General features: G+C 41.0%; 3 protein-coding genes and 1 long non-coding RNA gene across 4 annotated transcripts; 1 reads left to right on the forward strand and 3 right to left on the reverse strand.

Annotated features, from left to right (window-relative positions):
- Nucleotides 1-10,717: 10,717 nt before the first annotated feature.
- On the reverse strand, nt 10,718-12,541 carry LOC138869494 (uncharacterized). The gene is made up of 3 exons (XM_070147115.1): nt 12,497-12,541; nt 11,996-12,453; nt 10,718-10,778 (listed from the first exon to the last, which is right to left on the reverse strand). Exons 1-3 carry the CDS (start codon nt 12,539-12,541, stop codon nt 10,718-10,720), a joined length of 564 nt encoding a protein of 187 aa, XP_070003216.1.
- Nucleotides 12,542-26,144: 13,603 nt separating this feature from the next.
- On the reverse strand, nt 26,145-26,537 carry LOC138879383 (uncharacterized). Its single transcript, XR_011402685.1, has 2 exons — nt 26,439-26,537; nt 26,145-26,349 (listed from the first exon to the last, which is right to left on the reverse strand). It is a non-coding gene; the product is annotated as an uncharacterized lncRNA (long non-coding RNA).
- A 13,002-nt stretch (nt 26,538-39,539) lies between these two features.
- On the forward strand, nt 39,540-39,935 carry LOC138869506 (uncharacterized). Its single transcript, XM_070147126.1, has one exon. The coding sequence runs from the start codon at nt 39,540-39,542 to the stop codon at nt 39,933-39,935; it is 396 nt and encodes a 131-aa protein (XP_070003227.1).
- A 5,462-nt stretch (nt 39,936-45,397) lies between these two features.
- LOC138869510 (secreted RxLR effector protein 161-like) lies at nt 45,398-46,093 on the reverse strand. Its single transcript, XM_070147132.1, has one exon. It carries the CDS (start codon nt 46,091-46,093, stop codon nt 45,398-45,400), a length of 696 nt encoding a protein of 231 aa, XP_070003233.1.
- Between the last annotated feature and the right edge of the window lie 25,996 nt (nt 46,094-72,089).

Here is a 72,089-nt window from a genome sequence, read left to right on the forward strand (position 1 = left end):
AAGATTGGAGAATTATCAACCGTGTTGCTTGCGGTACCATTCGATCCTACCTTGCTAGAGAGCAGAAATATCCATACACAAAGGAAACTTCTGCAAGTAAATTATGGAAAGCACTGGAGGATAAATTTTTGAAGAAAAACAGTCAAAATAAATTGTACATGAAGAAGAGACTGTTTCACTTCACCTATGTTCCTGGTACCACGATGAATGAACATATCACCAGTTTCAATAAGTTGGTCACAGATTTGCAAAATATGGATACAACTTATGATGATGGTGACTTGGCCTTGATGTTGTTGGCGTCACTTCCTGATGAGTACGAGCACCTTGAAACTACTCTACTCCATGGAAATGACGAAGTTTCTCTCAGAGAAGTTTGTTCGGCTTTGTACAGCTATGAACAAAGAAAGCGAGAAAAACAGAAGGGCGGAGAAGGAGAAGCACTGTTTGTGAGGGGTCGTCCTCAAAATCAAACGAGGACAAAGAAGGGAAGATCCAAGTCAAGATCCAGACCCAGCAAAGATGAATGTGCCTTTTGTCGAGAAAAAGGGCACTGGAAGAAAGACTGTCCGAAGTTGAAGAATAAGGCCAAATATAATAATGGAAAGGCCATTATGGATTCAAATGTAGCTGATTGTGATGATTCAGACTTCTCATTAGTTACAACAGAGTCATCAACATCATCAGACATATGGTTGATGGACTCGGCTTGTAGCTATCATATGTGTCCCAACAGGGACTGGTTCGTGGATTTTCAAAAAGGAGAATATGGAATCATTCACACAGCGGATAATAGCCCTCTTACCTCATATGGGATTGGTTCAATACGATTAAGGAACCACGATGGAATGATCAGAACATTAACAGATGTTCGATATGTACCAGACTTGAAGAAGAATCTCATCTCTGTGGGAGCCCTTGAATCAAAAGGGTTCAAAATCATTGCAGAAAATGGAGTGATGAGAGTATGCTCCGGTGCACTAGTGGTAATGAAGGCTAATCGGAAGAATAATAATATGTACCGCTATCGTGGCAGTACAGTTATTGGGACAGCGACAGTGACATCCAGTGACGACAAAGAGGCAGAAGCAACCAAGCTATGGCACATGCGCTTGGGACATGCTGGAGGAAAATCCTTGAAAACTCTATCAGATCAAGGATTGTTAAAAGGAGTAAAGGCTTGCAACTTGGAGTTTTGTGAGCATTGTGTTAAAGGGAAACAGACAAGGGTTAAATTTGGTACAGCGATCCATAATACTAAAGGCATTTTGGATTATGTACACTCTGATGTTTGGGGTCCTTCCAAAACACCTTCATTGGGTGGGAAGCACTATTTTGTAACCTTTGTTGATGATTTTTCCCGAAGAGTATGGGTGTATACAATGAAGAGCAAAGATGAAGTGTTGGGAATTTTTCTCAAATGGAAGACGATGGTGGAGAATCAAACAGGCAAGAGGATCAAGTGTATTCGCACAGACAATGGAGGTGAATACAAAAATGATCATTTCAATAAGGTCTGTGAAAATGATGGCATCGTCCGACACTTCACTGTTAGACATACACCACAACAGAATGGAGTGGCAGAACGTATGAACCGGACCTTGCTGGAGAAGGTACGGTGTATGTTGTCCAATGCTGGCTTGGGCAAAGAATTTTGGGCTGAGGCAGGTACATATGCATGCCACCTCATTAATCGTTTACCATCTGCTGCTATTGATGGCAAGACACCATTTGAAAAATGGTATGGAAAGCCTGTTGTAGATTATGACTCTTTGCACGTGTTTGGCTCAACTGCGTATTATCATGTGACAGAGTCAAAATTGGATCCAAGGGCAAAAAAGGTTATTTTTATGGGAATTACTTCTGGAGTCAAAGGATATCGCTTATGGTATCCTATGACAAAGAAAGTAATATTCAGTAGGGATGTTACCTTTGATGAATCTGTTATGGTAAATAAGGTAACAGAAGATACCAAACAAAATAAAGGTGCTTCTAAGCAGGTGGAGTTTGAGGGAAAATTTATTTTTCCTACACAAGAAGCAGAGGAGGAAACAAATGAAGATTACCCTCTAGAAGGAGAGCCAGTAGAGGAGATTCCAACTCAGGAATCTCAACAACAACTTGAATCAATAGCAACCAGCAGGCCAAAAAGAACAATAACGAAACCTGTTCGTCTCATAGAGACGGTTGCTTGTGCAACCTCAATTGTAGCTGATGATGTTCCTACTACTTATAAAGACGCTGTCCAAAGTTCAGAAGAAGATAAGTGGAGGATTGCCATGAATGATGAAATACAGTCCCTTCATCAGAATCATACATGGAGATTGGCCAATCTCCCGAAGGGAAAGAAAGCAATTGGGTGCAAATGGGTATTTGCAAAGAAAGAAGGATTTCCTAACCAATTAGATGTTCGCTACAAAGCAAGATTGGTGGCCAAAGGATATGCTCAAAAGGAGGGAATTGATTACAATGAAGTGTTTTCTCCAGTTGTAAAACATTCCTCCATTAGAATTATGTTGGCTTTGGTAGCACAATTGGATTTGGAACTAGTTCAGATGGATGTAAAAACTGCGTTTTTACATGGAAACTTGGAGGAGGAAATCTACATGACTCAGCCAGAAGGATTCAAAGTTGCTGGAAAAGAAAATATGGTGTGCAAACTTGAAAAATCGTTGTACGGATTGAAACAATCTTCTAGACAATGGTACAAGCGATTTGACGAGTTTATGTTGCGGCAAGGGTACAAGAGAAGCAAATACGATCATTGTGTGTATTTGCACAAGCTTAAAGATGGTTATTTTGTATATCTTCTCCTATATGTTGATGATATGTTGATAGCTTCCAAGAATTCGGAAGAAATTGATAAGTTGAAGATTCAACTGAAGAAGGAGTTCGAGATGAAGGATTTGGGTGAGGCAAAGAAAATTCTTGGCATGGAGATAATTAGAGATAGACGTTCAAAGAAACTCTGTTTATCTCAAAAGGAATATTTGAAGAGAGTACTTCAACGTTTTGGCATAGATGACAAGACTAAGCCAGTTAGTACTCCACTTGCTTCCCATTTTAAGCTAAGTACTACTATGTCGCCAATGGATGAAGCTGAACGAGAGTATATGTCAAAGGTACCATACGCAAATGCTGTTGGTAGCTTGATGTATGCAATGGTTTGCACAAGGCCTGACATTTCACAAGCTGTTGGAGTTATTAGCAGATATATGCACAATCCAGGGAAGGAGCATTGGCAAGCTGTGAAGTGGATTCTACGGTATATTCATAATACTGTAGATGTCGGGTTAGTTTTTGAGCAGGAAGACAATCAGTCTGTAGTTGGATATTGTGACTCAGATTTTGCGGGTGATCTGGACAAACGAAGATCAACTACTGGTTATGTGTTTACTTTTGCAAAGGCACCAGTTAGTTGGAAGTCTACTTTGCAGTCAACAGTTGCTTTGTCTACAACAGAGGCAGAGTACATGGCTATTACAGATGCTGTGAAAGAGGCAATTTGGCTTCAAGGATTGCTAAAGGAGCTTGGTGTTGAACAAAAAGGTATCACAATTTTTTGTGATAGTCAAAGTGCTATTCAATTAGCGAAGAACCAAGTTTATCATGCAAGGACGAAACACATTGATGTTCGGTATCATTTCGTACGAGAAATCATAGAAGAAGGTGGAGTCACGGTGAAGAAAATTCATACTACAGAGAATCCTGCTGATATGCTGACAAAGGTGGTGACTGCGGTCAAGTTTCAACATTGTTTGGATTTGATCAACATTGTTGAACACTGAAGATTGAAGATGAAGACACAACCAAAATTTGTTATTGAGAGAGAATTGAAAATGTGGAATTTTGCCAAGGTGGAGATTTGTTGAAGTTTGGCAAAATGCCAAAGTCCCACATTGGTTGGGAGTTAAGTTTGGGGGGGATTTTTCCCCTATAAAAGAAGGCCTAATGTTTAGGATTGAAACACACCTCTCATTTGCCTTCTCATCTGTTTAAGGCATTTGTATCTTCTCTCTTTAGTATTATTTCACTTGTATTTTTGGAGTGGAATAAAATATTGGTTGTGTCCGAGGAGTAGGCAAAATTAGCCGAACCTCGTAAATTCTGGTGTTCCCTTTATTGTTGCTTTATTGTCTTATTTATTATTTGGTGGTTGTCATAAATTTTTGGTATAGTAATTGTGACTTATTCACACTATATACATTTGGCTCCGCAACAGTCCACTCCACCTCGAAAAACTTGAGAAAAGAAAAGACACTAAAGAAAAAATAGTTAATTAAGTCAACAGAATATGCAAATGTGTATCACAGCTTCACATAATAACAATTTCTAACCCCAAACAATCCACCGACATTTTTAAAGCATTTCATATAACCTTTGTCAAGCCGTTGATTCCGGCCAATTGGCAGCTCCACCTCTTCTTCACGTCGCGGTTTCAATCCCCCTCCCCCGGAAGCTCATCCTCGATTTAACGTTCGTGGGTTCCTGCAACGATTTCGAGTAAATTTTTAATAGTAATTAGATTCAAATTCAAATAAATATTTAATGAATTTTTCGAACAATTTATATTATTTGTACAAAAACTACTGGGTTCATGTGAACTCGTAGGCCATAAGGTGAATCCGGCCCTCCCCTCCGCAATTTCTTTTTATCCTTTTAAAAATTGAAGGTAACTGTAATGCTTCTTCAAGAATACGATCAGTAACATATCAAAATAAAATTTAATGCAAATTTTTAGGAACCGAAGAATCTGAAAGGTGACTCCTATTATCTGCACGAAAAGATTGTGATTTGTGATCAATAATTTCTTGACATCATCCTTGTATGGGTCCAAATTTGACCGACCATGACCTGCGATGAAGTACGACAAACGACCGGATATCTTCGAGTCGACTTTCCAAGGGAGACAACTTTAGGGCAAAAGAATAGACTGTACGACCCTTGTAATAGTGTAAGCCCATTAGGAATATTACGTCGAATATTCCTTGTATTTTGTTTCTTACAATTTAGAAGAGTTTCTCTCTAGTATAGAAGGGGGGACAGTAACCATGTAAGGGGAGAAAACTCTGGAAAAATCACTATTTGAGACGATCATCTCTCTACCTGTTACTTCTTCTAGAGTTTATTATATTCAGCTAAGATTTGCTCCTTCATATTTGATTGATTTGTTCAAAAAGATTTTAATATCTTTTGAGTCAAACAATTTGGCGCCATCTGTGGGGATTTCTATAGCTGAAATCATAGTTTCCATCTAGATTCTTGAAAGCAATAATTGCTTTTTCCTCAGCTTCATAAAAACCAGCAATGGCGGGAAAGGGAGAAGCAAGGCTAAAGGCAGTAGTGGATGTCACGAACAACCTCCTGAATTCCCTTAACGAAGCCAGCGGAGAAGACAATGAGAATGCAACAACAAGTGTTACACCGGAGGGGGAGATCTCACCTCCTCCTCACGGGGATCTGACGATCTTGCGCGAGAGAGGAACTTCAACCTCCACAGCAGGAGAAGCACCTCCAGCAGTCAAAAGGCTACTGGAAGAATGGTTAACAAGTGCCTTGAGCAACTTGCTCGAGAAACCCATTCAGGGAGGCGTCGAAAACGCTCCACCCATAGAAATCGCAGCTGTTGTCGATGAGCCAAATGCTACACGAACAGGTAATACCCGCATTGTTGCTGCTACAGGTGACGATGCACTTATGGTCATCTTAAAGAAAATGGAAGAGATGGAAAATGAGAACAAAACACTCTGCGACCAGATGAAGGAACATCAGGAAAAGGTCGATAAAATACCAGTCGCTCCGAAGCTGTTACCAAAAAACGATATGGGCTAATTCGTCGAACAGCCGTACAGCGAAGAGGCAGCTCCCATTCTATTCCGAAAAACCTTCAAAATGCCGACATACTTGAAAATATACGATGGGACCACGGACCCGGAGGACCACGGACCCGGAGGACCACTTAATCTATTACGTTACCGCAGTGAAGGGCAATAATCTATCAAAAGAACAAGTATCGTCTGTGCTACTGAAAAAGTTCGGCGAAACTCTCACGGGGAGAGCATTGACATGGTATTCCCAACTACCAGCACCATCGATATCGACGTTCGAGGAGATGGCAGATAAATTCGCTACCGCTCACGCGGGAGCGGAGAAGGCCGAAGCTAGGGTTAATAATATCTTTGCCATTAGGCAAACGACGGGCGAGGGACTTCGGAATTTCCTAGCACGATTCAACAGAGTAAGGATGAGCCTACCGAACGTGTCAGAAGGGATGGCAGTAGCAGCCTTTTAAAATGGGTTAAACAGGAACGGATCAAAGGCAACCAAAAAACTACTTAGTAGACTCATGAAGTACCCACCCCTTATCACCACGTGGGAAGAAATCCACAACGCCTATTGCGTCGAAGTGAGGGCAGGCGAGGATGACCTCGAGGATGACCTGAATGGCCCGCTTCAGCGATTAACGTCGGTCCATACTGAAACAAGGAGAGATCGACGCAACAATGGGCGAAGGGATCAATTACCACGTTTCAATCGAGAAAGGAATCAACCTTATATCCGGGCATCCAATCCTCCACCTCCTCGACATGCAGATGTCGTTCCTCAGCATATTGCACCCTTCCGAAATGAAAAAGGTATGCCTCCATTACTATCTGCTCATAATTTTTGTATTTCCCCCTCAGAAATAGTGTACACACTGGAGAAGCTCGGCATGAAGGTGCAGTGGCCGCAAAAGATGAAGTCGGACCCAAGCATAAGGAAGTCAAACGTCCTATGTGAGTTCCACCAGGAAAGGGGACACAAGACTGAGGACTGCATAAGTCTACGGCGGGAAGTAGTAAGGATGTTAAATCAGGGATACTTGAAAGAACTGCTGAGTGACAGAGGACGAGCCAACTTCGCTCGAGGGCGCGATCAACCTCAAGGACCTCCAAAGCCACCATCACCAGCTCGTACCATATGAATGATCATTAGTGGCGGTGACGAAACGGTAATCAACATTGTGAAATTCACCACCACACATAAGCTCAAACGAACAGTCGCCCACGAATGGTACGACGACCTCGAAGATAGTATCATCTTCGATAAGTCAGATATTGACGATTTGTCTTTCCCTCACTTTGATGCTTTGGTTATAACTTTACGCATCACGGATACCGATGTAAAAAGAATAATGGTAGATGACGGAAGCTACGCGTGTATTATTCACCCACAATTTCTCATGCAAATGAGGATCGAGGATAAAATAATACCACGTTGCATAACACCAACGGGTTTTAATAATGCAGTAGAGCGGACGTCTGGAGAAATAGTGCTACCTGTCCTGGCAGGAGGGGTTATCCTGGAAATGACATTCCACGTCATGAACTAGGAAATGGCCTATAATGCCATCATAGGACGACCATGGATACACGCCATGCGAGCCGTCCCTTTAAGCTTATATAAAGTGATCAAATTTCCCACCCCATGGGGGATATTCAGCATCCGAGGCGAGCCACGTACCGCCCAAGAATGCTACCAGATTGCCCAAGATTGCACACACACCAAACAACTAAAAGGGACAAGTGCAGAAGCATAGCAATCAGCCATGTCGGGAACCAAACCCGACGCACAAGTAGAGGCCATCAAAGACCCTGACGTCGTAGAAGCTTGTAAGGAAACATAGAAGATCTCGATCCCATCCAACTGGATGACAACGATAGTACAAAAAAGGCTTATGTTGGACACAACCTCTCGGAGCCAGGTAAGTATCGAGAGTTTTTGACTAACAATGCCGATTTGTTTGCTTTTTCCCATTCAGATATGTCGGGAATCCCAAGGGATATCGCCATGCACAGGCTGAATGTCGATTTACTTTATCCGCCAGTACGACAAATGAGGAGGAAGTTCAATGTCGCGATCAATGAAGCAGTCAACGAGGAGGTTGACAATTTACTCGCCAACGGTTCCATCAGAGAATCGAAATACCTCCAGTGGGTCGCCAATGTGGTCATGGTCAAAAAGAAGAAGGGAGATGGCGAATGTGTGTCGACTTCACCTATCTAAACAAAGCATGCCCGAAGGACTCTTTCCCGCTACCTCACATCGACGAACTTATCGATGCAATAGCATGGCACGAACTGCTGAACTTCCTGGACGCCTACTCCGGTTATAACCAAATTCTAATGGCTGAAGAAGATCAAGAAAAGACCACTTTCATCACCCATCGAGGAACGTACTGCTATAAGGTGATGCCATTCAGGCTTAAGAATGCAGGGACCACGTATCAAAGGTTAGTCACCAAAATATTCAAAAAACAACTCGGTAAGACAATGGAGGTTTACATCGACGACATGCTAGTGAAGTTGACAAGTAAAGAGGATCACATTGGTCACTTGAAGGAAGCCTTCGAGATATTAAGGCAGTACGGGATGAAATTAAATCCCGAAAAGTGCGCCTTCGGCATAACTTCAGGAAAGTTCCTTGGTTTCCTAGTGTCTCAAAGGGGATCGAGGTCAACCCGGATCAAATAAGGGCCATCGACGCAATACCGGAGATACTGACCAGCAAAAAGTAGGTGGAGAAATTAACATGACGAATAGCCGCCCTATCAAGGTTCATTTCACGATCCTCGGATAGATGCCACAAATTCTTCAATGTGCTAAGAAAGACCACGGGCTGCAATGGAACGAAGAATGCGTCGACGCCCTAAGAAAACTGAAAACGTACCTATCCTCACCACCACTACTCGTCAAAGCGGACCCAGGTGAATGTCTACTTGTGTATCTAGCAGTTTCTGAGGTTGCGGTAAGCGCAGTCTTGGTCCGCGAAAGTAAAGGTACGCAATCTCCGATTTACTATATCAGCACAACTTTAATCTATGCCGAAACAAGGTACCCTAACCTTGAAAAACTAGCTCTAGCATTAGTTGTAGCTTCACAGAAGCTTAGACCGTACTTTCAATGTCATCCCATAAAGGTGGTGACAACCTTCCCCCTAAGAGGTATACTACACAAACCCGAACTATCGGGTAGACTAGCCAAGTGGGATATAGAACTAAGCGAGCATGACATAACATACCAACCACGAACTGCCATTAAGTCGCAGGTGTTCGCCGACTTTGTCGCTGACTTCAGCACAGAAATATTGCCCGAGGCAGAACAGGAAGCAGTTCGCACTTCCACACATACCGACCTCTGGGTCCTCTACACCGACGGTGCCTCTAATGCCTCAAGATGGGGATTGGGACTCGTCCTCTAGGTCCCTACAGGCGAAGTAATTCGCTAGTCCATACGATGCCCCAAGATGACTAACAATGAGGCCGAGTATGAAGCTGTGATTGCAGGTTTAAAGTTAGCCCTCAAATATGGCGCTCAACGACTCATGCTCCATTGTGACTCTTAACTCATTGTGAACCAAGTCACCGGGACTTTCCAAATCAAAGAGCAAAGACTATAAAGATACCAGTTGGAAATTCAGAAACTACTGCCAGAATTCGACGAATGCTGCCTCGACCAGATACCCAGGGCGCAAAATATCGAAGTAGATGGCCTCGCTAAACTAGCTGCGGCCACCAAGAATATCAACAAGGAAAACATGGTCACCCTCCTTCATTTCGCAATAGACTACGTCGAGGTACATTCTATAAAATTAACTTGGGACTAGTGTAACCGCTTCATAGCCTATTCACAGGATCGTACGCTCCCGCAAAATAAAAAAGAAGTCAAAAAACTTCGGGTGCAGGCAGCCTGATACAGCCTAGTAAATGGTGATCTCTACAAAAGAACGTTCAGCGGCCCCCTAGCCAAATGTCTTGGGCTACATCAAACAAGGTGCGTACTGGAAGAAGTACATGAAGGGCACTGCAGCGCCACACGGGAAACCGCGCCCTCATCTGATGCCTCATCCGCGTCGGGTACTACTGGCCCATCATGAAAAACGAAGTTGTCGCCTATGTCAAGAGATGTGAACAATTTCAAAAGTACGCCCCTATGATACATCAAGCAGGGGAACTTCTTCATTCCGTCACTTCACCATGGCCATTCATAAAGTGGGGAATGGACATAGTCGGCCCCCTCCCAGCAGGACGAGGTAAGGTACGTTTCCTTTTGGTTTTAACTGATTACTTTTCTAAATGGGTGGAAGCAGGTGCATACACTCAGATACGTGAGCAGGAGGTCATCGCATTCATATGGAAAAACATAATATGCCATTTTGGCATCCCCAAAGAAATCAGTTGCGACAACGGACCTCAGTTCGTCTGAAAGAGAACGACTAAGTTTTTCGAAAAATGGCACATCAAACAAATACTCTCTACGCCATATCACCCTACTGCCAATGGTCAAGTCGAATCCTCCAATAAAATAATACTGAATATATTGAAAAAGAAGCTTGAGGATGCTAAAGGGCTATGACCTGAACTGCTACCGGAAGTATTATAGGCATACCGCACTACGCCGAAAACTAGCACAAGAGAAATGCCATATTCACTGGTCTACGGGACTGACGCAGTTATACCCGTCGAGGTCGGGGAACCCAGTTTGAGATACTCCAATGAGAGCGGACCAAGCAACGACAAAAGTAGGCTACAAGATCTGGATGAAGCCGAAAAAAGGAGAGACATGGCCCACATAAGAATGGTAGCCTAGAAGCAGCAAGTAGAAAGATACTACAAAAAGAGAGCCAAGGTGCGACCGCTCAAAGTCAGAGATTACGTCCTCAAGGCTAAAACAAAGAATCAAAAGACCTTAATAAGGGAAAATTGGGAACAAACTGGGACGGACCATACAAAATCATAGCTGCAGCAAACAAAGGAGCATTCCAGTTAGAAACAATAAAGGGAAAGATACTCCAAAACAACTAGAACGTCGCCCATCTCAAGTATTTCCACTTCTAAAAGAAGGCGTCACCTAAGTCGTACTCTTTTTCCCTCACCTGGGTTTTGTCCCAATCGGGTTTTTCCGGGATGGTTTTTAACGAGGCGGCAAGGGAGATCCCTCAAGTATCGACGAGCTATTCATTACCTCGGACTGTCGATATGATCTCCGGAGTGAAGTAATGAAGGGACTACATATAGATAATCAAATCTCCATTGTATGTACAGAATCAAATCTCCATTGTATGTGCAGAATTAAATCTCCATTAGTCGACATGTGACATCTTCCTACGGGAACATGATCAGATCTCCAAAAAATGGCCAAGGCCATTGACGACAAAATGAGTTCGACCTCATTCGAACTACGATGGGATCCTACTTCGACGATAGTTCGAAGAAACATCCCAATGGCCAAGGCCATCGACGACAAAATGAGTTCGACCTCGTTCAAACTACGACGTGATCCTACTTCGACGATAGTTCGAAGCAACATCCCAATGGCCAAGGCCTTCGATGAAAAAATGAGTTCGACCTCGTTCGAACTACGACGGGATCCTACTTCGACGATAGTTCGAAGCAACATCCCAATGGCCAAGGCCATCGACGACAAAATGAGTTCGACCTCATTCGAACTACGACGAGATCCTACTTCGATGACAGTTCGAACCAACTTCCCAATGGCCAAGGCCATCGACAACAAAATGAGTTTGACCTCGTTCGAACTACGACGGGATCCTACTTCGACAATAGTTCGAAGCAACATCCCAATGGCCAATGTCATCGACAAAAATACGAGTTTGACCTCGTTCGAACTATGACGGGATCCTGCTTCGACGACATCTCAAAACAACATCCCAATAGCCAAGGACATTAACGATATCATGGGTTCGATAAATGCAAGAAAAAACAAATCGACGAAGTAAATTTTACATTACATCAAAATATTATTTACACTTCCCCTACAAACGAACTCAAGCATGCCCCTCACAAAAACCCCTAAACAAAAGCAGGCACAAACAAAGACTACACATCATCCCCTGTGGGGTAAGCATATTCATACCATGAATCTGAAGCAAGGTGGTTCGCATCATCAGAGTTAATATCATCTTCGTCAGGTGTAAGGGGGTTGTACCCGCATGCCTCATGAGCTGCACGAGCTTCGGTGTGACATCCTGAAGCTCCGCCTCAGTAGCCCTTCCCTCGGCGTGAAAAGCCTTATACACATCAAGTCGAGCCTCCGCGTGGACCCACAACTCGTATAAACGACGGCGCACGACCAGATCAGTTAAGGCACAAAACGTAGAAGGCTGAGAACGATGATTTGCATCCTCCGCCCTCAGTGAGGCCATTCGTCCATTTAGTGCAGCCAGCTCCGCCTCTAGCTCTTTGACACGCCCTTCGAGCCCTGCAACCTTACGACCAGAGGCTTTCTTCTCTTCAGCCAGCTCCGACCTACAAACGCAGAGGACACTCTCCAAAGATGCAGTTCCAGAGATAGCTGCCGCCAACTTATCAGTGTCGACGCTCAGCTCGCCCTTAAGCCTCTCTACCTCTGCTGCCTTCGCATTCAGCTCAGCGGTTAAACCGGCCACCCTTGCCTACAAGTTGACATTTTCAGCCATCAAGCTCATCGTCCTTTACCTTGAGGGAAGCCTCGAGTTCACTGCTACGAGCGACAGTTTTCATGAGCTCCTCATCCTACTCTCTCAACTCTTCAATCTTACGCTCCAATTGGTCCTCCCACTGTTTGAGCCCCTCGTGAAACACCTAGAACTCAGGGTCCTCATGATAAATGTCGGCCATTGATCGATGCTTAGCACGATACCGCTGATATTTGGACGATATCTTCTCATAAAGACCCGTCCTCCTCCTCTCTCGGTGCTCTCTCTCAACCTCCATGACGAGGGTATGGTAAAAAAAAGAGAAGGGGAGAAGTTAGAAACAAAATGCAGAACGACGATCACCGCATAAATCCAACGACGAAAAGGGAAGAAAAGGTAGGTCCTGCAGGGCCATACTGGCGACCTTCTGAGACAACTTTATATCGCTCATCACCCCAAGCATCTCACTTTTAGGAGCGACACATAGAGGAGCTAGGGCAAAGGCAACTTGCTCGCTGTTCAGCAGCAAGTTGTAGTCCCCTGGGACGACTACATGGTGGTCAGATCCGTCCATTCTAACCTCCATGTGGGTATGGCGACCCAAGAACTCATTAACATCATCTAGGTCGATATCCGAACCTGAGCCGTCACCCTTAACACGACGTCCTCCAAAGTTGGATGACATACCACCCTCAACAGAGTGCACTGAGCCATCTCCTGGGTAAACTCCTTCCACTTAGGGAGATCTCCCCGATAAAATGGCGTTAGCCATAAAAACGAGCACAGGGGCTGTCTGCGATGCCCTACTTCTAGCAGCGTCCGTGACCACGCCCTTCCCAAGCTCCAACCTCCTTCTCTTTCTCAACAACGGCTCGTCCCCGTTAGAAGATTCATCTAAAGGGTGTGAGGCCGGCACCGAAGAGGCCTCTTCCCTCATGGCCACGACTCAATACGGACCTTCCAATTGAATAGGTTGAGGACAACCCTCTCGAATAGACTCACTCAAAACAAACTGCGTATCCGCAGTAGCAGCGGCTTGACGAAAGGTAGGGACTGACACCCTTCGCCTGGAAGCTCCTCGACTTGTCATTACAAAGGGTCGTACCGATAAATAAGGTCGCGCGACCAACGAAGTAGTAAGTAAGACAGTTACCAGACGGAACTTTAGGGCCGTAACGCTTCATGAAGGCGGGCCAATCTCGAGTTTCTGCTGCATGAGGCAACAGATGGGCCACCCAATCCCTGATATCCACGATAGGGCGAGGTGGATGGCCTATAGCTGCAAACATCAAGCAAATAAACTTTACAGTGAATACATAAGAGTGGAATAAAATGAGTGGCAACGCTTACGAGCCTCGTTCCATCGCTCTGGGAATCTGGCGGAATCAGAAACGACGTGCTCGGTTTTGACAAAGAAGTACTTGTGCCAAAATTTGTGGCTTGCCCGGTCATCCGTCCCGACCACCAGCCCTTTCGTGCCACGAAACCTCAAATGCACCATGGTACCCTTAAGGAAGCTGGTCATGAATAGGTGCAAAAGGTGGTGGACAGAAACGTTACACTCCGCCAAATCTGCATACTTGGTCAATAGCAGAAGTACCTTGAGAGTGTATGGCGAAAGTTGTGCTGGACAAACTTGGTAGAATCTACAGAATTCTTCTGCTAAGGGGAAGAGAGGAAGAGTATAGCCGATCATAAAAGGGTACTCATAGAAAGTGCAGTACCCAGGTCTATGGACGTCCTCATAATCTCTCCCCACTGGAACCATCTCTATATGAGTGGGAATGTCATACTTTATATGAAGGGCATCGATATGAACTGACTCCGTCTCAGAAAATACGGGGTTTGGGGTAGGAGGGGGATCATTGAGGAAGTCACTCCGGGATAAGGGGTGTTTCGGTAGTAATTCCTCCACCGTAGGAGGGATGTCACCCTCTTCTACCATTGTATCTTCACCGCCAGAAGGGGGTGCCGTGGACAACGGGGTGGTTTCAGGAACCTCTTCATGAGAACGACGAGACCTCGGCATAATATCGTTCAAAGGAATATTAACACAGAATGAAGAAGGAAGAAGAAGCTTCAAACGAAGAACGTAAGAAGAAATAGAAGGATATGAGAGCAAATGAGGAAGGGTGAAAGAAGTTATCAAGAATGAAATGGCTAAAGTTTTTTGGAAAAACAAATCCTTCACCTATTTATAGGGTTGGGTGGCGCCAGAATCGAGGCGGCAGGTCACAAAGCAGCGCAAGAATCGAAGCATCAAACCGTCAGTCCCTGCCTTGAAAACCTGCATAATGATGACGCACGTGAAGCTGACATCATTTCCCGGCAAAGTGTATCACTCGGTGTTTTGCTTAACACATTGACCATCTTTTAGTTGGCCACATCGTAACGTTTCAACGGATCAAATTTCTCCATAAGAAAGCATGAAGTCCGCTCATCGAGGACACATTCGATTGCAACCCCGACAAGCGGAGGGACTAACTGTATGAGTCCAAATTTGACCGACCACGACTTGCGACGAAGTACTACAAACGACCGAATATCTTCGAGTCGATGTCCAGAGGGAGACGACATTAGGGCAAAAGAATAGACTGTACGACCCTTGTAATAGTGTAAGCCCATTAGGGGACATTAGGAATATTCCGTCGAATATTCCTTGTATTTTGTTTCTTACAATTTAGAAGAGTTTCTCTCTAGTATAAAGGGGGGGGGGGCAGTAACCATGTAAGGGGAGAAAACTCTGGGAAAATCACTATTTGAGAACGAAAAGAAACTTATTGACGATCATTTCTCTACCTGTTGCTTCTTCTAGAATTTATTATATTCAGCTAAGATTTACCCCTTCATCTTTGATTGATTTGTTTAAAAAGATTTTAATATCTTTTGAGTCACAATCCTAAGCTTAACATGGACAGACTAACACATTATAAATGTCTCATTTATCAGCGCTGCATTTAAAAGAGATGAACTTTATTTTGTGCGTTATACAATTGTTGCGAGTTGTGCGATGTTTTATTTTCCACAAATTAATAGACCTAATTTTATACTTTTAGGTCTACAAACTTTTTTTTCCCTGCAAAACAGGGATAATATTTATTATTACTCCCTCTGTTTACTTTGACTTATCCAATATTCTAAAAATAGATTTTCACTTTTACTTGTCACTTTTCGCATATCAAGAGATGACAATCCCCCCCCCCCGTTATACCCATAGTATTAATTACCCATTTCAAATTATTTTCTCAAATCCATTAAAATATTCATCAATTAATATGGGTATCGTGGTAAATTATGCTCTTTATTTATTATTTCTTAAGGGATATGCAAAGTCCATAGTGAACAAGTAAAAGTGAACCGAGGAAGTATATACTAAGTAGTGATTACAAGTAGATTAGGGGCGCTAGTAGCGCCATACACAGTAGTGGCATTAACATAACTGTTAACACTACTATTGCAAAGAGTTACTAGACTATAAATAAGCCCTAGTAAATAAGTTCCTAGTTGTAATTACTATTCCTTCTTTCTGATTCAATTAGGGTCAAAGACGAATCCAAGATTTGAACAGTTAAACCATCTTTCTGTTTGACGTAACAAAATTAATTTTAATCTAACTAATTCAACGTTTAACTGGTTGTATAAAAAAGAAAACATGTTCGTTTAATTAATGCATTGTTTGGCTGCATATATAAAAGAAAAGTTCTTGCATCCCTGATGCATAGATCGTTAGTTAGTTGTGGTAAATAAATACTCCCTGATTTATAATAAGTGACTTTTTGGCCTTTGTATTTTGGTTCAAAATAAATATCTTTTTTAAATAATCAAGAATGAATTAGTTTTAATTTTTCAAATTTGCACTTATTCACATATCCCAATGTATCAGATTAATACTATGCAAATTTTACTTAAGGGTAATTTAGTTAAAATACTTATTTTTTTAGGAGTTAGTATTTTTTTAAGGGGTGTACCAAATATTAAAAAGTCACTTATTATGAACCTGAGAAAGTACTTTCATTAAGTTATACAAGAATTATGCACTATTTTATCCATGTGTAATAAGAATATGGGTGTTAGTAATATATAGGTAAAAAAAAACTTACACATAAATTATTTTAAACCAGGTAATCCCTACATAATATTTTCATGTATTATTTTTTAGTAATTGAATAATTTTACTTGTCAAATTGTGATATATTTACAGCTCAAACAAAACAAATAAGCATTACAATTGGACATGAAAGCGCAGTTCCTTAGGGGTCGTTTGATATGATGCATACGCAAAAATAATTCTAGGAATAAAAATTAATTGCCACCTTATCCCTTGTTTAGCAACTAATCCCGGGATAAGTTATCCCAAGATTAAAAATAGTGCTGGGATAACTTATACCTGTCAAAGAGTGGAATAGTAATCTCAGGATAAGTTATTCCGGAATAAAACAGTAAAATTGACAATATTAAAATTAATACAACATATTAAACAATCAATAAGAAATAATATCAAGATAATTAATCCTTACGTAACTAATCATAATATAACAAATTGCAGCATAAATTGTCTTCAAACCAAATGACTCCTTATTGAACCAAAACTAAAGATCACCAGCCTCAACTACAACTTAAAATACTACGTAGCAAATTACTTAGGATAAAATTCAGTTTACCTAGATGCGCTAATTTTGAAAACAAACTAGCTCTGTAGTAGTCCTCTTGGATTATCATTCTGATAATTGCCTCTGACCTCATTTTACTCTGAAAAATCATATTGTTTCTTTCCTGCCACAAGTAATATATAATTGTTGCCAAAGTAGCTTTACATAATCAGAGGGGATTCAACATTTAAACAATATGAGTTCGGCTTTGAAGGTTCTCTCCATTGAACCTATTGTATTTTTAAAATTATGAGTCCATATTTACCATTTGTTACATTTTTAATGAATTTTTACACATAATTTATGCTTCGTGTTAAAAGTTATGGATTCAATTGAACCTGATATCAAAGGTGTATTAGAAAAAAACTGAATTTATATTAAAAATGATGTGGCATGACACGTGGATTAGTTGAATGGTCAAAGAACAACAATTGACTAAGAGGCACGGTGAAAACAGCCACGTGAAGAAGAATTTAAATAAGCACGAGACGACGTATAGATACGAGTCTCGTATCAATTTAAATTATTTACAGCCAACGGATTAGAAGGCATTGAAAGCAAGGATCAGATGACAGAAAGGAGTCCAAATTCATTATTAAATGTCTAATACGTTATAAAGTTGGTATTTAATAGGAATGATTGTATAACGGCTTATTTAATGTCATTTATTGCTCATGATTATATCGTTAAAGCTGAGGCTTTATTCCTTTACCTAGAATGATCTATAAAAGGAAGAAGTATCATCATTTGTAAGGACACGGAATACTATTGAGAATTCATTGAAATACTTATCTATTTACCTTCTACCATTGTTCTCAAAAGTATTTTATTTTTTGTCTCCTGATTATCAGTAACCCGAATTTCTCTTTTAGCTTTGACCAAGGACTCAGATTTTTGGTTAAACAAATTGGTTCCGTTACCGGGAATCTGATAATCTTTCCTTTTAAGCTATATCTTATCTATTATCGTCACCATGTCAAACAATAACGCCGACAACAACAGTAACAACACATTGGGAAACCATGAGAATCAAATACATCAAAATCAAGATATCGTGGTTCCCTCTCCTTTAAATTCACCACGTCAATCTCGTGAAGGCACTCCTGTTACTGAATCCCGTGCTGATCAACAAGAGCAATCTGAATATTTTGAAGGAGTTACAACTGAAGCTTTGCAAAAGCTAATCGATGCACAAGTCGGCAAAGCTCTTCAGGCACTTGTTAGTCGATTGCCTGCTGCGCCACCTACACCGACTCCTAATAATAATACATTGGAGAACCCCCGTTCTGGTCTTGATAATTCTGGAAACGGAGCAACCCCCAGTGAACCACAAGAAGGGGGACCAGGTAATTTAAATAATTCATATTTGCAAAATTTAGTACTAACCTTGCAGAAACAGCTGAAGGAACAAAATGAGCGAATAGAACAAATCCCTGGAGTTCCACCTGTAATAAAAGGAGTAGACATGGACAAATACTCACAACAGCCATGGAAGCCTAGTGCTGCTCCCCTTCCAATTCCGAAAAAATTCAAAATGCATGACATCCCGAAATATGATGGTAATACAGACCCACGTGACCACGTGACTGCATTTACAATCGGCGTGAAAGGCAACGACTTGACCAAACAAGAAATTGAATCAGTATTGGTCAAGAAATTTGGAGAAACACTCACCAAGGGTGCATTAACCTGGTATTCTCTTTTATCTGAAAATTCTATTAATTCTTTTGCTGAGCTTGCAGATTCTTTTATTAAAGCACATTCGGGAGCACAAAAAGTTGAGAAAAGGATGGAAGATATTTTCAAAATCAAACAAGGGGATTCGGAGTTGCTTAGAAACTTCGTTGATAGATTCCAACGTGAAAGAATGACTCTACCTCGTGTGCCAGACAAATTGGGCTGCTATAGCTTTTGCAAGTAATTTAAATGACAAAAGTTCTGAAGCCACGAGACGACTCAAAGAAAGTCTTAGAGAATTTCCTGCAACTACATGGAATGATGTTTACAACAGGTATAGCACGAAGCTGCGAATCGAAGAAGATACCGTACCTAAGCTCCATCATGAAGAAAGGGGCGGTACCCGAAGGTCAGATTCCGAAAAAAGATCAGGTAAAAACAGGTACGATCCATATATGGGACCCGCAGGAAAGGACCCACGGTCGAAGCAAGATAACCAGCAATACGATCAAAAGTCAAGGAACCGGGATTCTGGCTCTTCTTCAAAGTTCAGGAATGATCGGAATAGACAGGAGTCACGTGATGATGACCGGAGTTTAAAGGCATGATTCGGTGGATATAATTTTAACGTCTCTACCTCCGAGCTCGTAGCTGTTTTAAGAAGCATGGGAGATAAGGTACAGTGACCTAAAGAAATGCGGTCAAATCCAAGTAGACGCAATCCGGATCGTTGGTGCGAATTTCACAACGATCACGGGCACAAAACTTCAGAATGCAGATTCCTGCAAAGTGAAGTAGATCATTTATTGAAGCAAGGATACCTCACTGAGTTATTTAGTGAGAAAGGAAAACAAGCTTATATGAAAAACAGACAAGAACCACCACAACCTCCTTCACCCAAGAGGACAGTGAATGTCATAAGCGGGGGAGAAGATATTCATGGCATAACTTACACAGCTTCCAACAAGGTTTCTAAGGTAACGATTACACACAGGAAACGGGTGCGGCAGGTCCTTGACAATGAAAGCATTTCGTTCGATGACGCAGATAACGAAGGAGTGACAACTCCACATAATGATGCACTGGTAATATCTTTACTTGTATATGATACTAATGTAAAGCGAGTTTTGATTGATCCAGGAAGTTCTGTAAATATTATATTACTAAGGGTACTGCGGGAAATGCAAGCTGAAGACAAAATGTTACCCAAGGCGCACACCTTGTCAGGCTTCGACAATTCAAGTGTAGTAACAAAAGGTGAGGTAATACTAACAACTTTTGCTATGGGTGTTGTGAAGGAAACTAAATTTCAGGTAGTTGATATGGAAATGGCCTACAATATGATCATGGGAAGGCCATGGATACACGATATGGATGTTGTCCCATCAACCCTGCATCAGGTTATCAAATTCCCATCACCATGGGGAATTTGTCAAATTCGTGGGGATCAGCAGATGGCCAGAAATGTCAACGCTGTAACAAATACGAGCGCCGTAAATAAAGCAAAATAGCAATTACAGGAAACAGTTGAAAGTAAAAAAGATCAAACTTCAACTGAACAAGAGAAAACAGATTTGGACTCAAGGCCTGACACAATTCAAGAACCTGAAGAGAATGAAAGCATCAAAACGACGATTGAAGAGCTTGATGCAGTGATGTTATTTGATCAACAGCCTGAACGGAAGGTTTATATCGGGGCTAATTTAAACACGAACATGCGAGGTATGATAATCGAATTTTTAAAAGCTAACTTAGATTGCTTTGCTTGGTCCCACGCTGATATGACAGGGATACCACCAAATGTGATGACTCACAAACTCAACGAGGACCCTTCTTTCACACCAATAAAGCAAAAGAAACGGAAACAACTTGCTTTCAAGAATCAGGTGATTCAGGATGAAGTTCAAAAATTATTAAAAATCGGATCAATCCGTGAGGTAAAATATCCAACTTGGTTAGCTAATACGGTGGTTGTACCCAAGAAAAATGGTAAGTGGCGTGTTAGTGTAGATTATACTGATTTAAATAAAGCATGTCCAAAAGATTCCTTTCCCTTACCACATATAGATCAACTAATTGATGCGACCGCAGGTCATGAACTTTTAAGTTTTTTAGATGCATACTCAGGATATAATCAAATCAAAATGGATCCTGGTGATGAAGAAAAAACTTCTTTCATCACAGACAGGGGGACTTATTGTTATAAAGTAATGCCCTTTGGTCTCAAAAATGCTGGGGCAACCTATCAAAGGTTGGTCACCAAAATGTTCCAAGAACATTTAGGGAAAACAATGGAGGTATATATAGACGATATGCTCGTCAAAACCCAGCAATCTCATGATCATATTTCTCATCTATCTATTACTTTTGAAATTTTGCGAAAATTTAATATGAAACTCAACCCAGAAAAATGTGCATTTGGAGTTGCATCAGGTAAGTTTTTGGGTTTTCTTGTTTCTAACCGTGGTATTGAAGTGAATCCTTCTCAGATCAAAGCAATAGAAGAAATCCCGGATATCCTTACTAATAAAAAGGAAGTACAACGATTAACGGGAAGAATTGCAGCTTTGGGGAGATTTATTTCCAAATCCTCAGAAAGGTGTTTTAAGTTTTTCTCTGCACTTAAAAAGCAAGATCATTTTGAATGGAATGAAGATTGTCAGCAAGCCCTTAGAAATTTGAAAACTTATTTGTCAAAACCACCGTTGTTGGCAAAACCGAAGGTAGGGGAAAAACTTCTCATTTATCTGGCCGTATCTGAAGTCGCGGTAAGTGCTGTTTTAGTCCTCGAGGACCAAGGTAAACAATCTCCTATTTATTACGTAAGTAAGTCCTTATTGGAAGCTGAGACACGATACCCACAGCTAGAAAAATTAGCATTAGCTTTGGTCATGGCATCTAGAAAGTTAAGACCTTATTTTCAATGTCATCCCATTGTTGTAGTTACTGCTTTTCCGCTTCGAAATATTTTGCATAAACATGAACTTTCAGGAAGATTAGCAAAATGGGCTATAGAACTAAGTGAATATGAAGTTATTTATCAACCCAGGACCGCTATAAAGTCTCAAGTACTAGCTGATTTCGTGGCTGATTTTAGCCAGGGGATGCATTTAGAAGCAGAAAAAGAATTATTAGTTTTTAATGGTGCGAACCCGGGGACTTGGGTTTTATACACTGACGGTTCATCTAATGTAAAAGGGGCAGGCTTAGGAATAGTCCTCGTACCACCTGCGGGTGAGACCATTAGACAGGCTATAAAATGTCATTCTATAACTAACAATGAAGCAGAATATGAAGCTGTAATTGCAGGTTTAGAATTGGCACGAGAACTCGGCATAACACAGATTATAATCAAGAGTGATTCTCAACTCGTGGTTAATCAGATGCTGGGGACTTACACAGCCAGAGAGTCACGAATGCAAGAATACCTCGCAAAGGTACGGGAGTTAGTAAAGCAATTCCAAACTTGGAAAGTAGTGCAAGTCCCAAGAGATGAGAATACAGAGGCAGATGCTTTAGCAAACCTTGCATCCGCAGTAGACGTGGCAAACAATACAGATGCTTCAGTCATACATCTATTTCATTCCGTTCTTGAACCTGACAAAAACGAGGTAAATTTTAATCATCTAACATGGGATTGGAGAAATGAAATTGTTGCCTTTTTACAGCACGGAACCGTGCCTAATGACAAAGGAAAGGCTTACGCGCTTCGCAAAAAAGCTGCACGATATTGTTTATATCAAGGTAATCTTTATCGAAAGATGTTCGGCGGACCACTAGCAAGGTGTCTCGGTCCCTCTCAAACCGAATATGTCATGAGAGAAGTACATGAAGGACATTGTGGGAATCACGCAGGAGGACGGTCACTGGTAAGAACGTTAATTCGCACAGGATATTATTGGCCTAAGATGGAAGAAGAGGCAACCAGTTTCGTGTCCAAATGTGATAAATGTCAAAGGTACGGCAATAATATGCACAGACCAGCTGAGTTACTACATCCTGTTTTAGCCCCTTGGCCCTTTATGAAATGGGGAATGGATATCGTAGGTCCACTTCCACAAGCAAAAGGTCAGGTAAAATTTCTACTTGTACTTACAGATTATTTCACTAAATGGGTAGAAGCAGGGGCATTTAAACAGGTACGAGAAAAAGAAGTTAAAGACTTCATATGGCGAAATATAATATGCCGCTTTGGAGTACCAAAGGAGATCGTATGTGACAATGGACCACAATTCATTGGAGCACAAGTTACAGAATTTCTTCAAAGTTGGCAGATCAAAAGAATAACATCTACGCCATATCATCCAGTGGGGAATGGACAAGCGGAATCAACTAACAAAGTTATTATCAATAACTTGAAAAAGAGGTTACAAGATTCAAAAGGTAATTGGCCTGAGGTGTTACCCGGAGTACTATGGGCTTATCGTACAACGACCAAAACAGGCACTGGAGAAACACCATTTTCGATGGTTTATGGTACGGAAGCCTTAATACCAGTTGAAATAGGTGAGCCAAGCACACGGTACGATCAGGCAACGGAGGAATCCAATAATGAAGAGATGCGGGTTAGCCTAGATTTACTTGAAGGAAGAAGAGAAGCTGCTTTGATAAGGATGGCAGCACAAAAGCAAGTAATAGAACGATATTACAACAGGAAAGCACGCCTCAGATTTTTCAAAATTGGGGACTTCGTGCTTAAAAAGGTGTTCCAATCTACAAAAGCTGTTAACTCAGGAAAGCTAAGTCCAACATGGGAAGGACCATACAAAGTTCGTGGCATTGCGGGAAAAGGAGCATACCAGTTGGAAACAATGGATGGTAAAGTTTTACCCTCACATTGGAATGCTGTCCACTTAAAAAGATATTACTTTTAAGAAAGTACCTACGGTCAGGTATCATCATGTAAAAATTCTTCTCTTGGTTTATTAATATTTTACTAACGATTTTAGATGCTAGGCTAAATATCCTAACTCGTGCCAAATGATGAGTCACAACCTGCAAGGCAAAATGGAGTATGCTTAAATTCCTAGCCCAGGGTTACAATTAATCTGATGGAAATACACACGAGTTAGGCAGTCTTCATCTATAATCACACCGTCGAGTCCCGTATATCTTTCTGTTTCAGGAAAAGGGCCAAAGTAAAAGAAATAAACAAGTGCTCGAGGCTTCATACTTCACCGCTCAAACACTTGGGGGACTACATATTATACACAGATAGGTGCAAAGAAACAGATACGAGTATCGAATAAAAATCGGCCACAAAGAAGCAAGTGTTGAGAAGAAGTTACGAAGTCTTCAGCATTCATGAGAACAACAGAGTCATCTCTCAAACTCATAAACAAAGTCACCTCTCAAACCCTTCTTAACATATAAAGATAGGGTCATGACTATGTACTGAAACAGGTTATAAAAAAAACCTTGTTTAGTTTATGTTATTTACAAATCTGTTACAAGAAAAACAGTTACGAGAAAAGTTGTAGATGTATTGTAATACATGTAACAGTCAAACACTTGTTAAAAGTTTATGAATGAAAACTTGCCAAAGTTGTTTCATACAAAACGTGTGTTTTCCTATTACTTTCATCGTATTTTAACACCATTATGAAGTTGAGACGTCTTCTTCATTAAGTGTCGATAAAATAAAAGGGCCCTCTTTTATAAGCCTCATGTCAATAAGTCATGGGAAGAATCATAAAGCATTTTCAAAGGATAAAAATGCTAAACTATTCTATAAGTCCTAAATAAGTAAAGAAAAGGCAAGAGTAGAACACATTGAAGTACTAATAAAACTTCTTGATATAATTAAAAAGACTAAGTAGAAACTTAGTCAATAAAAGTTTATACAAGTGCCCCATTATGATAACTGGGGACTTTCACCAAAAAATCCTTTAAAAAAAACTAAGGGATAAAACCATCATTCAATTGAGGGGGTTGTCACAGAAGCTTCAACTTCCACAGACTGGGTTGTAGAAGTTTCACCCTCTGAAGCTGGAAGAGCAACATTTTCAGGAACTTCAAGGACAGGAGAAGGAGTATCAGTAGACTGTTGGCTTTTCTCGATGGTATCTATGACTTTAGCCAGTTCAGACTGCAAGTCAAAACCCTCTTGAGCAGCTTCCGTCAAAGCATCACGACGAGAATTCAGAAAAGCCCAACTCACTTCTATGTTAAAATTTTCCTCTAGAAGTCCATATTCCTTTTCCCACATAGCAAGATCGTTTTTTAAAATTTGATTTTCAGCTAAATGGGAATCAAGGGAAGCTTCAAGAGAAGCATGAGAACTCTTCAAGGCTTGAATCTCGTCAGAAGAAGTCTGTAAGTCAGCCTGAGCTTGAGTCAAGCTTTGCACTAACTCTCCTGCATATTCTTCCTTTTTAGCCAAAAGTGCCTTCAGCTCTCTAACTTCTTCACTAGCTCTGGATAATTGTTCTGACAAAGAGCATTCCAAAAGCTCTTTGTCTCTTTTCAATTGGCTTGAAGAGGCTTTGACTGTTGCCAGTTCAGAAGTTAAACCACGGTTTTGCTGCTCTAGGAGGTTTTTATCTTCTTGCAACTCTTCTATAGTCCCTTGAGCATTTTCGAACTGTTCCTTCCAGTTGGTTGCTTCAAGTTGGGCTCCCCTAGCTATTTCCTCAGCCTCGTGGACAGACTTTTCAGACTCACGAGCTTTTCTTTCCAGTAAGGAAATTCTTCTCATTAATTCCGTGCTAATAAGGTTAGCCTACATAGGTAAGTCATGGAAATGAGAAATTGAAGATAATTTAAAAAAAAAGAGAAAAAAAACTTGTTGGTAGAAATACCTTCAAAGTAGAATGAACTACGTCGTTCATCAAAGTTAAGCAGCTACGACTCTCCATCTTCTTCTTCTCGATATCTCCAATGAGAGGTTCGAGCCAAACATCGGCTCTGCCGGTCTTCCTCAGGAGGCTATGATTGGCAGGAACCTCCAAAGTAACACTTCTCATTGTCATATTTCTGCTGCTAGAACCTGTCTCTGTATGATGAACAGAGGGAAGAGGGAAGAGGAGCAGCGGAAGGAATGGAGGGAAAAGATGTAGAAACCAACACCGGAGCAGAAGCAGGTGCGGTTGAAGCAGCCAAGGGAACAGATATAGGAGCAGTAGAAATTGGCAAACAAACGGAAGTTGTTAAAGCTGGTAAAGAAACACTTACGGCAGGCAGAGGAATGGAGGAAATAGGAACAAATGAGGAAAGAGGAGCTTCATAAAAAACAGGTCCAAGCTCGCCACTCCCGAAACCACTATCAAAAAGGTGCTGAATTGACTCATTATTATCTCTTGGTTCGGCATCCTCATCAGATTGAATCAAAACAGGCTCGGTGGTGGAGGTACGAGCGGAGTGTTTTCAATTTCATTATCAATGATTATTCGTCTCCTGGCCCTTGGCCTGGTAATTAGGGAGGTACCCTCCTCTTCTTCTTCAGAACTTTCCTTTGTAGCTTTTCTTTTAGGCAGCAAGGCTCGAGCCTTATCTAAATCCAGAGCAGCATTCGCAGACATGCGAATGGCCATAGCTACTTCAGCTGTCATTCCTCTAATGCCAAATCCTGATTAAAGAATGGATATACATGATTAAAGTTGAGGAAAAAGTACTTAACATGTAAAATAATTTTTTTTTTTAAAAATGGGGGGATACCATGTGTTTTGACTTTCCAGCCATGTAAAGAAAAAATTGATTTCCAAGTTCTCTGCTCCCTAGTAGCAATCTTCAAAAGTGAGTCTACCCAACCACGAAAGTTGGGAAGAGGTTCCACATCTCCCATGGTTGCTACAAAAAACCAAGAAGGGACGAGGTTAAAAACAACATTCTTTTGAAATTCTCAAAAGTAGGTACGGTAAACAAGAGGAAACTTATGTTCAAAATTCCACTTCTCAGGAAAGGGAATATTTGTTTCTCCAATAAAATCCACTGTACGGATAGCAACGTAACGGATATACCATCCACGATCTCTGTCATCCTCAGGGTTTACCAAAACTTTTTTGCTCCTTACAGTTAAGGTGAAAACCCCATGGCGTATTAAGTTGGGATGGTATAGATGAATGAGATGAGAAAAGGTGAAATTGACATTGGCCTTGGATGATAAATATCTCAAACAAGCCACTGTTCTCCACACCAATGGACCAATTTGGGCCAAACAAATGGTAAAGAAACGACAAAAATCGAGAATAACTGGGTCAATCGGAGGATTAAAACCTAAAGTGAAGGGGTAAGTGTAAACAGAAGAATACCCATTTCTAAAAGAGGAAATTCTTTGATTTGGGGAAGGAATTGACATTCGGAGACTATCCTTCCAGTTACAATCTCTTCTTATGGTGGGGATTGTAAGCTCGGTTACTAATGTTGGGTAAGTATCGGCTCTTTCTAAATTTTTAATTTGTTTTTGAAGAGACGTTTTGTCACTTTCAAAAGACAAATCGCCGGGAACTATATCATCAACTGAGGGTTCTTGAGAAGTATCAAGAATTTCCCTACTTTTAGAAGAAGGGGTTTTTGGGATAAAACTCCTTGAAGAAGAACCAGAGGAACCGCCTCGCGTAGATTCTAACCCTGTTCGAGGCCTACTTCCTCCACCTCTTCTGTGTCTAACAGGGGCGTTGGGGAACTGATCTAGAATTGGAACTTTTTTACGGTTAGGGTTTGAAGAAGACATTGTTAAGAAGAAAGTATGTGCTGAAGATTTGTGAAGAAGACAAAGGAAGACAAAGTTATGTGTTGGGAACTGTCAACTTTTTAAGTATAATGATGAAAAGCCTATAATAAAGGCAGCTATCACTTCGTAAATAGTGAGAACAAAGAAGTCTCGAAGAAGGGTATGAATAGCGGAATCAATTATAAAATGACACATGGACAGAACAATAAATGGAAAAGACTGTTGAGACGTTAGTACTGTCATAAGCATTAATTGTGGCAAAAGTTCTTTTTACATGAAGATCCACTTCCCAATTATTTAATTGATAAAAAAATGGAAAGTGGGGGGACTATCTGTATTGGAAAAAAACTGAATTTATATTAAAAATGATGTGGCATGATACGTGGATTAGTTGAATGGTCAAAGAACAGCAATTGACTAAGAGGCACGGTGAAAACAGCCACGGGAAGAAGAATTTAAATAAGCACGAGACGACGTATAGATATGAGTCTCGTATCAATTTAAATTATTTACAGCCAACGGATTAGAAGGCATTGAAAGCAAGGATCAGATGACAGAAAGGAGTCCAAATTCATTATTAAATGTCTGATACGTTATAAAGTTGGTATTTAATAGGAATGATTGTATAACGGCTTATTTAATGTCATTTATTGCTCATGATTATATCATTAAAGCTGAGGCTTTATTCCTTTACCTAGAATGATCTATAAAAGGAAAAAGTATCATCATTTGTAAGGACACGGAATACTATTGAGAATTCATTGAAATACTTATCTATTTACCTTCTACCATTGTTCTCAAAAGTATTTTATTTTTTGTCTCCTGATTATCAGTAATCCGAATTTCTCTTTTAGCTATGACCAAGGACTCAGATTTTTGGTTAAACAAAAGGCTAGATCCGCCTATATACGTAATGATTCATAAATTACTAGGCATTTTATAACAATCTCTCCATTTTTACTCATATATAAATGTTTGTTGCATTATAGCTCACGCATAATTAGCTTATAAACCAAGTAACACTTTTTTTTATGAGCTTCTCACTTTGCTCTCTTGGTAATTGGAAGCACAATTTCTAGACTGAAGGTGGAAGGTACTTTTGAAATAAACAATTTGGAGATCCATTTTATCATATTAAGAAAAAAATAATAAAAGAGATTCTGCCAAAAGAAATTCCTTTTAGCAACTGATATCATAAACGCATCATCCTCTAAGGCTCAAGAAATCATCAAAGGGAAGATACTCCTCCCTCCAGTCACTTCTTGATAGAATTGGTACAAAATATCGTGCTTACCCTAAACATGGTAAGAGTTTTGTATTTATAAGTTGTCCTTTGTACAAGAATAGAAGCATATTTGGACAACTCTCTTATGCAGTATAAATAAGTATTAGCGTAAGAGTATAATACTAATCATATTCTAACACTCCCCCTCAATCGACACATGGATGCATGTGGAGATTGTCTCTAAGACGTTTAAACTTATGGGAAACAAGACCTTTAGTAAGAATATCAGCAACTTGTTGATCGGTTGGTAAATACCGCACCAAAATAGCCAGAAGCAACCTGTTCACGAACAAAATGGAAATCAATAGCTAAATGCTTTGCCCGTGAATGGTAGATAGGATTCACAGTCAAGTATAATGCACTAATATTGTCACAACAAACAAGAGGAGGGTCCGGAAGATAAATATGAAGATCACACAATAACTGCTGAACCCAAAGAGTATCAGCAACAGTGTATGCCATGGCGCGATATTCGGCCTTTGTGCTAGAGCGAAACACGGTGTGTTGCTTCTTAGAAGACTAAGAGATTAGATTATTACCAAAAAATAAAAGAGAACCAGAGGTAGAGCATCGAGTATATATCAGGACAACCAGCCCAATCAACATTAATGTAAGCAGCTAATGAGATAGAATTTGAAGGATGTAACAAAAGACCGTGATGCAATGTACCAGCAACATACCTTAAAATGCGTTTGACCGCTGAAAAATGATGAGGCTGAGGGGATTGCAGATATTGACTGACACTATTAACAACATAAGAAATATCTAGTCGCGTAAATGTTAGATAATGCAAAGCACCAACCAAACTGCGATAAAGGGAGCTTTCAACTGGAGAGGAAACTGAAGAGTCCAAAGAAGTAGAAGAAGATACTAGAGTAGCAACTGGCTTGCAACCAATAAGACCAGCTCGATCAAGAATATCCCTAGCATACTTAGCTTGACAAAGATGAAAACCTACAAAAGTTCGATAAATACGAGCTCCAAGAAAAAAATAAAGATCTCCAAGATCATTAATAGAAAATTCAACATGTAGCATGTCAGAAAACCATGATAACAACGAAGAATCTGACCCTGTAAGGATAATATCATCCACATAAAGGAGAAGATATAAATATCGTTTTCCAAATTTATAAACAAATAAGGAGCTATCGGCTCAACTGTTAGAAAATTCACGAGAGATAAGAAAGTGGCCAAAACGAGAAAACCAAGCCCGAGGAGCCTGCCTTTGAAGCTTACAAACATGATGGGGATAGTGAGAATCCCGAAAGCCCTGTGGTTTCTCCATATAAATAGTCTCAGCTAGTAAACCATTAAGAAATGCATTTTTAACATCAAACTGACGAATATACCATCCACGAGATAAGGCAATAGAAAGAACCAATCTAACAACAGCAGGACGAACCACCGGACTGAATGTCTCACTATAGTCCACACCATAAGATTGTATATATCCTTTAGCCACTAAACGTGCCTTACAACGAGCAAGAGATCCACAAATTTTTTCTTAACCTGATATACCCATTTACAACCAACCACATTGATATTTTGAAGGCGATGAGCAAGAGACCATGTATGATTAGCTAGAAGAGCATCAAACTCATCAGTCATAGCATTACGCCAACGAGAATCCTTAGCTATAGAACTATAACAAGATGGCTCAACCGGTAATTCAAATAGAGACTGAGCAAGTAAAGCATACTTTTGATTGGGTTTGACAACACCAAGTTTTGACCTGGTAACCATATGATGAGAAGAAGATAGCAATGGTGAAGTGGGAGGCGCGGAGGGAATTGATATAGAATGATCAGGAGATATATGTATAGATGGTGTGGAACTAGATGAAGGAAATAGGGAAGAACTCTGAGGAGCAATAGAAGAATGGTCAAGCAAAACCTGAGACGTAGAAGGAGGAGCAAAAACATCATAAGAGGGAGCACTAGAGTGTGCTGCAGTAGGTGATACAACACGGGAGGGTTGAGTCAATGAGGTATGACAAGTAAAGGAAGAAAAATTAAGGAAATAAGGAAGAAGATGTAGAGTGGCATATGGAAAGCAATGTTCGACAAAGAGAACAGATCGACTTGTATAAACACGTTGAATATTAAGACGGAGACAACTATATCCTTTGTGATTGAAACTATATCCAATAAAGATACATGGAGATTAGGGATTATCTAGTTTGTGAATTCGATAAGGGCGCAAATTGGAGTAACAGAGGTAGGCAAATAGACGTAAAATAGAGTAGTCAGGATCAATCCAAAAAAGAAGACGAAAGGGAGAAGAATAATTAAGTAAGGGTGTCAGTAGCCAATTTATCAGGTATGTGGCTATTTGAAAAGCCTCAACCCAAAGATTTAGCGAAGCTTTGGCATGATAAAGGAGAGTACGAGCCATATCAGCAAGACGACGATACTTGCGCTCAGCTACACTATTTTGTTGTGGTGTGTGAGGACATGAGAGCTGAAAAATAATATCATTACTAGAAAGAAATGTCAAGAATTGTGCACTAGTGAATTCAACCCCACCATCAGAACGAAAACATTTGATAGAAGCAAAAAATTGCTTTTCCACAAGAGCTTTAAATGCACAAAAGCAATGAAAAACTTTGCTTTTATTACTCAATGGATAAAGTCACAAATACTTGGAAAAGTCATAAATAAAAATAACATAATATCCAAATCCAGTAACAGAGGAAAATGGTGACATCTATACATCAAAGTGAAACAACTCTAACACATGAGTTGAAGAAGAAGTACTAATAGAAAATGGTAAAGTAAAATGCTTAGAAGTCAAACAAGAATTACAAAAGAATTACCCAAAGACTGTATTATTAAAAGAAATAAAATTCCTATACCTAAGTGATGCAAGGACTGTAGATCCTGGATGACCAAGACGAGCATGTCAAACTGATGCATGAACCAAGGAGAAAGCGAGGGCTTCTGATGAAGAGGAGGACGAGCAAGAAACATGTTGATAAATGGATAGAGAGGCCCATCATTGTGGTATATGTGGAGGATTTTCCCCCTCTACAAATCCTTTACAACAAAACCCCAAGGAAAAAATTCAATTGAGCAAATATTATCTTTCATAAATTGACGAACAGAAAGTAACTTTTTACGAAGAAGTGGAACACATAAGACAGAGGGCAAGGAAAAGTATGAGACGAAGTGGACAAAGAGAAAGAAGCAATAGAATGAATAGGAACTGATTCACCATTGCCAACAAGTGTAGAATTATTAAAAGTTGGAGTAGGAGAAGAAATATTACATTGGTCAAAAGACATGTGTGAGGTCGCTCCTGAATCCAAGTACCAATTTCTGTCAGTCAGAGAATGGAGAGACAAGGCTGCCAAGTGTGATTGAGCTGTGGTGGGAGAAAATGAATAACTATGATGATGCAGGAAAGAGATAGCTGTTTGTCCAGTCATACCATAAATCTAACAAGTAACCTTAGGAGTAGTCGGGTTCCGCATGGCAAATGGAGGCATTTGAATAGGGGAAGCACCAAGAACACCCTTATCATATCCATGAGGAACTGTGGACTGCTGCCGAACATTATGCTGATAATGACTTCCATAAGACTGTTGAGAAGAAAAACCATGACCTCGTCGACCAGAGCACCACCATGACAATATTTCCCGCAATGGTAGTTTCGATAACGACCAAAGTTACCATGGTCAGAAGATGGAACAACAAGAGAAGATGAAGTAACATCAGAAGATGAACAACTAACAAAGCGGTAGGCAGAGGAGCAGAGGCCACATCACTTGTAGGCAGAATGCGCACCTCGTGGGTAATGAGCATAGACCACAACTTTGCAAAAGTCGGAGGATGGCGCATATTAGACGACATAATAATAAATGATTCATAAGAGACAGGAAGGCCATTCAAAGCACAACGTACCAATTCAAGGTCATCCACACCACGACCGCTAGAATGAAGGCAATCGGTAAATTCACATATCTTTTCCATGTACGAATCAATAGATTGTTCTCCCTCTTTAAATGTTTGATAAGTGGGGGTTTGAACTACTTATTAACACCTTTTTGCTTTAATTTTAGTTCGATAGTATTGAATTATGTTCCTGAAACTAACAAAAATATGCAAATTGCAGGAATGATGGAAGTTTGGTCTCCCAAGATGAAATCCAACTCAAAAAGGAGTGTTCTGAATCACAAAGCAATAAAAGGCGTAGAATCAAAGAAGTGCGGTCCACAGAAGGATTTCTGCGACCGCAAAGAAAGTGCGAACCACAGAATTCCTTCTGTGGCCGCAAACTAAGTAAAAACACCCAACAGAACTTTGGCCAATGTGCGGACCACACATGAATTGTGCAGTCACAAAACAGGATTTTTACTGACAAATGATTCCAAGTTCAGAGAGTGTGCAAAAGACCAAGTTCTGACGCCTTGCTGAAGTGTGGACCCACAAGAATTGTGCGGCCGTAGAAGATACTTTGCAGCCACAATCCAGAAATGTGCGGCTGTAGAATCCTAGTGCCTACCAACTGAAGAAATCTGTAGACCGCACATGGAATTGTGCAGCCGCAGAACCTCTTGAGGGACATTTTTGTCAGCGAATAAATAGACGGGTTTCACATGTTAGGTCAAGTTTTCGGAGTTTGAGCTGTTGTAGCCGTTACATTTTGCTATTTTAGGAAGTTTGTGACCATTTTAGTGTTTAAACATTATATTTTATCATTTTAATCTTTGATTATGAGTTTAATTATATTTTATTCTTTATTTTATTCAATTCCCACTATGACTAGCTAGATTCTTACTAGGGTTGTGACCCAACCCTAGTGTGTAAACCTTATGGGTATTTAATTTAATTCTTGTTTATGATTGGGTGTTGATTATTTAGATTAGTTCATGCTTCAATTTCAAAATTAATGGTTGCAAACACTGATTTATGCCTTTTTGGCTTAGTCTTTACTTGAGAAAGAGGGACCTAGTCTAGGATAACTTAGCCAACAAGGAATTGGGTTAATTGAGAATTTGATTAGCCTTAATTAAAAGGTCCAAACTAGAGATAATAAGAACCCGACTTGAGCTCATATCAACTATTTTGTTTGATATCCATTTGGACTTGAGAAAGCCAAATTGCGCAAAATCACTCTTTGACCGAGAGATATTGAGGGGGTAACGTAGATTTGAGAGCTATAATACACCCCAATCAACAAAATGAGTATTAACATCTTTAACCCATTAATCGAACACCTAGGTTATGGTCACATCCCTAGGCTTTTTAACTATTTATAAAAACATAAAAAATAATCATTCATTTCTAGTTTCTTTTCCTTAGCTTACGATTGTTAGAGTAATAGTAGATGTAGAAATCAAAACATTTTGTGGAAGTGCAAATTTAGTTAATCCATTCTCTTTCTTTAAGTGTATACTTCTAAAACCCCTTCTAACTCCCTGTGGATTCGACCCCGACTCATAGTTGGGTAAATTATATTGCATACGATTGTATCATATCTCTTATCGAGGTGTGTTGTGGATGTCATCAATTTTTGGCGCCATTGCCGGAGAGTTAAAACAATGTTAGCTATATATTTGGGTTTGTTTTGGAATATCTCTATTTTCTTCTGTGTTACTAACTAGTGTGAGAAATTTTAGGTATAATTATGGTGGCAAACAATGATCTTGGAAATGTGCCTTTGGGGGATGTGGATAGCAAGGACGAGCAAGTCGAAGAGGTACCTCTTGAACCTCAAGCCAATCAAAGAGTCCGAGCGCCTCATGAAAATGTGCCCGTTCCATCCCCACCTCCACCACTAGCGGCTCCACACCAGATATTGCCCAATGAAGGTTATGCTAGTGCAATAGTCCATCCCCATATTAGGCCAGGAAACTTCCAAATCACCAATGTGATGCTCACTTTGCTTGAGCAACGGGGTTTCTTCACCGGTGCTCCAACTCAAAATGCGTATAAATATTTGAAAGGGTTTGTGGATACTTGTTGGGGGAGAAAACAAATGAATGTCTTCGAGGATGCATTGAGGCTAAGGATTTTTCCCTTCTCTCTACGGAGAAAAGCATTAGATTGGTTGGAACGATTGTTGAACCATTCAATTCACAATTGGGATGAATTGACGGAAACGTTCATTGCTAAGTTCTTCTCTCCCAGACACATGGCTACACTCCGAGATGAGATTTTGGCATTTAAGCAAGAGCTGAATGAACCACTACATGAGATATGGGAGCACTATTGAACAATGGTTAAGGAATGTCCCAACAATGATATGACGAAAAACATGATTCAACAAACCTTTTATCATGGGATTAACACAACCAACCAATGTGTAGTGAATCAATTTGACGGTGGGAACTTTATGACTACACCTTATGCAGAGGCGTGTGAGATTTTGGATGAGATGGCGGAAACGTCATCGCTTGGTAATCTCGGGCCAATGTTCCACAAGGTGACCCGAATATGATCCACTTTCACAAAGAATTGCAAGATCATGGGCAAGCCATAGCCAAATTTACAACCACCATGGCTCAACTAGGAAAGGTCCAACTTAATCAAGTGCAAGCTCCTAAGCAAGTCAATGTTATGGAAGGAGTGAACATGATGGTGAACAATAGAAGGACCAAGGGTCTACAAGTGCAAAATCGAGTGGAGAACTATGTGCAAGAAGATAGTGGTTTTGAGAAAGATGATTCCTATATTGAACGAGAAGAAGAAGTGCAATATGTGAACAATGTTCAAGGGCAAAGAAACAATTTCCAAGGCCCAAGCCAACAACAATGACGACCTCAAAATAATCAAGGCAATTAGAATTCTAACAATCAAGGAAATTGGAGTGGAGGCAACAATAAAGGGAATTGGCATAACAACAATAATCAATGAAATTGGAGTGGAAATAACCAAGAAAATTGGGGGGAAGGGGTTAACAATCAAGGCAGATGGAACAACAATCAAGGCAATAGGGGGTCGGGTTTTCAAAGCCCCCAATGTACCAACAACTGAGCAACCTGCCTCATTATCCTTCCCATGATTCAAGTTCTTCAAAGAATGAGATGGGGAGTCTTGGAAATATGTTCAAGTAAATGATGGAAAAAAATGTCGATTCGGATGCCCAACTTGCCTCACACAACACATCAATCCGAAACCTAGAAATCCAAAATGGGGCAAATTTCTCAAGCTCTAAATTTTCATCCTAAGGGGATACTACCAAGTGACACGGTAGTAAACCCAAAGGGTGGAAACAACACGGGACATGCCATGGCCGTTACCACAAGAACTGGAAGAGGGGGGAATGCACCTATCTCAAGTCAAAGGTAACTTGCTGATGATGATCAAGTGATGCAAGAAGAGAAGATCCTGAACAATGTGGTGTAACCTAATGATGAAGTTCGGATTGACATTGATGATAGTGTGTAAGAGACTCAAGAGGAAGTGAACCCGTCTAGGGAACACATTATTGATATACTGGAGCCGGTAATGCAAAAGGCTAAAGCACCATTGCCTAAGCCTCCACCTCCATACCCTCAAAGACTTGACAAGAAAAATGGTGAGAATCAATTCAAAAAATTTATTCAAATGATAAAGAGTCTCTCAATCAATGTGCCATTAGTTGAAGCTTTGGAACAAATGCCCGGTTATGCAAAGTTTATTAAGGACCTTGTAACAAAGAAGCAGTCAATAAATTTTGAAACCATCAAAGTCACTCATCAAGTGAGTGCAATTATGCACTCAATGGCTCCTAAGTTAGAGGATCCCGGAGCTTTCACGACTCATTGTACAACTGGAAGTATCGAGTTTTCTAAAGCTCTTTGTGATCTTAGGGCAAGTATCAATTTGATGCCCTATTCGGTTTTCTAGACTTTGGAAATTGGGCAACCAAGACCCGCCTATATGAAATTGCAAATGGCCGATCGTACTATGAAGAGGCCTTTGGGAGTGGTTGAAGATGTTTTGGTTCGTGTTGATAAATTCATTCTTCCAACAGATTTTGTCATTCTAGATTGTGAGATTGATTAGGAAGTGCCGATTATTCTTGGGCGACCTTTCCTTGCTACGGGGAAGGCTCTTTGTGATGTTGAAGCCAGATAACTTACTTACAGTTTGGTGATGAAAAATTAGTATTCCATGTGTGTAAGTCCATGCAACAACCAAATAGAAATGAGGTGTGTTCTTTTCTGGACTTGGTGACCGATGTTATTGTTGATGAAACAAGTGCTACAATCAACGTTGGTGATATGTTGGAGGCTGTCTTGCTCTAATTTAGTGATGGCGAGATGGATGGATTGATGAAATGTGTGAACTATTTGCAAGGAATGGGTTCATACAATTATGCACCCGAAAATTATCCTTGGAGCTTGAAAATAAGACAAATCCTCCTACAAAGCCTTCTATTAAAGAGCCTCTACTTTAGAGTTGAAGCCATTGCCTCCACATCTTCGGTATGAATTTATTGGTCCTTATTCTACTTTAGCGGTTATTATTTCCTCTAATTTGACTAACGTGTAGGTAGATTCCACCTTGGTGGTGCTACAAAAAAGGAAGAAGGCTATTGGGTGGACCTTGGCGGATATTCGGGGGACAAGGCCCACCTTTTGCATGCATAAGATCAAATTGGAGGATGTCACCGAACCATCTATTAAACATCAAAAGAGACTCAATGAGGCTATGCAAGAAGTTGTCAAAAAGAAGATTATCAAGTGGTTGGATGCCGGGGTTGTCTGCCCCATCTTCAATAGTTCATGGACCTTTCCGGTTCAATGTGTCCCAAAGAAGGGGGGGCATGATGGTGGTTACCAATGACAAGAATGAGTTGATTCCTACAAGAATGGTGAACCGGTTGGAGGGTGTGTATAGACTATCACAAGCTCAACAAAGTCACAAGGAAGGATCACTTTCCACTTCCTTTCTTAGACCAAATGCCGATAGATTGACGGTCGTGCTTTATATTGCTTTCTTGATGGGTACTCGGGCTATAACCAAATTCTCATTCCTCCGTAAGATCAAGAGAAAACAACCTTTACATGTCCCTATGGTACTTTCGCGTTCAAGCAGATGCCATTTGGTTTGTGCAATGCACCGACGACTTTTTATGATGGCTATTTTCACGGACATGGTGGATGACTACCTTGAAATTTTTATGGATGACTTATCAGTGATTGGAGATTATTTTGATGATTGTCTTGCAAATTTGAACAAAGCATTGGCTACATGTGAAGAAACCAATTTGGTGCTCAATTGGGAGAAATGTCATTTCATGATCAAGGAAGGCATTTTCCTTGGCCACAAAATCTCAAGGAATGGGATTGAAGTTGACAAGACAAAGATTGAGGTGATTTCTAAGCTTCCACCTCCAAATTCGGTGAAGGGTGTGCGGAGTTTATTAGGCCACGCAGGTTTTTACCGGCGCTTCATCAAATATTTCTCCAGTGTGGAGAACCCGTTGTGCAAGCTTCTTTAAAAGGATGCTAAGTTCAACTTCAATGATGATTGCATGAGAGCTTTTGAATTGTGGAAGCTCAAGTTGACAACTAATCCCATCATCACCGCTCCAAATTGGAGTGTGCCTTTTGAACTCATGTGTGATGCAAGTGACGTTGTGGTTGGGGCTGTTTTGGGGCAGTGCATCAACAAAAATGTTCATTCGGTCTACTATGCTAGTAAGACCATGAATAGTGATCAAGTCAACTATACCGTTACAGAGAAATATCTCCTTTCCATTGTATTTGTAATTGAGAAGTTCCGCCCCTACTTGAGGGGTGAAAAAGTCATTGTCCATATAGATCATGAGCTCGGTTGATGAGATGGGTGCTCTTGTTGCAAGAGTTTGATATTGACATCCAAGATAGAAAAGGTAGTGAAAACCAAGTGGCGGACCACTTGTCTCGTTTGGAGGAGGAGGGGAGGCCGCATGATGGCCTTGAAATCAATGACTCCTTCCTCGATGAGCAACTCTTGGCTATTTCAATGAAAGAGGTGCCATGGTTTGCGGACTTAGCAAATTTTCTTGTATGTGGAATCATCCCGGATGAGTTCTCTTCAAGCCAAAGGAGGAAGCTCAAACGGAATTGTCAAGATTATTATTGGGATGAACCATACCTCTTCTGGATTTGTACGGATGGGGTGATTAGAAGATGTGTACCAGAAGAAGAGCAAGGTGAAATTCTTAGGGCTTGTCATTCTTTTCCATATGGTGGTAATCATGGTGGAGCGAGAACTCCAACCAAAGTGCTTAGTTGTGGCTTCTATTGGCTCACTCTTTACAAGGATGCAAGTGAGTTAGTGAAAAAATGTGATGAATGTCAACGGGCCAGTGGAATCTCAAAGAAAAATGAAATGCCTCTCACGACTATTTTGGAGATTGATATTTTATATGTGTGGGGTATTGACTTCATAGGCCCTTTTGTGAGTTCTTGTGGAAACACCTACATCTTGGTCGCTGTGGATTATGTGTCCAAATGGGTTGAGACCATTTTTTTACCCAACAATGAGGCGAGAAGTATGGTGGCTTTCTTGAAGAAGAATATTTTCACAAGGTTTGGTACTCCACGTGCAATTATAAATGATGGGGGTCACATTTTTGCAACAAGGTTTTTGACACTTTACTTAGCAAGTATGGTGTTACTCACAAACAAATACGGTGTCTCCAGCCGGAAGATAAAGAGTATTTTGTCCAAAACGGTGAATGCTAATTGGACGGATTGGTCCAAGAATCTTGATGATGTATTATGGGCTTTCGGATGGATTACAAAGCGCCTATCGAAATGTCACCATACCGGTAGGTGTTCAGAAAAGCTTGTCATCTTCCGGTGAAACTAGAGCACAAGGCCATGCGGGCTTTAAAGAAGTTGAATCTTGATTGGGATGTAGCTACTAACTTGAGAGTTGCACAATTGAATGAATTGGATGATTTCCTATACCATGCTTATGCAAGTTCGTCCTTGTACAAAGAAAAGATGAAATATCTTCACGACAAATACATTTGGAACAAAGAGTTCAAGGTGGGTGATCTTGTATTGTTGCTTAACTCAAGGTTGAGGATGTTTCCCGGGAAGCTAAAATCCAAATGGAATGGTCCTTTTGAAATTGTGGGTGTGACACCTTTTGGTGCATTAGACTTGAAGAACAAAACAAATAAAGTATTCCAAGTCAATGGTCACCGGGTGAAGCACTACTTGGGAAAAATTGGAGATAGCCACGTCGTCGCGACCATTCATTTCACTTGAGGGTATTCTACATCGTGCCGCGACGTAAAATCAGGTGCTTCTTGGAAGACAACCCAAGTTTCTTTACCTTTTCTTTTGTAGTTAGGTGCTATTTTTATTCTAACTTTATTTGAAGTGTGCTACAGGGATGAGTGTGACTTACAGGAATTGTGGACAAAATATGGTTAAGTATTCAAAATTTGTGCGCACCGCACATTTCTATGTGCTATAGCAGAAGAGCATTGAGGCTGCACATTCCTCTTGCGGACCGCACAATTGAGATGTCAAAAATACCAACTCTCTGAAGTTTACGCTTGTTAGTGAAGAGGTCGATCTGTGACCGCACGTGAAATCTGCGGCTGCACCTGAAAATGTGCGGACCGCAGATGAAGTTCTGAGATGAGGCCCACAGGTGAAAGAGTGAGGACCGCACATGAAAATGTGAGGCCGCACTCGTCCTTCTTCCCCTTATCAAACAGTTGGTATAAATAGAGGAACATGACCCATTTTATGCCTTTTCCCCTCTCTGAACGTAACACTGTGCTATGTTGATTTTCTTGGAGATTTCTGACTGTCTTCACACACCACCACCTTGATCATTCACTCATTATACTCATTTTATCTCATATGCTTCAATTTCAGGTTAGTATAATTTTTAGACTTTTTGTTCTTAGGCCATATGTTATTAGAGTTCAATTGTGTGTCTATGTGGGACAAATCTTAAATAGGTAAACTTGATACATGCTCTAATGGGGTTGGGTCAGTACAATTTCATGGTTTTAGAATGTTGACATGTCTAATTATGCGAGAAACTTAAAAACCTAAGTAGAAAAATTTGGTATGTACTTAACTTTTGAAATCTCTGGCTGCACTTGAATTTGTGCAGTCCGTAAATGTTGAATTTGGGAAACTTAGTGAAGAAACTACAGCCGCAAGTTAAAATGTACGGACCGCAAAATTCCCTTTGCGTCCACAGAACAACACATTTTCTGTCCTTAGAGAGTACTCACTTTGAGACTCCAATGTGCAGCCACAAGTCTAAGTTTGCGGACTGCAGAAATCCTCTTGCAGTGGCAGATTAGTCAATTCTCTGTCATCAGAGATTTAGCATTTTTGGAATTCAGAGGTGTGGCCACAAGTCCAATTGTGCGGACCGCACTTCTCTTCTACGGCCGTACAAAAAAAATGTGCGGTCCGTGAGTTCACATCTGCGGCCGCAAGTGATATTGTGCGGACCATAGATCACTTTCCCTACAAGCATGATTTAACTGTACACCCCCACTATGTCTCATGGCTTATCCGTTACTTACATGTCTCCAGTATATGTTTGAACATCAAATTTCAACTAACAATAACCTCTGCCTGATACAGACAAAGGTTCGATCTAGAGGACGAGGCGACACTTCAAAGAGGAGAGGCGAACCTTCTCGGGCCGAGGCAAAAGTGCCTTGCCCCTTATCCAGCAAAAGACAATAAGAAAGAAAGAAATAGGCGTGTTAGTTTGTATGAGCCCACCAATCAGTAGAATACCTGGTCCTCTATGAGGTTATGCTGAGAATGCTAATAAAGCTGTAAGTAAATGAGACACAAGATTTTTACGTGGCAAAATCCCAACTCAAGGGGACAAAAACCACGACCTACACCTGTAGGCTTTCAACTTCACTAACTTGTAAACACCTATTACAAGCCACTTTGTAATGACTCCATTACAAAGAATTCAACTCATCTAACTTGTGGTACTCTCACCATAAGCCACTTTGTCATTCTCTAGTTACAAACACTTTAACTAACTTGTGATACTCTTATCACAAGCCACTTTGTCACTCTCTAGTTACAAAGACTTTAACTTATAACTAAACATAGTCACAACATAAACTCAGAGAGTTTACGGATTTTACAAGAGGGTTCCTAATCAACGCTTCTGGCTAAGCAGTTTAGGAGATACAATAAGAACAATCACAAAGTTACAATTCAACTAAGGACAACAAAATACTAACTTTAGGACTTGGTCCGTAGTAGCGTTTAACTTTGTTCTTCAAGCTCATGAGAATTAATTTCTCTGTTGTGGAAAAGGCTTGAATGAGAAACAGAAGTGTTCAAGTGATGTTTTGATATAAACTCCTTGTTTATACACCTTGATGACACCATTTGAAATGATGTAAGCACTTTAGTTAGTCAAGGAATAAGTGGGCACTGGAAGCAGTGTAGTGCAGGCAGAAACAATGTAGGCAGTCACGTTGCTTACAAATGTGTCCCATTGAATTCGTATTGCTATGAGGGAACAACAAAGGTATCATGTCCTTATTTGGTTCTCTATCCCTTGAAGCTATAGCAGTTCATATTGAGCTGGAATCCATTAACTTGCAGTGTAGCCCAAGTCTGTCAGGTTCCCTATCTAGTTCTTGACAACGTTTGTTAGATCATCAAAACATAAGTCAAAGACATTGAAAATCTATCAATTTATCTCTTTTTGATGATGACAAACTTAAACAGATAACGTGTATTTAGAGCAAGATGAACCAGATAAAGTAATAGGAACTCATAAGTGTTCCCCCTGACTTTATGCCTTCCTTTTAGAATCATGTTCCTTTTTGATCATATATTCCCCCTTTTGGCATCATTAAAAAGAGACCAGCAGATAAATAGCATAAAGAACTCTAGCCGAGCTAACTCATGCCACATATGTGCACACAACATGATAGAGAAGAGAAATATAAAATTTAAGCAATGAGATAATAAAAGAAGATATATTTTATATTAATAAAATTTAATATGCCTTTGCTTAAAAAGCAAGGGCAACATTGGACTGTTAAGGCGGGAGTAGTACTGTTTCATCCCAACCACATCAAAAAAAGAAAATAAAACATCTATCAAACAAAACAAAAAAACGTAAAAGGACATTTCCAGAAACTGGTCACTGAAGGGATACTTAGGGGGCACTAGGAGTAGAGGGATTAGAAGCTGCAGCAAGTGTTCAGAGAACAAGGTCTATTCGGGCATTGGCCGATTTTTTCTCATTGAGCAATTCTGCTTTCAGGTTCTCTACTTACGCCCTGAGATCAGCATTCTCCTTTGTGAAACAAGCTACTTCATCATTTGACGCCGGAACCCCTTGGGCTTGCTGACCTTCCAGAATAGCATTCCTAGCCTTCAACCGACGAATCTCCTCAGTTGCACTATTTTGAGCATTAATGAGCTGTGAGATGATTGATGTACTTCCTAACCCCCCCCCCCCATTCTTTTCTATGCACTCGCATTCTTCCGATGTCGTCTGTGAGAAAGTCTACTTCTTAGTTCCCGCCTTGCCTTGCCCCAGTGGCACCTCAAAGAACTTAAACACTCGCGTAAGCAAAAACGCGGAGGGAAGGCCATGATTTACCATCTTTGAAGGTGCCTACCTTTTGCATGTGTTCAATCATAATAGCAGGAAGGCTTACAAGAGTAAAGCTATCCAGTTGCTCTATCAAGAACAGGTCAAACTTAGAAGTCACGGACCTCCTCTCAGCTCGAGGCAATAGAACTTTGTTTACAAATTCGAAAAGCAGCTGATAGACAGGGAGTAATGCCTTCTTATGGATATGGTCCCCCTTTTGGTTTGCATTGTCTTTTACCACGGCATTTCTGAAGTTAAACTGACACACATCCTTTACACTGGACATACCAACTGTAGGAACCTTAAGAATCTCTCCAAGCAACTTTACATCGAACACGATATCTACTCCATTCACTAAAGCACAAATGTGGTAGGTCTCAACAGGAAAAAGGCTAGCAAAGAAGCTTTGTACCTCATCCTCATACACCTTAGGTGCATCTATTTGGAACAGATGCACCCATCGTTGAAACTCAACCATTTCAAGAACTTGACACATACCAGCCATCTCAGAGATTGCTGGGTCAAAAGTACGACCCAGCAGAACCTTTTGATGCCTTAGGCGTTCTGAAATGGAACTTCCTTCACTCCTCAGTCTCTTCACATAACCAGGTTCGTGAACAGTTTCAGACTTGCATTTGCTGGACTTCCCACCACTTGATTTCTCTTTTCCCTTAGATTTGGTTAACACATCCTCATTAAACAGTAAGGACTCACTCACAACATCCTTCAACTTGGAACTAGGGGTTGAAACTCTTTCTACTAAAGCGGGCTGCTTCTTCTTCTAGGACCGTCTCACCAAAGAACCAGGTTCCTCTAGTGTTTTCTCTTCCACTTCTACCACAGGGACCGCTTTAACACATACTGGCACATTATCTTTCACCAACCTCCTCCTTTGCTTCTTACTACTTTTTCTGCTCTTTTGAAGGGCAGAGTCATAGGCTACCTTAGCTTGCAACCTAGTTGTGGGTCGCTTGGTGGAAGACTCAGGAGTGGACACCACCCTTCGCTTGACTATAAATGCATCAAGAGCCAGGTTGTCTAAATCCTCCTCATCACTGGACCTCATCTCAGGTGCCTGTATGTCCAAAGACACAACAGCAAATGCAGGAGTAGAACTGTCCTGGGAATGTGAACCCTGACCTAGGTCCTCCGGAGAGGGGCCAGGTTCCTCATGTGAGGGCCTAGTAGTTTCTGCTAGTGCTGCGCCTTCAACAGTTATAATGGCCCTTTCGTCTCCCATACCATGTACCTCATTTTTCTGAGAGATGATCTTATGCAGTACACCATTAACAGATACCACAAAGACATTTACAACATTTTCTTTCCTAATCGGTACTACTCCACCACGGAATATGTAGCAACAATGGCGGAACCCTTTGTGAGCTCAGGGTTTTGACCTTGTTCTCCACTTGTTCTTTGATTAGTCAGAACCTCAGAAGATAGAGAGAACGGATCAACAATTTTAGGGGTTTCTGAAATGAAAAGAGATGGAGAATTTAGGTGAGGTGTGATTTCAGCAGGGAGAGTATGAGTGGTTATAAAAGACTCAGAAGGGATGGAGGACTCCAAAGGTTTTTCAGTAATAGGTATGACTGAGGCAGGGAGGTCGGAGTTTGTATCAGCCATGGAAAGATGGAGTGAAGGTGCTTTGGGAAGTTCTAATGGAGGACTTATGGTTTATGGAGACAGAGAGGGGTTTTATTAAGAATGGATAATTATGAAGAGAGAGATAGGGACCAGTTCTGAAATGATGGTTGGGCATGGAGAAGTGCAATGTTTCAGAGGGAGATGGAACGATTTGAAGTGAAGAGACGTGACAGCAGAGTCTGAAAAGTTGGATGACATGGCAGTTGTGTTTTGTGCCTTTTTAAGACGTGTATTAGAGGATGCACAAAACTACTAACCTTTGGTACAAGAACCAGGTTCTTGACCTATTATTTGAAAGTATCAATCCTCTTTTATCATCTATGCACTGTATCTACATCTTTTATACTCATAATGCGTGTTTACCTGCAATGGTATTGAAGTGAGTTAGACATGGCCAGAAAACACTTTTAGCTAATTTTTGCTGAAGGTAATTTTTATAGCCAAATAATGAGGAATCAGGTTCTCAATTGGGCTTTAAAAGCCCCAACTTCACTCTGTTTCTTTCAAAATGTTCCCTATTTAATGCCTTGGTAAAGATGTCTGCAATTTGGTCTTCTGTGCTACAGAACTTCATATATATCAATCCTTTCTCCATATTGTCTCTCAGAAAGTGATGCCTCACATCAATATGCTTGGTCCTTTTGTGTGGAACTGGATTCTTGGCCATGTTGAGTGCGCTGGTGTTATCACATAGAAGGGGCATACTCTTAGTGAGTACCCCAAAGTCCTCCAATTGTTGCTTAATCCATAAAAGTTGTGCACAGCAGGATGCTGCGGCTATATATTCTGCTTTAGCTATTGAAAGAGCCACTGAGTTTTGCTTCCTTGTGCCCCAAGAGATAAGACATGAACCTAGGAAGTGAGCCATTCCAAAAGTGTTTTTCCTATCCACAAGATAACCTGCATAGTCTGCATCAGCATATTCAATGAGATTAAAATTGTCACCTGAGGGATAATAAAGAACCAGGTCTTGTGTTCCTTTAAAATATCTCAGAATTCTTTTGGCTGCCTTCAAATGAGATTCTTTAGGATTTGATTGAAACTTTGCACATCGCCCCACACTAAAGATAATATCAGGTCTACTTGCAGTAAGATAGAGAAGACACCCAATAATGCCTCTATTCATGGTTTGATTCACAGGAGGACCAGTTTCATCCATGTCCAGTCGAGTGGCCGTAGCAATGGGAGTGTCTATCACCTTTGATGCTTCCATGTCAAACCTCTTCAAGAGCTCCCTGATGTATTTTTGCTGACAAATGAATGTACCCTTTGGGGACTGTTTTACTTAAAGACCCAAGAAGAATTTCAGTTTCTCCCATCATACTCATTACAAACTCACTTCCCATGAGTTTTGCAAATTCTTCACACAGAGAATCAGATGTTGCCCCAAAAATGATATCATCAACATAGACATGAACAATGAATAGGTTCCTTCCCCGTTTCTCTAGGAATAGGGTGTTGTCAAGTTTCCATCTTTTAAAGCCATTTTCCAAGAGGAACTTTGATAGCCTTTCATACCAAACTCGAGGAGCCTACTTCAGCCTATACAATGCTTTGTCCAGTTTAAACACATATTTAGGATGTTCATGACATTTAAACCCTGGAGTTTGCTTTACATAGACTTCTTCCTTAAGAAGTCCATTCAGAAATGCACTTTTGACATCCATTTGGAACAAGGTGAATTCCATACGAGATGCAAAAGTGATTAGAATTCTAATAGCTTCCATGCGAGCGATCGGAGCAAACGTTTCATCATAGTCAATCCCTTCCTCCTAATTGTAGCCTTGAACCACTAGCCTGGCCTTGTTCCTTGTGGTATTTCCATGTTCATCAAGCTTGTTCCTGAATACCCACCTGGTTCCTATAATGGTTCGATCTGAGGGTCTGGGTACCAGGTGCCAGATGTTGTTCCTTTCAAACTGATGTAACTCGTCTTGCATGGTTTTAATCCACTCTACATCTTTCAAGGCTTCCTTGATATTTGTGTGTTATATTTGGGAGAGAAAGGCTAAGAAGGCAAGTGAATTTCTGGCTTTTGACCTAGTTTGTACTCCGGAATCTAGAGGGGTAATTATGTTGTCAAGTGGATGAGAGCTTTTATGTCTCCAGTTAGACGTCTGAGGTTCATTTAGAGAGAGTGTGGGTACATTTGACTAGTTTTCCTATGTACCTCTCTCAGGTGCTAGTGGAGTACCCTGAACTGCATTAACCACTCTTTCTTTAGCTTCAGTAGTTGTAATTAAAGTACTTGGTTCCATTGAAGATGAGGCAGTATTGTCTTCACTCAGCTCTTTTACTTGGCTCATCATATCTGCCTTTCCATTTATCATGTCAATGACTTCACCAGGGACTAGTAAGGGTTCTCCATCTTGATCTTCTTCAGCACTCCTCTCATAGGATGGATAAGACTTATCAAAAATAATATGAACACTTTCCTCAACACATTGAGTCCTCTTATTATATATCTTGTATGCTTTGCTTTGAGAAGAGTAGCCCAGAAATATTCCTTCATCACTTTTGGCATCGAATTTACCAAGCTGATCCTTTCCATTATTAAGAACATAGCATTTGCACTCAAATGTTCTTAGGTGAGTCAGCTTGGGTTTCCTTCCATTCAGCAATTCGTATGGGGTTTTGTTCAGGAGGGATCTGATCATGCACCTGTTCACCAAGTAGCAGGCAGTGTTGACTGCTTCAGCCCAGAAGTTCTTTGCGATTTCACTGTCGATTAGCATTATTCTTGCCATCTCTTCCAGAGTTCTGTTCTTCCTTTCCACTACTCCATTTTGCTGGGGATTTCTGGGAGCTGAGAAGTTGTGGGCGATGCCATTTTCATTGCAGAGCTCATCAAATTTGGCATTGTAAAATTCTGTTCCATGATTTGACCTAATGCATGCAACTCTAGACTACATCTTCACCTGGATTTTCTTCACAAAGGCCACAAACACCTCAAAGGTTTCATCTTTAGTTCTAAGAAACAGAGTCCATGTTTTTCCCCCTCTGCTTTGCACTCTCATAGGACCACATAGGTCCATATGCAAAAGCTCTAGTGGCTTTGAGGTGCTCATATCCCTTTTAGACTTAAAAGAGGAATTCACATGTTTTCCTCTAGCACAAGCATCACAAATTTTTTGCACCTTTAACTTTGACATGGGCAGACTATGGACCAGGTCCTTCTGAATTAGTTTGTTCAGAAGAGAAAATCTTGTGTTCCCCAGTCTTCTGTGCCACAGTTCAGCATCATCATCAACAGTTTTTAGACAACTCAGATCACCACTTTGTAAGGACTCGAAATCAACAACATAGATGTTCTTGTATCTCTTGGCCACAAGTACCACTTCACCAGTTACCAGATCAGTAACTGTACATATCTTGGACAAAAATTCCACCTTGTTTCCTTTATAATAGATCTGAGAGACACTCAAGAGACTGTACTTAAGGCCATTGACATAGTACATATTTTCAATAGAATGAGTGAGTGTAGAATGTACCCCTTTTTCCTATTGCCAAAGGATATATTCCCTCCTTGCAGGGCTTTTAGTGAAAGAAAGTCCATGGTGTTCCCAGTCATGTGCTTTGAACATCCACTATTCATGAACCATTGTTGATCGCTTCCTTTCACTATTCCCTGCACAATAAGATCAAGAGTTAGTTTTAGGAACCCAAGCAAGTTTGGGTCCCTTGTAGTAGGCAAGAGGATGAATAAGAGCTCTCTTAGTCCATGCAGGTAATGTGGGCTTTTTGTGAGTGGAACCTGATCCCTCTTTTGTAGTCACTTTTTCAGCAAACACTTTGTTTTTCTGAACAGATTGAACCCTGGCCTAGCAATTTTCTTTGAAGTGGCCATTGTTCCCACAATGGGTACAAAGCCAATTATCATAAATAGTGACGTACTTGTTGTGAGGGTTGTAAGGAGTTTTCTCCCTTTGGAACCGTATTCCCTGCCTGTTCCCACCATTATTAGTGTACATGGCAGTGATAGCTTCTGAGGACTAGGTCCACTTTAGAAACTTTTCAAGATCATTTTTTACTCTTTCCAGATCAGTTTGGAGGTGCTTGTTTTTCTCAGTTTCAACACACATCGTAGTTATCACAGCTTTCAACTCATTTTCAAGCCTAATGTGTTCCTCACTGGCTATCTCTTTTCCTTTTCCAGAATTTCCAGTTTTTGACTTAGTCCCTGGTCTCTCTATTGTTTCCCTTAGGTTAGCAATTACTGCCAAGAGATCATTTCTTTCTTCTTTGAAGTTTTTAATTGTTTCCTTATGGTCAATAACTACAACCACTAAGTCGTCTCTAGTTTGTTCAACTTCTCCTAGTTCTAAGGTCAAGGAATCCCTATCCTCCACAAGACTATGATAGGCATCAATCAATACACTAGCTAAAGACATGAGTTTCTTAGGAGAGTAGGATCTCAGATTTCTCTGAACATCCCTGAAATTTACCTCATTGTTGTCATCGTCTTCATCATCATCTGATTGAGCCATCAAAGCAAAAGTTGAGTCATATTCATTTTCCTCGCCTTCAACTGCCATCATGGGACTATCACCAGCATCAATTTCATCTTCAAACTCACCAGAGGAATCTCCCCATGCTGCAAGAGCCTGTTTCACCACATTGTCAGCAAATCTCTTTCTTTTGAAGTCCTTGAAAGGAACCCAGTTCCTCTTAGCTGCCTTTTCAAGGTTGTTCTTGGAGAATTCTTGCTTCAAGAGAGGACAGTCTTTGATAAAGTGTCCAAGCTTTCCACACTTATGATAGAGATCATAGTTTTTTTGGTTTGATAGAGCTACCCCTTTTTAGCATTTCTCCATTTCTTTTGACCATCTTCTGAAATCTTTTGGTTAAGTAAGCCATGTCACTGTCTTCCTCACTTGAGTCATTGCTATCAGCTTTGAGTACCAGGTTCTTTTCTTTCTTTGGTTCTCTTCTTTCACTGTCTATCTTCCTCTTTATCTCGTAGGTCTTCATATTTCCAACCAGCTCTTCTATGGTTAGCTCCTGCAAGTGTCGCAAGCGGAGATTCTATTATATTCTTCAGGTCCTATTCCCATACCAGAATCTTCTTGGCACGAAAATTCTTCTCCACAGCTTTCCCATCTGCGTCGGTGTATTCTTTAATGGTTTTTGACATTGAAAATAGAAGTTCTTCCAATACCTTTGTTGGAACATAAGGACCATCACATATGACATCCCATAGCTCAGAATCCTCAGCCATGATAAAATCATGCATTTTTGTTTTCCACCACCCATTGTATTGTCCATTGAACCTGGGTGGTCGGTATGTAGATTGACCTTCTTCAAAATTTGGTGGAGTAGCCATAAGGATCCTTCCTAGGTGTTAGCTTGATAGGAGGAACCTGCTCTGATACCAATTGTTAGTTTGTATGAGTCCACCAATCAGTAGAGTACCTGGTCCTCTATAAGGTTATGCTGAGAATGATAATAAAGCTGTAAGTAAATGAGACACAGGATTTTTACGTGAAAAAATCCCAACTCAAGGGGACAAAAATCACGACCTACACTTGTAGGCTTTCAATTTCACTAACTTGTAAACACCTATTACAAACCACTTTGTAATGACTCGATTACAAAGAATTCAACTCAACTAACTTGTGGTACTCTCACCACAAGCCACTTTGTCACTCTGTAGTTACAAAGACTTTAACTAACTTGTGATACTCTTATCACAAGCCACTTTGTTACTCTCTAGTTACAAAGACTTTAACTTATGACTAAATCAAGTCACAACATAAACTCAAAGAGTTTACGGGTTTTACAAGAGGGTTCCTAATCAACGCTTCTAGCTAAGCTGTTTAGGAGATACAATAAGAACAATCACAAAGTTACAACTCAACTAATGTGATGACCAAAAAGGGGTCATCACCTGTTTCTAATTGAAATCTATGTTTCCGAGGCCCCGTAAACCTCATTTAGAGTCGCCTCGATTTGTGTGCGCAGTCAGGGTGCATAATCGGAAAGCTTAAATGTGAAATCTTGTGAAATATTGCTAAGTTTTGACCTCGAAACGAATAAGTTTGACTCCGGTCAATATTTTGGGTAAACGGACCCGTGATTTGACGGTCCCGAAGAGTCCGTAGGAAAATATGGGACGTGGGCGTATGCTCGGAATCAAATTCTGAAGTCCCATGCTCGAGTTATGAATTTTAAGTGAAATTATTTTCTGAAAATGTTTAAAGAAAATTGAAATGAAAACTGATGTGAAATGTCACGACCCAAACCAATGGGACACGACGGGCACCCGGTACCTTACTCAACTGAGTACCAACGTAACATATCTTTCTTATTACATTATCATATACACATGACATACGGGCCTAATAGGGCAACATGATCTTTTATAAACTCAAAACATAGGCCGACAAGGTCGTACAATCTTTCACATACGAGACATATGTCTACAAGCCTCTAAGAGTACATAAATATCATAAAGGTCGGGATAGAGTCCCGCCATACCAAACAATACACGTCTAAATCATACTAACCAAATAAGCAACTCCGAAGCAAATGGAGCGCACCAACATCTTCCGCTGAGCTGATAGCCTATTTGGAGGGCTCTCAACCTGTCTATCGGTACCTGCGGGCATGAAACGCAGCGTCCCAGGCAAAAGGGACGTCAGTACGAATAATGTACCGAGTATGTAAGGCACATAAATAAGTACATAAGAGACATGAAAGAAATATAGAGTACATGACTCAACCTGTAAGTCTGAATAACTTTGTAAATCATAAATTACTTTTAGCGTCATGCATATGTGTATGAATGTCATGTCGTGCATAGGTACATGTTTCATAACATTATCAGCCTCTAAGGGCATCCCATCATATCATATCGGTCATTGTGGGCAAAATCATCATCGATACCAACTGATCAGGTGGTGGTGCATATATAACGCCATAACCTTTCACATATCCCATATACATATATACATACATATATATGCTATATAACACCGTTTGAGTACATATATATATATATATATATATATATATATATATATATATATATATATATTTAACGCCGTTTGAATCATATTTCAGCCACTATGGGCAACATCGTCATCATATACCAGCTGATCAGGTGGTGGTGCGTATATAACGCTGTAACCCTTTCCCATATCCCATATACATATATTTACATATATATGTGTATATAACGCCATCTGGTCATGGGTCAATGCATATGAATGCAATGCATGAAAAGTACGTCAATAAAATCATTCGGAATGCCATAAGACCATTTTTCCTCTGAGTAATATCATAAAGTAAACTCTTTTCAACTTTCGTATTTTTTCTGAAACCCATGAACAGATGATCAAATATTATGACACACGAAAATTCAAGAACATAGATATCTCTAATACTTCTATGAATAGAATCATTCATGGAATTTGTGCATTTGCACGTTTCGTTTGTATCGTATGGATCATGCCAGAAGAAAGAAAGGATAGCCTTGACATACCTGTTCCCGAAATTATTTAAATGAATCTGCTTCTGCGAAATATGGACGAAACTTAAACTTGGACAAACTCAAACTTCGGACAACTACTCTGCCCTTAACGTTTTTCAGAAAGGAATTTGGTTAAGGGGTGAATTGTTGTGACATTCTTGCCACCTTCACGTTTTTGGTCATTAACGGAATGTTAAAGTTGTTCCTTGGTCTTGAAAATGAGATGTTTTATCTCTTTTAGATTGAATAAGCTTTCTACAAAGTCTTGATAAGAATTTTTAAGCCTTTGACACATGATAAAGGTTATAGATGAATCACCTTAATAAGGGGGGGGGGGCTGCTACCACGTATGTACTTGGGAAGATTATTTTATTTATCCACTTATTAGTTAATCGGGTAATGTTTCGTTACCCAGTAATTAATCTATTACCCGCGTAATTTAAGAATTATCACAAATTACTTAAAATTCTATTTATTTTCAAAATACTTCATATATACTTTATATATTATATTACCGTGGTCATATGGTACCTTACATGGTAGTAGTTCATAATTATCGTGCATTATCGCTCGACCCATATTTTATTCCAAATTGACCACTTTCAACGAAACTTGTTTTCTTTAATCCGTGTACCCCCCTTATTCTTCATAACACTTATTTATTGCTTGCTATAAATAGCGCAAGTACATTAACGTCAAGATGATCTCATCCCCGAGTTTTACATCGGTTAACTGAAAATAAAATTTTAACGTACAATACTTTAGGGTGCAACATCGTCGTAACTTAACACTGCAAAACGTGACATCACCGTAATGTAATACTGCGGGACGTGACATCTCACTTCCGGACTCTCATTAATTTATTTATGGCGTATTTTCATGTACGCAAATATGGGGTGTAACATGAAAGTAATGGTATCGGGACCGTATTTTGGTTCCGGCGCCCGATACAGGTCTTATATATGTTTTGAATCACTCCTGTAAAGTTTGGTTAAAAACGGACGTAGTTTGACGTGATCCGGACCCAAATTGGGAAAATTGATGTTTAAAAGGAAATCTGTGAAATTTCATGGATCTTGAGGCTCAATTCGATGCTCATAATGTTATATTGGTGATGTGATCACACGAATATGTTCGTAGGGTGTTTTTGAGGTAGTGTGCATGCTTGGTTTAGAGTTTCGAGGGCTCGGTGAGTTTCTAGTAGGTTCCGGAATGCCTTAGGCTTAAAAAGATCAGATGTTGCAGGTTCAGGAAAATATTGCAGGCCTCTGAACCCTTTGGCGTGGCCCGCGAGGAAACGTGTGCGGCCGTGGAGGGGCCAGCGCGGTCGTGGTTGCCTTTGTGCTGTTCGTGGTGAATGCTGCACGGCCGCGGTCGGCCTTGCGCGGTCCGCGCGGGGCATAGATCCGCAGGCTTTCAGGAAGCCTGTGCGGCCGTGGTCCTTCTTGCGCGGTCCGTGGTGGGAGCTTCATAGAGTTATAAATACACGTGAATTTCAGTTATTTTACACTTTTCAAAACCCCAAAACATAAGGGGCGATTTTTCAAACAACTTTTCTTCTCCGAAACGATTGATTCGAGCGGATTAGAGGTAGAATCAAGAGGTAAAGCTATAATTGAGACTTGAGTGGTGTTCAAGGCATCGAGGTAAGTGTTTGGTTTAACCCTAGCTTGAGAGATTAGGAGTTGAGTCATATTTTCTACTTGCTTCTTGTTGAGTACGATGTATAGGCAAGGTGACGAGTATCTATACGTTGGTGTCAGGCATGACCGTGGGTCTTAACTTGGAAGTTGTTGTGTTTTTGAATGACACCTTGTATACTTTAATTAATGATCCTCTATGATTAAGTATTTCCATTATTTGAACTGCGTACTAGCAAAGTGAGATTTGTTATAGCTGATTCTCCATTGCCGGGATGACTATTTCGATATCTTTGTTCCCTTGCCGGGAAGTTATTATATTTCTTATGTTCCCTTTGCCGGGATTTCTTGTAATTGTGTAATGAAATGGGAGCGGGTGGTTCGCCTACCACAAGATATTATGAAATGGAAGCGGGTGGTATGCCTACCACAAGATATTATGAAATAGGAGAGGGTGGTACGTCTACCACAAGATATTATGAAATGGGAGCGGGTGGTACGCCTACCACAAGATATTATGAAATGGGAGCGGGTGGTACGCCTACCACAAGATATTATGAAATGGGAGCGGGTGGTACGCCTACCACAAGATATTATGAAATGGGAGCGGGTGGTACGCCTACCACAAGATTGATGAAATGGGAGCGGGTGGTACGCCTACCACAAGATATTATGAAATGGGAGCGGGTGGTACGCCTACCACAAGATATTATGAAATGGGAGCGGGTGGTACGCCTACCACAAGATATTATGAAATAGGAGCGGGTGGTACGCCTACCACAAGATTGATGAAATGGGAGCGGGTGGTACGCCTACCACAAGATATTATGAAATGGGCGTGGGTGGTACGCCTACCACAGGATATAATGAAATGGGAGCGGGTGGTATGCCTACCACGAGATAGGAGAAATGGGATCGGGTTGCACGCATGCAACAAGAGGAAACTGAAAGTGAAAGTTGTCTTTATTTTCTTCAATTGTGATAGAGGTTATAGTGCTAGCTTCCTTATTATTCCCTGTTATTCTCTTTTAACTGCTATCCCCGAAGCATGTTCCCCTCCCCCAGCTTTAACTGCTTATTACTTGTTTACTTTTCTGCCATATATTATATAACTGTATAGGTTTATCTGGAGTCTGATCCTAGCCTCGTCACTACCTCGCCGGGGTTAGGCCAGACACTTACCAGCACATGGGGTCGGTTGTGTTGATACTACGCTCTGTGCTCTTTTGCACAGATCCAGGTTTTGGACAGCAGCAGTAGCACAGGAGCCAGCCTTTAGTCCAGTGAGACACTGAGGTAGCCTTGCAGGCGTTCGCAAGCCTAACGTCTCCTCTATCTTTCATTTCCGTCTGTTATCTCATATATTTGAGACAAACAGTTTATATTTTCTTTCAAACGGTTGTATTTAGCACTCTTAGAAGTTCTTGAGTAATATGACACCAGTTCTTGGGTAAAGGCATATGTTGATTCTCGCATTATTGTTCAATTTTCTTTAAACTTAAGTCTTCCGCTTATTTATTTAATTTCGTTGCTTTCATGCTATCGCTGATAATTGTTAAAAGAAGTAATTGTTAATGAAGTAAGCAGTTAAGGATTGGCTTGCCTAGCTCTCATTAGTAGGTGCCATCACGACTCCCGAGGGTGGGAAATCCGGATTGTGACAAGTTGGTATCAAAGCCCTAGGTTACATAGGTCTCACAACTCACAGACAAGCTCAGTAGAGTCTGAGGGATCGGTACGGAGACATCTGTATTTATCCCCCAGAGGCTGCCGAGTTAGGAAAACTTCACTTTTGTTTGTTCTTGTCGTGCGGATTTGTTCCTCAAATGCTAATTGAACTTCTACTCTATTCTTCGTAGATGGCGAGGACACGCGCTTCCTCATCTACTACTCAGCATCCCGAGCCCCTTACAGCAGCTCCCACTAGGGGAAGAGGGCGAGGTCGAGGCCGTGCTAGAGGCCGAGGTAGGGGCAGAGCTCAGTCCCGAGCAGCGACACCAGTGGCGGAGCCTCAAGTTGATTTTGAGGAGGAGGTTCCAGCCCCAACAGTTCCGGTGGGCCCAGCTCAGGTCCCAGAGGGGTTTATTGCTACCCCAGTTCTTCAGGACGCTCTGGTTCGATTGATGGGCCTTATGGAGAGTGTTACCCGAGAAGGTTTGCTTCCTGTAGCACCAGCCACTTCTCAGGCTGGAGGAGGGGCTCGAACTCCTGCTACTCGCACTCTGGAGCAGGTAGCTCCCCAGATTCAGGTTCCAGCGGTTCAGCCAGCGGTGGCAGTTCAGCCGGGTGTAGTGGCTCAGACCGGCGATGGAGTGGCTATGTCCGCCGATGCTTTGTGGAGACTGGACAGATTCACCAAGCTCTTTACTACTACTTTCAGCGGAGCTCCTTCTGAGGATCCCCAGGATTTCCTATACAGCTGCCATGAGGTTCTCAGGAACATGGGCATTGTTGAGACCAATGGGGTCGATTTTGCTGTATTTCGCCTATCTGGATCTTCCAAGACTTGGTGGAGGGATTATTTCTTAGCGAGACCAGCCGGATCTCCATCTTTGACATAGGAGCAGTTTTCAGTGTTGTTTCTGGAGAAGTTCCCCCCCCCCCCGTGATGCAGAGAGAAGCCTATCGGAGACAGTTTGAGCGCCTTCAGCAGGGTTCCATGACGGTCACTCAGTATGAGACCAGGTTCATCGATCTAGCTCGCCATGATCTTGTCCTACTTCCCACCGAGAGAGAGAGGGTGAGAAGGTGTATTGATGGTCTCATTCAGCCTATTCTTCTTCAGATGGCCAAGGAGGCTGGGAGTGAGATTACATTTCAGGAGGCAGCCAATGTGGCCCTCAAAGTTGAGATGGTACTGTCGCAGGGAGGTGGTCATGGGTCGAATAAGTGGACCCGTCATTCGGGCAGATTTAGTGGTACCTCTTATGGAGGTAGAGATTCATATGGTAGAGGCCATCCTCCTAGGCCCTTTCAGTCAGCTCTTCAGGTCTCCCATGGTACTTCAGGTGGTCGAGGTTCTCAGACGCACTATTCTGATCTACAGTCTTACAGTGCACCATCAGCACCTATCAGTGCACCGCCACTTCAGAGTTTCCAGGGTCATCATCCCCAACAACCGAGGGCTTTTTTTACTTGTGGCGACATGAGGCACATTGCTAGGTATTGCCCTCGAGCTTCGAGCAGTTCTCCGCATCAGGGTTCTCGTGCTATGGTACAGGAACCAGATGTCCCACAGCCTGCCCAGCCAGCTAGAGGTGGAGGTAGAGGTCCTAGAGGTGGAGCTCAAGCCGCCAGAGGTGGAGGCCAACCAAAGAGGTAGTTCAAGGTGGTGGGGCCCAGCCCCGATGTTATGCACTTCCAGCCAGGCCGAGGCTGAGTCTTCAGATGCAGTCATTACAGGTACTATACTGGTTTGCGATAGAGATGCTTCAGTGTTATTTGATCCAGGGTCTACCTATTTGTACGTGTCATCTTATTTTGCCCCGTACCTGGTCATGCCTAGTGATTCATTGAGTATTCCTGTTTATGTGTCTACACCGGTGGGGGATTCTATTGTAGTTGACCGAGTTCATCGTTCTTGTATTGTAGTGTTTTGGGGTCTTGAGACCCGTGTTGATTTGTTGCTTTTAGACATGGTCGACTTCGATGTTATATTGAGAATGGATTGGTTATCCCCGTGCCATGCTATCTTGGATTGCCATGCCAAGACCGTGACCTTAGCCTTACCGGGTTTGCCCCTTTTAGAGTGGAAAGGGACCCCTGGTCATTCTACCCGTAGTGTTATCTCTTATGTGAAGGCTCGGCATATGGTCGAGAAGGGGTGTTTGACCTATTTGTCTTATGTTCACGATTCTAGTGTGGAGGTCCCTTCTATTGATTCTGTACCCATTATTTGGGAGTTTCCTGAGGTTTTTCCTTCAGACCTGTCGGGTATACTGCCCGACAGGGATATCAACTTTTGCATTGATTTGACTCCGGGCACCCAGCCCATTTCTATCCCGCCGTATCGTATGGCCCCGCCGGAGTTGAAAGAGTTAAAGGAACAATTGCAGGATTTCTTGAGAAGGGTTTCATTAGACCCAGTGTTTCGCCTTGGGGTGCGCCGGTGTTGTTTGTGAAGAAAAAAGATGGGTCGATGAGAATGTGCATTGATTACCGGCAATTGAACAAGGTTACGATCAAGAATAAGTATCCACTTCCGAGGATTGATGATTTGTTCGATCATCTTCAGGGAGCCAAGGTATTTTCAAAGATTGACTTAAGATCTGGCTACCACCAGTTGAGAATTAGGGCATCCGATGTCCCTAAAACAACTTTCCGCACTCGGTACGAGCATTATGAGTTCTTGGTTATGTCATTCAGGTTGACCAATGCCCCAACAACGTTTATGGAGTTGATGAACCGAGAGTTCAGGTCTTATTTGGACTTGTTCGTGATAGTCTTTATTGATGATATCCTGATATATTGCCGCAGCCAGGAGGAGCACGAGCAACACCTTAGAGTGGTTCTCCAGACTCTGAAGGATAGTCAGTTATATGCTAAGTTCTCGAAGAGTGAGTTCTGGTTGAGTTCAGTGGCATTCCTGGGTTACGTTGTATCAGTAGAGGGTATTCAGGTTGATCCAAGGAAGATTGAGGCAGTCAAGAACTGGCCTAGACTAGCATCAGCTACATAGATTCAGAGTTTCTTGGGATTGGCAGGCTACTATCGTCGGTTCGTGGAGGGGTTCTCATCTGTTACAGCCCCGATGACTAGGTTGACCCAGAAGGGTGCCCAGTTCAGATGGTCGGACGAGTGTGAGGCGAGCTTTCAGAGGCTCAAGACAACCCTGACTACGGTGCCGGTATTAGTTTTGCCCATATGTTCAGGTCCTTACACCATTTATTATGATGCATCTCGCATTGGACTTGGTGCAGTGTTGATGTAGGATGGCAAGGTCATTGCCTATGCTTCGAGGCAGTTGAAGGTTAATGAGAAGAACTATCCAGTGTATATTGTAGTTGGCAGCCATTGTTCACGCATTGAAGATTTGGAGGCATTATTTGTATGGCGTGGCATGTGAGGTGTTCACGGATCATAAGAGTTTTCAGTATTTATTCAAGCAAAAGGAGTTGAATTTGAGGTAGAGGAGGTGGTTGGAGTTGTTGAAAGATTATGACATCACCATCCTGTATCACCCGGGAAAGGCCAACGTGATGGCCGATGCTTTGAGTAGAAAGTCAGCCAGTATGGGCAGTCTTACTTATATTCCAGTCGGTGAGAGGCCGCTTGCTTTGGATGTTCAGGCTTTGGCCAATCGATTTGTGAGGTTGGATATTTCTGAGCCTAGTCAAGTATTAGCTTGCACGGTCGCTCGTTCTTCATTATTGGAGCGTATCCGTGATCGGCAGTTTGATGATCCCCATTTGTGTGTCCTTAAAGACACGGTGCAGTATGGGGGTGCCAAGCACGTTACCTTGGGTGATGATGGAGTTCTGAGATTGCAGGGTCGAGTTTGTATGCCTAATGTGGATGGGCTTCGAGAGTTGATTTTAGAGGAGGCCCATACTTCCCGGTACTCTATCCATCCAGGCGCCGCGAAGATGTATCAGGATTTGCGGCAGCATTATTGGTGGCATAGAATGAAGAAGGATATCATTGCCTATGTGGCTCGGTGTTTGAATTGTCAGCAGATTAAGTATGAGCATCAGAGGCCTGGTGGTTTATTTCAGAGGATTGAGCTTCCCGAGTGGAAGTGGGAGAGAATCACTATGGACTTTGTTACTGGACTTCCGTTGACTCGGAAGAAGTTCGATGCAGTTTGGGTCATTGTTGATAGGCTGACCAAGTCAGCGCATTTCATTCCTGTGGCAGTCTCCTATTCGTCCGAAAGGTTAGTTGAGATCTATATCCGAGAGATTGTTCGTCTTTATGGTGTGCCCGTATCTATCATTTCGGACCGAGGTACGTAGTTCACCTCGCATTTCTAGAGAGCAGTTCAGCGAGGGTTAGGCACCCAGGTTGAGTTGAGTACAGCATTTCATCCTCAGACGGATGGACAGTCCGAGCGGACTATTCAAATATTGGAGGATATGCTTCGAGCTTGTGTTATTGACTTTGGAGGTTCGTGGGATCAGTTCTTGCCTTTAGCACAGTTTGCCTACAACAACAGCTACCAGTCGAGTATCTAGATGGCTCCTTATGAGGCTTTATATGGTAGGCGGTGTCGATCTCCGGTTGGATGGTTTGAGCCGGGAGTGGCTCGGTTGTTGGATACGGATTTGGTTCAGGAGGCATTGGACAAGGTCAGGATTATTCAAGATAGACTTCGTACAGCTCAGTCCAGGCAAAAGAGCTATGCAGATCATAAGATTCGAGATGTGGCTTTTATGGTTGGTGAGCGGGTATTGCTCCGAGTGTCGCCTATGAAGGGCGTGATGAGATTCGGGAAGAAGAGCAAGCTTAGCCCTAGGTTCATTGGTCCATTTGAGATCCTTGATCGAGTGGGAGAGGTGGCTTATAGACTTGCATTGTCGCCTAGCTTATTAGCCGTGCATCCAGTGTTTCATGTGTCCATGCTTCGGAAATATCACGGCGATCCATCCCACGTGTTCGATTTCAGCACTGTCCAGTTGGACAAGGATTTGTCGTATGAGGAGGAGCCGCTGGCTATTCTAGACCGACAGGTTCACCAGCTGAGGTCGAAGAGTTTTCCTTCGGTTCGTGTTCAGTGGAGAGGTCAGCCCCCTGAGGCATCGACCTAGGAGTCTAAGTCCGATATGCGGGACCGGTATCCCCATCTTTTCCCCGACTCAGGTACTTCCTTCTTCTGTCTGTTCGAGGACGAACGATTGTTTTAGAGGTGGAGAATGTGATGACCCAAAAGGGATCATCACCTATTTCTAATTGAAATCTGTGTTTTTGAGGCCCTGAAAACCTCATTTAGAGTCGCCTCGATTTATGTGCGCAGTCCGAGCGCGTAGCCGGAAAGCTTAAATGTGAAATCTTGTGAAAAATTGCTAAGTTTTGACCTCGAAACAAATAAGTTTGACTCCGGTCAACATTTTGGGTAAACAGACCTGGACCCGTAATTTGACAGTCCCGGAGGGTCCATAGGAAAATATGGGACGTGGGCGTATGCCCGGAATCGAATTTCGAGGTCCCATGCCCGAGTTATGAATTTTTAAGTGAAATTATTTTCTGAAAATGATTAAAGAAAACTGAAATGAAACCTGATGTGAAAGTAATGGTATCGGACCCGTATTTTGGTTCCGGCGCCCGGTACAGGTCTTATATATGTTTTGAATCACTCCTATAAAGTTTGGTTAAAAACGGACGTCGTTTGACGTGATCCGGACCCAAATTGGGAAAATTAATGTTTAAAAGGAAATCTGAGAAATTTCATGGATCTTGAGGCTCAATTCGATGCTCATGATGTTATATTGGTGATGTGATCACATGAATATGTTCGTAGGGTGTTTTTGAGGTAGTGTGCATGCTTGGTTTAGAGTTTCGAGGGTTCGGTGAGTTTCTAGTAGGTTCCGGGATGCCTTAGGCTTAAAAAGATTAGATGTTGCAGGTTCAGGAAAATATTGCAGGCATCTGAATCCTTTGGTGCGGCCCGCGAGGAAACGTGTGCGGCCACGGAGGGCCAGCGCGGCCGCGGTCGCCTTTGCGCGGTCCGCGGTGGGTGCTGCGCGGCCGCGGTCGGCCTTGCCTGGTCCGCGCGGGGCATAGATCCGCAGGCCTTCAGGAAGCCTGTACGGCCGCGGTCCTTCTTGTGCGGTCCGCGGTGGGAGCTTCAGAGGGGTATAAATACACGTGAATTTCAGTTATTTTACACTTTTCAAAATCCCAAAACATAATGGGCGATTATCCAAACAACTTTTCTTCTCCGAAACGATTGATTCGAGCGGATTGGAGGTGGAATCAAGAGGTAAAGCTATAATTGAGACTTGAGTGGCGTTCAAGGCATCGAGGTAAGTGTTTGGTTTAACCCTAGCTTGAGGGATTAGGAGTTGAGTCATATTTTCTACTTGCTTCTTGTTGAGTACGACGTATAGGCAAGGTGACGAGTATCTATACGTTGGTGTCAGGTATGACCGTGGGTCTTAACTTGGAAGTTGTTGTGTTTTTGAATGACACCTTGTATACTTTAATTAATGATCCTCTATGATTAAGTATTTTCATTAATTGAACTGCGTACTAGCAAAGTGAGATTGGTTATAGCTGATTCTCCCTTGCCAGGATGACTATTTCGATATCTTTGTTCCCTTGCCGGGAAGTTATTATATTTCTTATGTTCCCTTGTCGGGATTTCTTGTAATTGTGTAATGAAATGGGAGTGAGTGGTACGCCTACCACAAGATATTATGAAATGGGAGCGGGTGGTATGCCTACTACAAGATATTATGAAATGGGAGCGGGTGGAACGCCTACCACAAGATATTATGAAATTGGAGCGGGTGGTACGCCCACCACAAGATATTATGAAATGGGAGCGGGTGGTATGCCTACCACAAGATATTATGAATTGGGAGAGGGTGGTACGCCTACCACAAGATTGATAAAATGGAAGCGGGTGGTACGCCTACCACAAGATATTATGAAATAGGAGCGGGTGGTACGCCTACCACAAGATATTATGAAATGGGAGCGGGTAATACGCCTACCACAAGATATTATGAAATAGGAGCGGGTGGTAAGCCTACCACAAGATATTATGAAATTGGAGCAGGTGGTACGCCTACCACAAGATATTATGAATTTGGAGCGGGTGGTACGCCTACCACAAGATTGATGAAATGGGAGCGGGTGGTATGCCTACCACAAGATATTATGAAATAGGAGCGGGTGGTACGCCTACCACAGGATATAATGAAATGGGAGCGGGTGGTACGCCTACCACGAGATAGGAGAAATAGGATCGGGTTGCACGCCTGCAACAAGAGGAAACTGAAAGTGAAAGTTGTCTTTATTTTCTTCATTTGTAATAGAGGTTATAGTGCTAGCTTCCTTATTATTCCCTGTTATTCTCTTTTAACTGCTATCCCCGAAGCATGTTCCCCTCCCCCAGCTTTAACTGCTTATTACTTGTTTACTTTTCTGCCATATATTATATAACTGTATAGGTTTATCTGGAGTCTGATCCTAGCCTCGTCACTACCTCGCCGGGGTTAGGCCAGACACTTACCAGCACATGGGGTCGGTTGTGTTGATACTACGCTCTGTGCTCTTTTGCACAGATCCAGATTTTGCACATCAGCAGTAGCGCGGGAGCCAACCTTCAGTCCAGTGAGACACTGAGGTAGCCTTGCAGGCGTTCGCAAGCCCGGCGTCTCCTCTATCTTTCATTTCCGTCTGTTATCTCATATATTCGAGACAAACAATTTATATTTTCTTTCAAACGGTTGTATTTAGCACTCTTAGAAGTTCGTGAGTAATGTGATACCAGTTCTTAGGTAGAGGCATATGTTGATTCTCGCATTATTGTTCAGTTTTCTTTAAACTTATGTCTTCCGCTTATTTATTTAATTCCATTACTTTCATGTTATCGCTGATAATTGTTAAAAGAAGTAATTGTTAATGAAGTAAGCAGTTAAGGATTGGCTTGCCTAGCTCTCATTAGTAGGCGCCATCAAGACTCCCGAGGGTGGGAAATCCGGGTCGTGACAAAGGATAACAAAATACTAACTTTAGGAACTGGTCCATAGTAGCGTTTAACTTTGTTCTTCAAGCTCGTGAGAATTAATTTCTCTGTTGTGCAAAAGGCATGAATGAGAAACAGAAGTGTTCAAGTGATGTTTTGATATAAACTCATTGTTGATACACCTTGATGACATCACCTGAAATGATGCAAGTACTTTAGTTGGTCAAGGAATAAGTGGGCACTGGAAATAGAGCAGTGCAGGTAAAAACAGTATAGGCAGCCACGTCGCTTCCAGCTGTATCCCATTGACTTCGTACTGTTGTGAGGGAACAACAAGGGTATCGGGTCCTTGTTTGGTTCTGTATCCCCCAAAGCTATGGCAGTTCACATTGAGATGGAATCCATTAACTTGCAGTGTAGCCCAAGTGTGTCAGGTTCCCTATCTGGTTCTTGACAAAGTTTGTTAGATCATCAAAACATAAGTCAAAGACATTGAAAACCTATCAAGGCAGTAGAGGGAGAGGTGCATACCTCTCCGAGTCTAGCTCATATGTCCCATCTAGGGAAGTGTCAAATGGCAACTCAGGCCCTATTCAGGAGTAGCCGACTGCACAGTCGAGGCCCAGGAGAGGTAATAGCTTAGGAACGTGTCGTCTTCATCTTACAACACTTTTGAGGGATTAGAGAGTGCTAGTCAAGCTTCAGATCCATCTGCTACACCGGTTCCTGAGGCACAAGTTTTTGCAACAGTTCATGATATCCCTGATAATGGCAGAGAGGGAGATGCTACAACTACCGGCCTTGAAAGATTAGGGAAGAAAGAGGTTTGGGAGGATAGCTTTGTGATCTTGGCTGCCTTCACCAGCTTTCATATATAGTGGCCAGTGAGGTCGCTAACTCTTGAGCGACAGTTTCTGTTGAAGGATTTGGAGAGGTACAACCCAGCTATATTGAGACAGTTCCGGGAATGAAATGGGTGGATGTGGTTCACCCAGAGTGTAGTGGATGCCAAAGAATACCTCGTCCGTAAATTCTACACCAATGTGGCTCATATAAAGAAAGAGACAAAGGTGACCAAAGTGTGGTTCACCCAGAGTGTAATGGATGCCAAGGAATACCTCATCCGTAAATTCTACACCAATGTGGCTCATGTAAAGAAAGAGACAAAGGTGACCAAAGTGCGCAACCTCAAGGTATGGTTTGATCAGTATACACTAAATGCATATTTGGGCTTTGAGGATGTTGAGCGGAAGGAGAATTTGGAGAAGTGCGCACTGGGGGACGAAGTCCGACCTTGGTTACTTGAGATTCTAGCACCACCAGGGCCACCACCACCATGGATTGCCGCTAGGGTTCTCATTCAGTGGAACACTTTGAGTTTTGAGGCAAAGAGGTGGAAAACATTTGTTTGCAGCAGGTTGGATCCAAGCCAGAACGAGACTCACCTTCCCATCCCTCGGGCAGTGCTTGGGGCTTCCATCATAGCCAGTTACCCAATCAATGTGGGTGTTATGATGTCGGCCAATATCTCAGTGATAGCACGGCAAGATAGCTCATCCTAGCCTTATCTCAATACTATTACATACTATCTCACCAATGCAAAGGTAGAGCCGAGGGATTTTGACACAAAGGTGAAGCCGAAAAAGCCTTTTGATTGGTACTCACTGATGGATGCGAGCAACCCAAAAAAGAAAGTTCAGCCTCTTACTACCATAGGCCAGTTTGATGAGCCAGCATTGGTAGTTTCTAAGATACTTGATGTTCCATCCACTTCGGCTGAGCCTTCCTCCAGTGTCACAACTATGTCTCCGCCATAATCCATAGCCCCTACTACAACTCCTGTCACAGCTCCCACCACATCTCTAAGGCTAGTGCCCATGCCTACTGCCCCACTATATGCGCTACGGTCTCCCAGACATTGGCGAGTCTCAACAACTAGATGTAGACAGCTACTGCAAAGTTGTCTAACTTGTCCAGTACCGTTGTAGTGAAGTCCACTTCTCAGGTACCTCAGGCTTCTTCTACCATTAATGAGACATTGAAGAGGATTCTGGAGAACTAGAAGACTATCATGGACTCCTTAGTACAGCATGGGTCAGTTATTAAAGAGCTGGGAAAAGAAGTAAAGAAGATGAGGAAGTCCCATGCCAGCAAGAAATTAGTGGATAAGCTCCGGAGGGAGGTAAACAAAATTGCTACAGCCGAAAACCTTCCTTTCGATATGTTACTTGACCCGCACCTGTCTGCCCCAGATCCTTCACCACCATCTGCACCGGTAGCACCAGCTGGCCAGTTTGATGAGCCAGACCTAGCTGCTGACACTGCTGAGGTAGTGCATAAGATGTTCGCCAACCCAGATACGCCAAGACTTGAGGATGATGAGATTCAGTTGGCCGATCCTGAGGGCGATGACATTGCTGGGGACACTGAGATGTCCAAGGATTCATAGGGAGATTTCTTCACCCACTCCTCATTTACTCTTATTTTGCTAAGCATTGGGGACACTGCTAATTTTTATTCAGGAGGGGGAGGGGGTGGAGTTTATTTGACACATTGGTATACTTTGATACATTTAGTCTGTAATAATTTGATGATACCTTTTCTTCTTATTTGTATTTATCTATTTTTTCTCTCTCTTATTATGTATATTCGTTCTATCTTTAATTGTTTTTGCTCATTAGCTTCTTTATCTTTGTTTTTGCTTATTAGTTTCTTTATATTTTCTATACTAGTTCATGTTTTGTTAATTAGTTTCTTTTTATGATTTAGTAGATAAAAAGCCTTTGGTTTTCTTAACGCCACGGCTCTTTCCAAAGGTAGTTATTGTGTGAACCGGGTGACTCGTCCCAACGATGGATGGCGTGGCAACTTTCTTAAGGGAATGAGTCCGTTTTTGTGTTTAGGTAATAATAGTAGTAGTAATGAATAAAAAAGAACTAATTAAGTCATGCTCGAAGAGTCAACCATGCTTCACTTGGCACCAACACATTTAATTACGTGTTTATGGTTAGAGACAAGATTATTAAATAAATAGCTCCAGTTAGTGACTTTGTGACTCTTGAGTTGACTTTGGCAACCATCGAGTGGTTTAATTGGATCATAGTGATCTTTAAACTTGAATGTGGTCATTGTGGGCCCTCGAATCTATCCTCTTTTATAATCTAGTTGTGTGAGGGATGAGATAAATTATTGCTAGTCCAAGTATCTGCACGAAGGGTCTAGAACTTGCCCCGAATGTGTTTCAAGGCAAAATCCTAAGTTTTGCTTGGTTTGAGAAGTGATTGTAGACTTTTCTGGCCCGTTTGAGCATTCTATTGCCAACCAATATCGTTATCCCTAGTCAAACCCTTTGAGCCTCTAGCATTTCTCATTTGATAACCATGTTACAATCCTTTACCCATTTTGTTGTGATCCTCTCTTAGCACCCGGACTTTTCTTAACACTCTTGTGAAACAAGTGGCTTAAAACATAAGTTTGTGGGAGAGATGAGAAATTTGAAAAAAAATGTATCAAAGCACAAAAAGAGAAAAGAAATGATCTCTATGAAAAAAGAAGGCAAAATAAGAAAAGAACAAAAAGAAAAATGCAAAAAGTGGATAAATAGAAGGGTTGATGGATTCAAAAAGAGGTAGTGCTCCCAAGCATTGAGAAAAATCAAAAAGGGAGAAAAAAAATGAAATTAACAAGAAAGAGCGATGTTAAGTCTCTCTAGTCCGCAATGAAAAGAAAGTGCCTATGAGAATTAGCAATTGTGAGCCAAAAAAATAAAGTGTGGAGTGCTTAAATAAAGGTGTAACCACTTGTCCATATGGTATCCTACCCTAATCCAAAAGTTTTCGTTACATCCCAAAAGAAATCCGACTTGATTTCAAACCGAGTGAGCTTATATTAGTTGCGATCTACATGAGGGGCAAGCCTATGGTACTTGAAGCCGTACTTGTGACATTCTCTTGTGAGAGATGAGTGAACCTTTCGTGAATTCTAAGATTGAATGGAAATTTCTTAAGTAAGCTTGGCAAATTAAAAGTAGAGGAGGAAGAGTTTGGAGTCCACCATGACCTACATGATAGAACAAGAGTCTTTGATGAGTAAAGTCAATTCTTGAAGATCAAATATCACATTAGAACTATATGTGCATGAATATTTTACTTGTCATCTTGTTGATAATGCATGAGTAGTGTGGGTAATTGTTGGTCCCAACTGACGTGTGAATGGATCAACTTTGACTCGCTGAAATGACCCTTCACTCTAGGAGGTAGGAACTAATTTATTTACTTGAGGACAGGCAAAGATTTAAGCTTGGGGGAGTTAATAAGTGAGAGTTTTGACTACTTATTAGCACCTTTTTGCTTTTATTTTAGTCCAATAGTATTGAATTATGTTCCCAAAACTAACGATAATATGCAAATTGCAGGAATGATGGAAGTTTGGTTTCCCATGATGAAATTCAACTCAAAAAGGAATGTTCTGAATCACAAGGCAATAAAGGGCGCAGAATCAAAGAAGTGCGGTCCGCAGAAGAAAGTATGCATCACAAAATCCTATCTGCGGCTGCAAACCAAGTAAAAACACCCAACAGAACTTTGGCCAATGCGCGGATTGCACATGATTGTGTGGCCGCAGAACAGGATTTTCACTGACAAAAGATTTCAAGTTCAGAGAATGTGCAAAAGACCAAGTCCTGACACCTTGCTAAAGTGCGGACCGCACAAAAACTATGCAACCACAGAAGATACTTTGCAGCCGCAATCCAGAAATGTGCAGCTGCAGAATCCTAGTGCCTGCCAACTAAAGAAATCTGCAGACCGCACATGGAACTATGCGGCTGCAGAACGTCCCGAGGGGCATTTTTATCAGCGAATTTTGGGCCACTATAAATAGATGAGTATCATATTTTTAGGTCAAGTTTTAGAAGTTTGAGCTGCTGTAGCCATTACATTTTTCCATTTAGGAAGTTTTTGACTATTTTAGTGTTTAACATTATATTTTATTATTTTAATTTTTTATTATGAGTTTAATTAGATTTTCTTTTTTATTTTCTTCAATTCCCACTATGAGTAGCTAGATTTTTACTAGGATTATGATCCAACCCTAGTGTATAAACCTTATGTGTATTTAATTTAATGCTTGTTTATGATTGAGTGTTGATTATTTAGCTTAGTTCATGCTTCAATTTTATAATTAATTGTTGCAAACATTGATTCATGCCTTTTTGACTTAGTCTCTACTTGAGAAAGAGGGACCTAGTCTAGGATAACTTGGCTAACAAGTAATTGGGTTAATTTGGAGTTTGATTAGCCTAATTAAAGGGTTCAAACTAGAGATAGTAAGAACTCTACTTGAGCTTATATCAACTATTTTGTTTGATACCCATTTGGACTTGAGAAATCCAAATTACACAAAATCACTCTTTGACCAAGAGGTATTGAGTGGATAACATAGAGTTGAAAGCTATAATACACCCCAATCAACAAAATGAGTATTAACGTCTTTAGCCCATTAGGTAAATACCTAGGTTATGGTCACATCCCTAGGCTTTTTAACTATTTGGATAAACATAAAAAATAATCGTTCATTTCTAGTTTCTTTTCCTTAGCTTACAATTGTTAGAGTAATAATAAAAGTAGAAATCAAAACTTTTTGTGGAAGTGCAAATTTTAGATAATTCATTCGCTTTCTTTAAGTGTATACTCATAACACCCCTTATAACTCCTTATGGATTAGACCCCAACTCATAGTTGGGTAAATTATATTGCATACGACCGTATCATATCTCTTATCGAGGTGTGTTGTGAATGTCATCAATGTCTGAAAACTATGTTTACACTGCATCTCACAGGCAGTAGATTGATGAAGAAAATGTATTTTAAACCTAGACAAAGCATCAACAACAGTAGAGGAATCACAGAATAAAGAAATGATATCAGAATGTATAGTAGCATGAATCCAAGTAATAATAAGACGATCAACCTTATGCCACTTATGCATATTCATGATTGATTTGCTTAACAGATAATGAACCCTCAGTAACAGGTAGAAATTGTGAAGGTGTCATATTAGAACCATCAATATGGCCAAAGAGATCATACATCTCCAACACCGGTTGAAATAAGTGAGTCCATTTCAAATAATTAGTTTGGTGTAATATTTTGGGACCAAATCCTTTATATTAACAGAGAAAGGGATTGCAGATGCCATCATGTAAAAGCAGAAAAATGCTAATCCAAGAAGAATCATGTTGCACCAAAAATAGAAGCACCAAAGCAAATTGGATATAATTGCAATAAATAGATTACCCAACTGATAACACCCAATCAATAACAATTAAATAATGGTAATACCTAAACTGAATTGATATAATCACTAGAGTTTGTTCACTATCAATGGTGACAAAAAGATTAAATGTAGATAGAGGAAAACCCACTTCAAAGTCAACGTGAATAAGCAAATATGATAAAGAATTAGAAGGAATTATTAAGAACCGAAACCGACGAAGTGCCCGTAGCAGCAGAAAACATAAAAGAACAGCAGCGGAGTAATGGGAAGACGAAGTCGCCAGAGAGAGAAACACCGGATGATGACCGAATTAATACTCAGGACCGCCTCTTGTATCTGATACCATGATAGAATTGGTACAAATACTGTGCTTACCCTAAACAGGGTAAGGGTTTTATATTTATAAGTTGTCCTCTGTACAAGAATATAAGCATATTTGTATAACTCTCTAATACAATATAAATAAATACTGGTGTAAGAGTATAATACTAATTCTATTCTAATCTGTCAAGCTTCTTTTTGGCCAAAAATATTATTTTTTTTTGCCAAAAGCACTTTTGGCCAAAAAATGAGGTGTTTGGCCAAGCTTTTGGTAGAAAAAAAGTGTTTTTGAGGAGAAGCACAAACAGTTTTGGAGAAACAGAAAAAAATAGCTTCTCTCCAAAAGCACTTTTTTGAGAAACACTTTTGAGAAAAATACACTTAGAAGCAGTTTTTTAAAGCTTGGCCAAAACTAATTGCTGCTCAGAAGTGTTTTTCAAACTATTTAGTCAAACACAAACTGATTTTCACCAAAAATACTTTTGAGAAAAGCACTTTTAAAAAAAACACTTCTCAAAATAGGCTGCTTGGCCAGGCCATAACACTTATTGCCTTATTGACTTATTGCCTAGTCCTATAGCTGTATCAGTATTTCTTGGGAATTTGGACAAACAATTTGGCAGGTCTTAGATTCTCTCTCTTTAATTATCTTTTTTTTCTTCTTTTTCTGTTAAAGGTTGTCGTTGTTCCACATATATGTAGGTCTGGACACAAAATTGTAATCGATGTGTGCACACAAATAAATGGATTAATTATGCGCTCACCTATTATTAGTTTCTAAAAAACAAGAAATCTATAGTTTCTTGTTTCTTCAAATAATGTAAACGCCCCTCGCTGTACGTAATTCCAATAATTATTGCCCTTGACCTCTAGTTAAAAATTTTTTGGAATTCTTTTTTGGAATTTGATTTTAGAATATTTACTTCTCTGATTGTAGTATGAGGACTTACATTTGTGCGGTGAAGTTAGAATTGTACCTTATAATCAAATCCAAAAAGAGGCACAACTAAATTAGACTACATTATTTTATTTTCTCAGTCTATTTTTGTCTTTCCATTTTCTTTATCAGTATTTTCTTTTCTTTCTCTATTTATCTGCGATAATATGAATTTACGACTTGCTTTATTTTAATTTGACATATATATATATATATATATATATATATATATATATATATATATATTATTCCTTTAGTGGAATAAGTTAGTTTTCCATAATTATCACTGTAAACTACTGTTAGTAATTTGTATTCGAAAATATATTTAAAATAAAAAAAATGCTATAAAAGCAGAAATGCAGAAGAACAGAATTATTTCGAACCCACTGAATTCACAATATTTTCTTAAGGAACTTAATCCCCTCCTAGTGCCCGAGATTGTGGATTATTTTCTCCCAGGATAGAACGAATTACCCTTACTGGTATATCAGTACTTCAAACCCCAGTGACAACGAACTGCAAAAAATAATAGTAAATCACACTTACGGCTTTCATTTTTGTTAAAACAATGCAGAAAGAAGAAGGAGAAATCAGAATTTTCATAAGGAAAATATGAGAGAATGGTCTACTATTTATAGCCAACATGTTGGGTTTAAATGAAGAGGTGCAACTCGTAAGAAGGTCTGCCATGACTGTTCACGTAAAATAAAACGGAAATTCAAAATGGTGAGGAAAATTAATTTTTCGTTACAAATAATATTACGTTAAATATTAACAAATAAATTTGGTCCAAAAAATTAATCAATCAATCATTTGACCGAAGTCGAAGCTGAGCGCGCGATGACGATGACGTGATGCTTGCCTTCTTCTCAACTCTTT

Source organism: Nicotiana sylvestris, chromosome 1 (genome assembly GCF_000393655.2).
Source record: "Nicotiana sylvestris chromosome 1, ASM39365v2, whole genome shotgun sequence".
Lineage (NCBI taxonomy): Eukaryota > Viridiplantae > Streptophyta > Magnoliopsida > Solanales > Solanaceae > Nicotiana > Nicotiana sylvestris.

Excerpts from the sequence above, each read along its gene's own strand:
- LOC138869494 (XM_070147115.1), bottom strand. The coding sequence starts at position 12,541 with ATGAAAACTGTCGCTCGTAGCAGTGAACTCGAGGCTTCCCTCAAG. Across the intron at positions 12,454-12,496 it reads AACTCGAGGCTTCCCTCAAG|GCAAGGGTGGCCGGTTTAAC; the intron begins GTAAAGGACGAT and ends GTCAACTTGTAG. Across the intron at positions 10,779-11,995 it reads AAGCTCGTGCAGCTCATGAG|CTATGATTTTGTATGGTCCG; the intron begins GCATGCGGGTAC and ends TGTTTGCTGCAG.
- LOC138869506 (XM_070147126.1), top strand. The coding sequence starts at position 39,540 with ATGCGGGCTTTAAAGAAGTTGAATCTTGATTGGGATGTAGCTACTAAC.
- LOC138869510 (XM_070147132.1), bottom strand. The coding sequence starts at position 46,093 with ATGGATGAAACTGGTCCTCCTGTGAATCAAACCATGAATAGAGGCATT.